At 44.8% G+C, this 72,089-nt stretch overlaps 2 protein-coding genes and 1 long non-coding RNA gene across 3 annotated transcripts; 1 reads left to right on the top strand and 2 right to left on the bottom strand.

The window, feature by feature from the left end:
- Positions 1 to 7,298: 7,298 nt before the first annotated feature.
- Positions 7,299 to 11,419, bottom strand: LOC146989340 (uncharacterized). The gene is made up of 3 exons (XR_015035751.1): positions 10,311 to 11,419; positions 9,331 to 9,358; positions 7,299 to 7,782 (listed from the first exon to the last, which is right to left on the bottom strand). It is a non-coding gene; the product is annotated as an uncharacterized LOC146989340 (long non-coding RNA).
- An 18,985-nt stretch (positions 11,420 to 30,404) lies between these two features.
- On the top strand, positions 30,405 to 33,319 carry LOC146989339 (E3 SUMO-protein ligase ZBED1-like). The gene is made up of 5 exons (XM_085773196.1): positions 30,405 to 30,875; positions 31,014 to 31,663; positions 31,746 to 31,811; positions 32,125 to 32,339; positions 33,000 to 33,319. The coding sequence occupies exons 1-5, from the start codon at positions 30,405 to 30,407 to the stop codon at positions 33,317 to 33,319; spliced, it is 1,722 nt and encodes a 573-aa protein (XP_085629322.1).
- Positions 33,320 to 41,958: 8,639 nt separating this feature from the next.
- On the bottom strand, positions 41,959 to 66,957 carry LOC146989338 (protein NLRC3-like). Its single transcript, XM_085773195.1, has 10 exons — positions 65,163 to 66,957; positions 63,860 to 64,033; positions 60,749 to 60,922; positions 59,499 to 59,672; positions 59,313 to 59,356; positions 58,391 to 58,468; positions 58,024 to 58,221; positions 50,186 to 50,265; positions 46,442 to 46,625; positions 41,959 to 42,053 (listed from the first exon to the last, which is right to left on the bottom strand). Exons 1-10 carry the CDS (start codon positions 66,680 to 66,682, stop codon positions 41,959 to 41,961), a joined length of 2,721 nt encoding a protein of 906 aa, XP_085629321.1. The 5' UTR covers positions 66,683 to 66,957.
- Between the last annotated feature and the right edge of the window lie 5,132 nt (positions 66,958 to 72,089).

The raw sequence follows: 72,089 nt of genomic DNA, 5'->3' as shown, positions 1-72,089 counted from the left end.
AACCATTTTTATTCAAACCAAATGAAATTGCAGAGACCTTTGCAGGGTTTTACAAAGACCTGTACTCGGACAAAGATGAAGAACGTGACCCACATAAAATTGACAATTACCTTAACTCTATCAAACTACCGACGATGAACCCTACCACAGCTGAGTTCATTGACAGACCAATAACTAGAGAGGAAATTGAGAAGGCAATTAAAAATTTGAAGAACAACAAGAGTCCTGGACCTGATGGGTTCACTAATGAATTCTATAAGAACTTTATTGATATTATCAGCCCGATCCTAGAGAGAGCATATTCTTATGCCCTTGAGAAAGGAGAATTGCTGACAGTCTGGAAAGAGGCAATCATATCAGTAATACTGAAAGAACATAAAGATCCCACAGATTGTGCCTCCTACAGGCCAATTGCACTCTTAAATACTGACTGTAAATTGCTGACCTCCATATTAGCTAAACGAGTCGAAACGGTCATTACAACTTTAATACATCCTGACCAGACGGGCTTTATAGCCGGGCGACATCTATCAGATAATGTCCGCAGACTTCTTAATGTTATGGAGCAGAGTCACACTTATCCAGCCCCCTGTATGGCGTTAGCAGTCGACGCGGAAAAAGCCTTTGACCGCGTGTCGTGGCCATTTTTACTGAAAACCTTGGATAAATTTGGATTTGGGCCGAATTTTATCAGATGGATCCAACTACTTTACACTGCTCCTCAGAGTATGGTCAGAGTAAATGGACATATTTCCCAGCCTTTCGCTCTAGGTAGAGGGACACGCCAGGGATGTCCGCTTTCACCGCTCCTTTTTGCGTTAAGTATCGAACCACTGGCACAGGTGATACGAGACGATACAATGATCAAGGGGATTGAAATTGGTAATGAAACTCATAAAATCTCGCTTTACGCAGATGATGTCCTTGTATATGTGTCAGACCCCCTAAACTCAATTCCAAATCTGATGGGCAGTTTCGCTAAATTTGGATCCCTCTCAGGATACAAAGTCAATGTCAATAAAACAGAAGCCTTGGCCCTGAATTCACTGACTACACACCAGATCAGAGTAGCATTCTCATTTAAGTGGCCAAGGGAAGGTATTTCTTACTCGGGGACTACTATCTCACAAAATCTAGATAAGTTGTATAAGGCAAACTACAATAAACTGATAGACAAAATATCTGCTGATCTCACCAGATGGGCTGTGCTGCCCCTTTCTATCTCGGGTAGAATAGAAAGTATTAGAATGAATGTGCTACCCAGGCTGTTATTTCTTTTTCAAACATTACCCCTCTCACCACCAAAAAGTATGTTCACAATATTAGATCGTCTTATCTCAAGATTTATTTGGCAAGGGAGGCGCCCACGTGTAAGATACAAAACTCTGCAGTTATCTAAACAGCTCGGAGGATGGGGGCTTCCTCACCTTAGATATTATTGGTTGGCCTGCCAGCTACGGGCCCTGACAGTTTGGATTTTGGACGAGAGAGATACTAGATGGCTGGAGATTGAAAAGTCACTCTGTGCTCTGATGCCTTTATCATATGTTCCATTCACCGAAAATAAGGCCCTTGAAGAGACGCTGGGTAGATGGTCAAAAGCCACTATGGCAGCATGGAGAGAGGTTCAGAGGACTTTCAGCCTCCCTAGTAATGTATCGGCCCTGTCAAGTATTGCTCATTTAAAAGGGTTTATGTCGTTGAAACTGGACGGGGGATTTAAAAAATGGAGTCATCTGAACCTAAATTTTGTCCATCAGCTTATTAGGGAACAGGAATTAAAAACATTTCAACAGTTAGGTGATGAATTCAGTCTGCCAAGATCAGATTTCTATAGGTATCTTCAGATAAGAAGCTATCTGTCTAAACACCCAGACTGGACTATCATAAAAAAATCAGATTCACCAATTGAGCGGTACTTGACAAGGATCCAAAAAAGGGAGCATACTGGGAGGCCAGTATCTAGTATATATAGTGCGCTGTCTAGTATGAAACGAGAAAACACTCTGCACATTAAACAAAAATGGGAAGCAGAACTTGAACTAGAGATAAGCATGGAGGTCTGGGACAGTATTTCTTTAGAAGTGCATAAAGTCACTTGTGCAAACCTATGGAGAGAGTTCCAGTGGAAAATAGTTCACAGATTTTTTAGAACCCCGCTAATTCTTTCCAAAATAGATCCCAGTCAAACAGGTGCATGCTGGAGGAATTGCGGAGAAGAGGCTGCGAACCATACACATGTATTTTGGAAGTGTCCAATCTTAGACAACTTTTGGAGGGAGATATTTGACTCACTGGATAAAATTTTTGTTTCTCAGTTGCCTAGGAACCCACTGTTAGCCATCCTTGGGGCACTCCCTGAAACAGAGATGACTAGGAAAAAGACATATCTACTGCATATACTACTTAGGGCAGCCAGAAAAGCAATAACCTTAAACTGGCTTAAAAAAGATCCCCCGACAATTGATACATGGCGGTCAGTAGTCAAGAGAATTTTCATTATGGAAAAGATAACTTTTATGTTGAGACTCCAAAACACGAAATTTGCGGACAGATGGGCACCGTGGCTGGAAATGGTGGGTGAGGAATGGGGCTAGGTGAGGTTGGAATACTGTTAAAGTCTATCATCCTGAGTACCAGTGCTAAAATTGTGATATCTGTTTCTTTTTCGTTGTCATTGTTGTCCTTGTTTATTGATCTAGCAGAATGTTTATATTAACAAAAAAAAAAAAAAAAGAATGTAACAACTGAAATGTATTTTTCTGTGGCGGTGTTCAATAAAAATTAAGTTGGGAAAAAAAAAACAACAAAAGCACTTACGAAATTTCCAACAGAAGTCCAGAAGAGAACAGTCCGCGGGCTGCAGGAAGGAAAAGAGAAAGTGAAACATACAAAGACAAAGGATCCAGCGTTTCTGAGAAGTCATGTGACAGGACCGGTGGTGCATACAGACTAGACATATCAAGGTCAAGGTCAAGGTCAAGTTTATTTATATAGCACGTTGAACCAAAGTGCTTTACAGTTAAAACAATTTCAATAATTTCATATATGGTCATCTAGTCGAGGCTGCAGGGAAGTAGTGTATAAACTTATTAAGTGGCTGCTGGTGTCGCTGTTTACTCTCATATAAACAACTTTACCCCGTGCTCGGAGCTCCTGATCATGTTGTTTATAGTTTTCAACTTTTCGGTTTCCCGCGACCATAAAACGTGTCAAAAAACATCTTATTCAGGTTATCCATCATCACGTCTAACATCAGGCTAAACCAACCGGACATGTAATGAAAAGCCAACACGGGAATATTTAACTTGTTCGACATTATGATCCTTGGCTGTGTTTGTACGGATACTGTGAGTCCGACTATCACCAGCCGAGCCCGGTGCTTCCTGGATCTCTGATCTGCCCTTCCCCTCGTCTCTATCTGCCTCTACACGCTCACAGCTCGGCCACTTTTACAATGAAACGTGCTAAAAGTAACACGGAAATAACTCACCAGCTATTTCTATTATAAGTTCTTATAAAAGATCCATTGATGATCCTTCATGTTCAGTAACTTAGTCCATTAACCTACCTTGTTCCTTGATCCTCTTCCTGCTCCTCAAGCGTGCATGTCGTAGGCCGAGTTATACTGGTAAAACAAGTCCTGGAAATGTCTCCTCAGTTGGGGAGTTCAAGGTGCAAAACATAAAGTAATAAAACAGTTCTGTAATACCAGAGATGGTGATAAATGACTACAAGTCCACAGTACGAGAATGATAACCACATCAGACTGATAACGTCTCTGATAATATTTAAAGTTTCCCTGATTAACAGCCAGGGGCGGCGCCAGAGAAATGTGATTGCAGGTGCTATGGGTGTGCTCCAACATCCGTGTTGGACCTGCATTAACAGAGCGCTGAGCCCTGGGTGAACCCCGGTCTCTGTGTGCGTCTTATGGCTTCTATAATATTAGTTGTAGTGTAGTTACAACTGCACTTATACAAAATGGAAAGTAATTGATAAACATTGACTACCCGGTAATAAATGGATAAATATTGACTAAGATTGAATTTTGTTTGCTTGGATAGCCTACAGGCAAATATAGATGCAGATATCTTAGTGAATTAAATGAAACTTTATGAAATATTATGACAATGGTGCTAAAAAAAATGTGTAATTATAAAATAAATAATAATATACAACATTACCTACATTTTAAGTATGTGAAAGTAAAACAAGTGCAGCCAATTTGATGGAGCTGAACTAATAGTAGCCTCATTTTACTTTTATTTAATTAGCCTAGTTATTTCAAACATTAACATGTTTACATGCCCAACATTTAAGACTGTATTATTGTTTGTTTACACATTTAGTTTGATTTGATTTGTCCTGATTTGTTCTGAATTTATTCTTAGTTGGACCAACAGTGCAATACGTTTAAAGGGGGGATGAGTGGAAGCATTGGGTGTCAGGTTTATTTGTTTATTTGTTTATTAAGATCCCCATTAGCTGCAGCAACGCCACAGCTATTCTTCCTGGGGTAAGGAAGGTGCGACTGTTGAAAATTTTGGGGGTTCAGTTAGAAGGGCCCCTTAGAAAAATTTTGCCTAGAGCCCCGTGGAGATCCGAACCAGCTCTGGATGGAGGAGCTGTCTATGGTTAGGCTACTTAACCAAAAGTCTCTTGGCATATTAAGTGCCACGTTTTTGTTTGTTTTTTAATTATGTATCACTAACACACCTTATGTGTGAATTTAGGAACTCTACGATGAACAGAACTGAAATAGATGACGATCAAAAACTCATGACAACTCACGATCTGGACGTTTTTATCATCATTACTCGGCTTTGGATGGTTTCCACATTGGATCTAATCATCCCATATCTTTACATCCACTGCCTTATGTTATTACTGCTTGGCCACTACTTAGCGAACACGTTCAGCTCCAATCCTGACGTCATTTGTGTGTGTGTTTGTGTGTTTTTTTGTGCAAAATATCTGAGAAAAAAAAAGAGTCTGACTGGAGCACAACCGCTCCGTTTGTGTACATTTTTGTCTTTACATTTATGACACATGCAGTCCCCTGCAGAGTGGCATCTGACTTGAGAATTAATGCATAACTGTGGTTACTGTTGCGCATTTCCTTTTGCTTCTACAATAGACATTTGCTTAGGATTGATTGTGATACAAATAAGATGGAAACTGGTAAAAACAAACGTGTAACAAACTTAGGCAGGGAAGTGAAGTTTTGCTTGGTGGCAGAGGGAGAGAGACTGTGAGAGCGGCATTAGCAGAGCAGAGCTAGGCTACCTACTGTTTCACTAAACAACACAAACAGGAAAGATCAGCACCGGGGAGAGCTCCCCTTAGCAACCCGGACCGCTACGAGCTAACGTTAGCCATGCTACACTGCGCATTCACTGCGATGATGATACGACTGACCCTTCCAGTGAGGATACAGCAGTTTTTTGCTGGTAGATTCCACAGCTGGATGTTCATCACAAAGCCAGACTTTTAGAGCAGGGCGATGGAAAGTTGATCAGGTAGCTGGTCTGGATACTGCAGGTCTGACTGGGACGTCCTGCTGTTCGGCGGAGATACTTTGAAAAACACCCCGGGGGCATTAAGGCTAGGTAATATTTAATCTATCTAATATTTTGATATAAAGTCCAATGTCGTTTGAATTAAAGTGAGATGCGAACTCAGACGGCTTGAAATCCTCGGCGCTGGCCATCTTGTCCACAAACGTAAACATACGTGACACCTGACACCTCACCTTTCACCTCGCGTTAATATCAAGAAATACATTTGGTAACATAGTTAATTTAATTTAGACAGAGAAATTAGATACAAAGCGCATGAGAACATTTATATTACTGAGAACAATTAGCTTCATGTGGACAGTGACGGCGTTTTTAATCTCAAAGGACAATTCCAGGCAAATTCAACCTAGATCCATATAAATCTAAATGAATTAATCTGCTGATTTTCTTTTTAATCTCTCCTGTTCTGTCTGTCCTTGCATCACCACAGCAGTGTATAGCCTAATGAAACGCTGTCTCTTATTCCGACGAAGATGAGATAGGCTAAAATATAAACATAAACTAGCATATGTAGACCTGTACAACACGGAAATTTAACATACCTGACGAAGGTGACATAAAATAATTTATGAAAAAATATCCTCCTTGACATTACCGAACCCATACGAAAATAGACAGCACACTAATACATTTAGATCAAAACATGAAATGAAGGCCTAATAAAACATAAAGTAAACCGCTCACCTCTCCCACAGCAGAGACAAAGAGGGAGAGTTTAGGCGGGATAAGACATTTATAAGAAAACATGGAGTTCCCCCCAAAAGGATCGTGGGGACACACAAGAAAATAAAAGTTCCGCCTGAGGAGGGCAGTCTGTCACCTTCAGGTAGAAATAAATATATTTTTTTTGTGTGTAATTGTATAGTAGCCTATGCATAACCCCTAAGAGGAACGAAATCTTTTAGCAGTTAAACTAAACCAGTAATTAACCTGATCAAAACGTCTTTAACTGCTAAGCTAAACCATTAGCCAACCCAATCTAAGTGATTTTACCTGCTAAACGGTTAACCAACTAGTTTATCTAATGAACATCTTTTAGCATTAAATCATTAGCTCGCCTATAGATGTGTTGTGTCTTAATGGGAAACCACACCACCGTTCATTGGAGACGTCCACTTTATTCTGACAATGATATTAAAAAAAAGAAAACTTTAATTATCCTTATCAGATTTGTACATTCATTTGTAAATTAATAAGACACAAGAACATATTTACATAGGCTTTTAAAATGTGAAAATGTCTAGTCTTTGTTTTTGTCATTAAATGTGTCTTGTAATCCCATATAGGATGGGCCACAGTGGTGGCATGACACAAAAATAAAAATTCATTCATTCATTCCCAGTAAAATGCTGCTGAACAGCATCTAACAAAAAAGCTGCTCTCCCACAAAGCACAACACCAAAAGGAGGAGATAGGTGGGATAAAATAGTTATACAGAAATAAATGTACGCAATCTACAGATCAAAAGTTACGCATGAGGAGTGTCAGGTTTTAACAATAAAAATAATTGTGTGTATGACTAAACATTACTGAAGCATAATAAACCATGTTACACCTACACTAAACTAAACTCTTTGAGCAGCTTAAATAAATTATAATCAACCACACACACACGCACACACGCACACACACACGCACACACACACACACACACACTTACAGAGTAGCCTACAGTGTGTAAACATCAAGTGTTTATCCTGAAGGTTTCTGATCTGAGTATTTTCATCATTTCTTTGTTGATCAACTGGACAATTAATCAATATTATTTGGTGTGAAGATAATCAATAGTTGCAGCTCTGGAAATTACCCACAACTCTTAATTTTCATGGCAGATGATTAAAGAGTTGTTGAGATATTTGAGTGTTAGCGGGGTCGCCGAGGTCACCAGCGTTCGTTCACCACGTCCGTGCACAGTTCCATATGATCAAATCCATCCAGCTGTTACTTAAAGACTTTAATTAGAGTTTAAACGTGACACTTTTCCAAGGTGGAGAGACTCAGACTGACGGAGGTTTAATAATCCAGAGGAACGAAAGGGAAGCGTTGATTTTAAAAGATGTGACTTCACTGGACAGAATCGTCTCCGTGGTAACAGATGGGTTCGCCGTTCGCTGCCGTCCTTCCAAACCTGTGCTGCTGCCGCCATCGGTGCACGATCACAGTCTGCAGCACGAGGCCGGAGGTTTGTGGACAGCTGAACCTCGTCCTCCAGATGTGGACGGCTGAACCTCGTCCTCCAGATGTGGACGGCTGAACCTCGTCCTCCAGATGTGGACGGCTGAACCTCGTCCTCCAGATGTGGACGGCTGAACCTCGTCCTCCAGATGTGGACGGCTGAACCTCGTGTTCCAGATGTGGACGGCTGAACCTCGTCCTCCAGATGTGGACGGCTGAACCTCGTCCTCCAGATGTGGACGGCTGAACCTCGTCCTCCAGATGTGGACGGCTGAACCTCGTCCTCCAGATGTGGACGGCTGAACCTCGTCCTCCAGATGTGGACGGCTGAACCTCGTCCTCCAGATGTGGACGGCTGAACCTCGTCCTCCAGATGTGGACGGCTGAACCTCGTCCTCCAGATGTGGACGGCTGAACCTCGTCCTCCAGATGTGGACGGCTGAACCTCGTCCTCCAGATGTGGACGGCTGAACCTCGTCCTCCAGATGTGGACGGCTGAACCTCGTCCTCCAGATGTGGACGGCTGAACCTCGTGTTCCAGATGTGGACAGCTGAACCTCGTGTTCCAGATGTGGACAGCTGAACCTCGTCCTCCAGATATGGACGGCTGAACCTCGTCCTCCAGATGTGGACAGCTGAACCTCGTGTTCCAGATGTGGACAGCTGAACCTCGTGTTCCAGATGTGGACAGCTGAACCTCGTCCTCCAGATGTGGACGGCTGAACCTCGTCCTCCAGATGTGGACAGCTGAACCTCGTGTTCCAGATGTGGACAGCTGAACCTCGTGTTCCAGATGTGGACGGCTGAACCTCGTCCTCCAGATGTGGACGGCTGAACCTCGTCCTCCAGATGTGGACAGCTGAACCTCGTGTTCCAGATGTGGACAGCTGAACCTCGTCCTCCAGATGTGGACGGCTGAACCTCGTCCTCCAGATGTGGACGGCTGAACCTCGTCCTCCAGATGTGGACGGCTGAACCTCGTCCTCCAGATGTGGACGGCTGAACCTCGTCCTCCAGATGTGGACGGCTGAACCTCGTCCTCCAGATGTGGACAGCTGAACCTCGTCCTCCAGATGTGGACGGCTGAACCTCGTCCTCCAGATGTGGACGGCTGAACCTCGTCCTCCAGATGTGGACGGCTGAACCTCGTCCTCCAGATGTGGACGGCTGAACCTCGTCCTCCAGATGTGGACAGCTGAACCTCGTGCTCCAGATGTGGACAGCTGAACCTCGTCCTCCAGATGTGGACAGCTGAACCTCGTCCTCCAGATGTGGACAGCTGAACCTCGTGTTCCAGATGTGGACAGCTGAACCTCGTCCTCCAGATGTGGACGGCTGAACCTCGTCCTCCAGATGTGGACGGCTGAACCTCGTCCTCCAGATGTGGACGGCTGAACCTCGTCCTCCAGATGTGGACAGACAGCTGAACCTCGTCCTCCAGATGTGGACAGACAGCTGAACCTCGTCCTCCAGATGTGGACGGCTGAACCTCGTCCTCCAGATGTGGACGGCTGAACCTCGTCCTCCAGATGTGGACGGCTGAACCTCGTGCTCCAGATGTGGACAGCTGAACCTCGTCCTCCAGATGTGGACAGCTGAACCTCGTCCTCCAGATGTGGACGGCTGAACCTCGTCCTCCAGATGTGGACGGCTGAACCTCGTCCTCCAGATGTGGACGGCTGGACCTCGTCCTCCAGATGTGGACGGCTGGACCTCGTCCTCCAGATGTGGACGGCTGAACCTCGTCCTCCAGATGTGGACGGCTGAACCTCGTCCTCCAGATGTGGACGGCTGAACCTCGTCCTCCAGATGTGGACGGCTGAACCTCGTCCTCCAGATGTGGACGGCTGAACCTCGTCCTCCAGATGTGGACAGCTGAACCTCGTCCTCCAGATGTGGACGGCTGAACCTCGTCCTCCAGATGTGGACGGCTGAACCTCGTCCTCCAGATGTGGACGGCTGGACCTCGTCCTCCAGATGTGGACGGCTGAACCTCGTCCTCCAGATGTGGACGGCTGAACCTCGTCCTCCAGATGTGGACGGCTGAACCTCGTCCTCCAGATGTGGACAGCTGAACCTCATCCTCCAGATGTGGACGGCTGAACCTCGTCCTCCAGATGTGGACAGCTGAACCTCGTCCTCCAGATGTGGACGGCTGAACCTCGTCCTCCAGATGTGGACAGCTGAACCTCATCCTCCAGATGTGGACGGCTGAACCTCGTCCTCCAGATGTGGACAGCTGAACCTCGTCCTCCAGATGTGGACGGCTGAACCTCGTCCTCCAGATGTGGACGGCTGAACCTCGTCCTCCAGATGTGGACAGCTGAACCTCGTCCTCCAGATGTGGACGGCTGAACCTCGTCCTCCAGATGTGGACGGCTGAACCTCGTCCTCCAGATGTGGACGGCTGAACCTCGTGCTCCAGATGTGGACGGCTGAACCTCGTCCTCCAGATGTGGACGGCTGAACCTCGTCCTCCAGATGTGGACGGCTGAACCTCGTCCTCCAGATGTGGACAGCTGAACCTCGTGCTCCAGATGTGGACGGCTGAACCTCGTCCTCCAGATGTGACGTGTGCAGCTGCTGTCGTCTGAAGCGTCATCTTGTCCGGTCGCACTCTGCAGACTCAGACATTCACCCAGAGAGAGAAAGTGCAGCTCCGTCCACAAACTTATGTCCACTCTGATCATTTTTAATTTGAAGTTATGTACATTTACATTCAATATTCAAAAATAATTAAAATCAGATTGAGGCGTGCGACACTTTACAAGTCCCTCGTTTACCTTTATAATCAGTATAACAACATGTAATAACTGGTTTATTTATCTGCATAATAAAGATGTAACGACTGGTTGGTGGCTGCAGTGGAATAATAAAAGACAAATGGAATAAATACTTTAAACTTTGATAAACACTTAAACCATTTATTACAAGTGTTAACTGCATCTAAACACTAAACTGAGGGACCTGAACTGAAATGTTTAACAAACACTGAATATTTCTTCTTTTTTTTAATGTATTTTTTCTTTCTCTTTGTGTCCATTAAGCACAATCTGTGAAATCCTACATGACCACTGTCCAATACGGCTTTGTTGCTGTTAATAAATCATTTATTATTGCTTCATAGATCCGTTATAAGAAGATGATTAATGACCTGACGAGTTATGACAAAGTGTAAAATCCCGAGTCAACAGTTAGAGCAGTTAATTGATTATATTAGATTTTAATCAAACAGACCCTTTATCATTTCTTACATATTTATGTCACTACAAATCTTTTCTGATCAATGTCTTATAACTGATCTATTCAGCATTAGGAAATGGGTTATTAACTATAGGGAAGTGATTAATTACAGCTCATACACCACTGTTTTAACTGTGACATCGTGAAAAAGCAAGAAATAACGGGAAAATCAGCTGTTTTTAATTGTTTGAATTATCAGTTCTGATCAAGTGCCATCATTTGATGTTGATTTTTTTTTTTTTTTAATTTGTTTGAGTGTTGTATGATTCTCTCACACAGATGTTACTACATCCCCGACTCCAGATGTTCATCACTCAGTCCATGAACATTTTAACGCTGATGTGACTCTCAGGACTTTGGTGGGATGGATGGCGCTTGTCCGTCACTCACGGCAACAGATACAGTGTCTTCCACGTGGTCGTTTCAGTGGAGAGAACATATTAGAAATAATAGAAGGTTTTTTTGTAGAAGAGGCGTGAATGAAAGCAGCAGACCAACGTGGATAGAGGGAAAGTGTTCGCCCACAAAATCCACCAACTCCTCCTGCTAAATTATGGAACAGAAATCCTGACAGTCAATCCATGATTCGTCGTATTGCTTCAAAATTAATGAGTCAAATTAAAGTTATTTTAAATTGAAATAAAATAATAAAATACAATTTTGATCAATCGATTGGCAAAAATACTCTATAATCACTACAAAATAGATACTTATAGCATATATAAAGCATTCTTCCTACATTGATAGCCTACTAATTTATAAAAACAGTTCAAAATGTTTAACTCCGGATTAATGAGCTCATCCATAATAAAACATCTAAGAACTCACTCACTGACCATTAGTTCATGTTAAAGTGCAGCATCAACGTTGATCTAAATGGTTTTTTCAACGTTTACTGACACTTTATAAATTATTTTACGAACCACTGACTTCTCCTAAGTAACCGGTATGTAAATCCATTATTTATGAAAATGTGAAAATACATTATTTTATTAATCCAGAGGCATGTAGTTACTGTGTTCATAAATACTGTCTAATGCTTCATAAATGAGTTAGGTATGATTGGCTAATACTTCATAATGTGTAGTTTATTAAATAGAATTCAGAATATTTTTCCAAATAGCTTCTTCTGCATCACGCCGTCGGCCTGTTGCTTCCATCTCGTGTTAACAACATGGAGACACTGAGCTGCTGAGCATCAGTCAGTCTCAACCATGAAGGGAGAACAGTTTGTTCCTTTACACATATCAATCAAGAGCAAGATTCTTAATGTTTATGCTTTTTGTGTCATAATTGTCTTAATCTTTATTGATTCTTTATCTGTAGATGTCAGAACAGATGAACTGTCATTTATTTTTGTTCCTGAATTTAACAATGGTTTTTTTGTTTGTTTTTTGTTGCTCTTGTTGTGCTCTTCTAAAGTGTCTGGATCACAACAGAAACATTAAAACCAGCTGCAGCTGCTTTTTATTTGAACTCATGTATTCATCATTTCCTACGGTGTAATAATGAATCCAAACAATAACAATTGACAGTTTTATTCAGTTCATGTTTTTTATTTTATAAAAAAAAATACAAATATAGATATAAATGGTAAATCTCTCCAGATCCACATATCACACACAGGTACAGAGTCCAGATCCATACTGAGAAGATTCTCAAATTCCCATGGTTCAAATTCAACCGTTTCACATCTAGAAAAAGAAAAGGCACAGGCAAAGTCAATGGTCTGATTACAAATTGATGACACTGTCCAATTGGCCATAATTGAAAGTTTAGAATTAAATACTGTATGTGGTAATATTGGACATACGCACCATTTCTCCTTCACATCAGCTTCAGCTCTTTTGCCAGCCACTCGTCCTCCTTACAGAGAGCTTTGATCAGAGCTGCACTGGCTCGTTTGTTGAGCACCGTTGTCAGCAGCTTTGTAGCTTTGTCTGCCCTGCTGCTCACTTCACTAAGAGACTCATATTCGCTGTCAGCCAACACCTTCAACTGGAGGAGTTTGTTCAGCAGTTTTTTTAGAACAGGATCACTCACTCTGTCTATGAACTCTGTCATAACAGACCTCAGCTTCTCATCTGATTGGTCGCTCTGAGTTCCTGCTGGGACTCTCTGAGTCCACGGTTGGACATTCTGAGTCCCTGCTGGGGCACTCTGAGTGGCAGCTGAGAGGCTTGGAGTCCCTGTTGGGAAAGTTGGAGTCTGTTCTGGAGCAAGATCTGTAAATTGAATAAAAAAGTTGTTGACACATTTGTCTGTGTGTAGGCCTAAGTGTGTAGAATAGAATAGAATAGAATAGAATCATTTATTGTCACACACACACACACATTCTACATCTGAGCATGATGACTTCATCCTATCCACCTTTTTCCGAACGTCAAAAATGTAGCCTGTTTTGCTGGTTTTGCTCTTCCAGTGGAATTTTATGTTTACGTTTCCATGGTTTCGGTTGTCGTGGTAAATGCATGGATTTTTTTTTTTTTTTTCAATGAAACCAGCTTTTAACAATGAATATCACACAAATTGACATCCGTGTTAAAAGCCAGCGTTAATAGATCCATGCGTTTACCGCAACTATGACAACGACTGAAAACCATGGAAACGTAAACGTACAATTCCACCAAACCGGCAAAACCGGCTTCCGGTTTTGGCCATAGATACGTTCGGAAACTTGTGGAGAGCTAATAGAAGTTCTGCACATCTGTAAGGAAACCAAAATCTAGATTTTGCAGCGATAAAACCGCCTCAATATTTGGTCTACGACAGTGCATATGATCAGTCTGGCCTATTCCATTGTGGACTTTCAAGCTCCAGCAGGATCATTAGCCCCCATATCCCACAACAAGATACCAACATTTGCATAAAATTTTGAAGGTCACAACATCCGTCCCTGATGCTACTCAGGGAACGAGGTAGAGGTGGGAAACTTATGGTAACTTCCATAACTGCTGTTCTCTCTTGGGATAACAGAGTCATTAACTACAAGCCACACTCTAATCCCATCAGACACAGACCTCAGAAGTGAACCCACAATTTATAGTGCTAACTAGACAGAGGGTCTGTCTGTGTAGGTTCTCAGTCATCCAGGTCATATAAGATTTTAAGTGCTGAACTGAGGGCAACTGAGGTTAAATACCTGGGACTCCCCTATCAGTGTTTTAGAACTGAAGAAGACCAGTTGCTTTCAACTCAGCACTAAAAGAGAGAGGAGGACGGTGCAGACAACACATCATTAAATATATTTAACAGTAGATGGAAGCTGCTCTGCACTGAGGGAATGCAATTCTCCTCAAGCCCAACAGCTTCTCCTGTTTGACAGTTAAAATCTGTCCAGACTGTGGCCTTTGAGTTCAAACATCTACATCACTATCAACAAGTGGCAGGGTGTGAGACTGCAGCCTATAGGAGGAACTAACAGGACCATGGAGATTTATCACTGCTTAGACAAACCACAATCATGTCTCACCTTCCTCTGTTTCATGGTGTGGGATGTGGAGCTGGCAGATGGCATCCTGTCCACACTGGATTTCAAACAGTGACCCTGCAGGTATCATTCTATATGATCTGAGCAGAGAATTGTTCCACTGGACAGGTCTGTAGAGGAGCTCCGCCTCCTTCGCCATGACAAACACTAGTTTGGTCGATGTACACCGGAACCCACCTGGACCAGGACACCTGTAGCTGTAGAGCATAGAGGGTTGAATTACCACCACAAACCTGTTACACTCTTAGATCAGAGAATACAGAGAGCAGAAATACTGTCCAGTCCAGTCTTATACTCTTCTTAGTCAAGTTAAATACTGGTTGGGATTAGACATTTTCTTTTGGATTCATGACTTTTTGGATGAGATAATTCTCATCCAAAAAGCAATTCTCATCCAAAAAGGGAGGGGGCGCTCACTCACCTGTGCGACCCGTGCAGCTTGCAGCAGCGTTTGTTTGTTTGTTTGTTTGATTGTCTGCGTGTTTTGATGTTCCTCTTTTCACGCTCCTAATATTTAATGCCTCGGAGTACAAGTGGAATCACGTTTCAACCATGAAGGGGGTCTACATTGGGATTTTCGCCACACTTTGGACTGTGGTGTGTCAATGCACTAGCGGGCACCAAGATGGTGGAGAAGTGAATGCTGGAAGGATCACCTACAGCCGGGAGTCACTGCTGGCTCTCCGTTCACCAGCAACAGGACCTGACTTCTCACACCCCCCCAGCTCATCATGGAGGACTTTTAACGCCACAGTAAGTGGATCTGCTCCGAGGAAACGCCGGAGGAAAAGAGGGAGGAGAGGTGGCGTTCAGCGCAGGCTGAGAAGATCCGGGCTGGATGATAGACGTCGGCTTCCACCTCTCCCAACAGTCTTACTCTCCAATGTCCAGTCCATTCGGAACAAAATGGATGAGCTTGAGATCTACGCAAGGTGGAAACGTGAGTTTAGAGAGACGTGTCTCCTCGCGTTCACCGAGACGTGGTTGGGAGAACGAGATAGGAATGAGGATCTTCACATAACCGGCTTCGGCCCCCCTATCCGCCTCGATCGCTCTCCTCTCGCTACAAACAAGTCTAAGGGAGGCGGAGTATGTTTTTATATTAATGAGAGATACTGTAAGACTGTAGTGGTGCGGGAGAGAATATGCACATCGGATATTGAACTTTTGTGTATCTCACTTCGTCCCTTCTATCTGCCGAGGGAATTCCCTCAGCTGTTCTTTTCCCTTGTTTACATTCATCCGAGAGCTGACGTCACGGCAGCTTGTCAGCTGATCGAGGACGTGAGCAACAAATTTAACGCGCTCTGCCCTGATGCTCCTAAATTTGTTTTAGGAGATTTTAATCACTGTCGAATTGACAAAACATTGAGAACATATGAACAGTATGTCACCTGTCCAACAACTATGAGGAACTCCACTATCGACCTGTGCTACGGTTCAGTAGCCAATGCCTACAGGTCCATTCCTATGCCCTCCTTTGGAGCTTCCTATCATAGCAGTATTCTACTTCTACCGATCTACAGGCCAGTCTGTAAACGACGAGAGCAGACTATAAAGACAGTGAAATGCTGGTCAGAGGACAGTATTGACAATCTGAAAGCTTGCTTCGAATGCACAGCCTGGGATGTTTTTTATGATTCTTGTTCTAACCTGAATGAACTGACACAGACTGTTTCCTCCTATATATCCTTCTGTGTTGACATTAATATCCCCCAGAAGAACATCACTGTCTACCCCAACAACAAACCGTGGGTCACTAAAGACTTAAAAAATGTTATAAATAAGAAGAAAAAAATATTTTATACAGGGAACAACCAGGAAAGGAAAGACATTAACAAAGAGGTTAAGAATGAAATTCGGAAAGCCAAAAGAGCTTATAAAGACAAGGTGGAACACAAGTATAGCAGTGGTGATCTGAGGGCGGCCTGGAGAGGCATCAAATCAATGGCCTCAGTCACTAACCTCCAGGATGAAAACATCAGGGCACCAATTAGAATAGAGGGTAGCAATGAAGATCTGCCCAATGCTTTTAATCTTTTTTATTCCCGGTTCGAAAACCATGACCTCTCAGACAAACTTTCTTTTCAATGTATTTCTGCTGTCACTGACTGTGATATGGTCATCAGTGAGGAGTGTGTAAACAACCTCCTGAAGAAGGTCAATGTAAGAAAGGCCTGTGGCCCAGATGAAATTTGTGGACGCACATTAAAGTATTGTGCTGACCAACTTAGCGGTGTTCTCCACCACATTTTTCAGATGTCACTTAATTGCAGTCAAGTAACTGATCTATGGAAATCCTCAACCATAATCCCTGTTCCAAAAAACTCATCCCCCAAACAATTCAATGATTTTAGACCAGTAGCACTTACATCACTGTGTATGAAGATCTTTGAGAAAATTATGAAGAACATGATTATGTCACATATGGAGGGGAGCATCGACCCACTCCAGTTTGCTTATCAGGCAGGGAAAGGCGTGGAGGACGCCAAGCTTTTTATCCTTAACTGCCTCTACAAACACCTGGAAAAGCCCCAAGCCCATGCTCGGCTCTTATTTGCTGACTTCTCTTCAGCTTTTAATTTGATGCAGCCGCATCTTTTACTCAAGAGGCTAATAAGTGATTTTAATTTGCCCCACCAGATTGTGTTATGGTTGTCAGACTTTTTAACCAACAGAAAGCAGAGGGTTTATGTAAATGGTTGTGTTTCAGACTCCTTATCTTTGTCCACCGGTTCACCACAAGGGTGTGTCCTTTCCCCCCTACTTTTTATTTTATATACAGACGAATGCAGGAGCATTAGGCAAGGCAGCTACCTAGTCAAATTCTCTGACGACACTGCACTGCTGTCTCTTCTTCAGGGATCTGAAGCAGGACACGGGGAGGCTCTTGTTGATTTTGTTTCATGGTGTGACAACAACTACTTAGACTTAAATGTGTCCAAAACAAAGGAGATTATAATTGATTTTAGACGCAACAAAATCCCAGCTGCAGATAGCAACATCCATGGTAAAACTGTGGAAAGAGTTCCCTCATATAAATATTTAGGTACCTTTCTTGATGAGAAGTTAAAATTTGATGTGAACACTGCAGACATTGTAAAGCGAGGGCAACAGAGAATTCATCTTCTCCGCAAATTGAACTCTTTTTCTGTCAGCCCTGTTATTCTGTGTCGTTTTTACCAGTCTTTTATCGAAAGTCTCCTGTGTTTTTCCTTTATCTGCTGGTTTCCCAGCCTCACAGTGAAAGATAAAAACAGATTGTATAGCATTATAAAAACCTGCTCCAAGATCACAGGAATGAAACTTAGGGACCTGAACAGTTTTTGTGACCAACAAACTTTGAGGAAAGTAAATAACATTTTGTCTTCTCCTGGTCACGTGCTGTCAAGTGAATTCTCTCTGTTGCCCTCAGGTCGTCGCTATGTTTCACCTGTCTGCAAGACAAACCGTTTTTTGAAGTCTTTTGTCCCCTCTGCTATTCGCCTCTTAAATTCTTTGTAATGATTTTATCCTTCTTGCCATGCACATTTTTATTGGTCAAACATGTGCAACTTATGTACTTATTCACTCATTCAACGGATCTTTGACTACACTGTACCCTTGGCATCCTATTCTATCTATTTATTCACCTTATCTGTTATATGTACTTACTGTGTGTACTCGTACTGTGTTTTTTGTGGACTGTGCAAGCTGCTGAAATCAATTGCCCCTGGTGGGATTAATAAAGTTGTTTGAAGTTTGAAGTTTGAAGATGACTTTGATCAGACCCTTTGGCCTGAGAACATATCGAGATCCCCCACGATCAATAAATCAATCTAAATGAACAATTAACTTTTCATTGCGGCCTTGTAGCTGATCTGGACTCTTTTAGATGTTTTTGTTTTTTTTGTTATTTATTTACTGTTTTTATTTATGTCTATTGTGGAGCACCCCCCAACTTAAGTTGATTTCACAAAGCATGTACTTGTTCATCTGTGTGACAATAAATATCTTGAACTTGAACTCTTGAACTTGAAAGTGTAACCAGGGAGAGGGATGTCTGCAACTTCCTGCTCAACCTCCTGGCACGACAACCCAACCCCAGATAACCAGAGGAAAATGGACTAAGTACAAACTCCAAAACTTCAAAAAGGTGCAGCAGAGCTGTTACTGTAACTATAACGACAGCTGAGCCTGTTGTGCTGTTGATGCTACTTCAGATGACGGTTCAGAGCAAAGGGTGCATGATACTCTAAAATTGTGTTTTTCTCTATTCCTCAATAGATCAAGGTGTTTTCAACCATCCTGTATGACCACAGAGTTGTGACAGACATTCAGTCAGGGAGCTGGACAACAACACACCAACAGTTATTTGAGTTATTTAATTTTATTATAAGATTACCTGAATGAGATTTGTTTAGACTCATCTTGCACCACACGCACAAACGATGATGAAGTCTGTGATTGGAAAGAACATGTATTCAGTGATGAAAGGTCAGAGATGATGCCAGACATATAACATAAAAGTGATGGCAAAAACTACCCTTTGTTTTAAAAAAAATCTCATCTGTAATTCCTTGATAAAGTAGAAAGTTTACTGACTTATATCCACCAGTGTATGTCTTGTATAAATTATTGTATTACTTCATAGTTTTATTTCCTTTTAGGAGGTATTTCCATAACTGTCAATGATAAAAATTTAAATAAAAATTGTGCTTTCCCTGAGTGCATACTCTCTTTCCACTTTATTGATAACAGGCAATAAACAGCCCAAAAATATACTTTTTTAAAATATACTTAAAAAATTAAATAAATTAAAGCCGAAAGCAGCGATAAACGGCTCTCCCATGCAACCGCGGGGCCTGAGGCATGCTGGGGGGGGGGGGGGCAAAAAACGCAATGTTTCGTTCATCCACCAGGTGGCGCTAAGGAGTTGTGGGTGGGTGCAGTCAGGGGCGGTCCCTCAACACACATGGTATGTTTGGAGAAAATTGGACAAAGCATGAAGGAGTTATGAGAAGTTGATGTTTGTCCACTAGGGGGCGGTAACCAGATGTGGGTGCGGTCAGGGGGGGCCGTCATCACACGTGAATGTTGGAGCAAATCGGACAATGAATGGATGATGGGCGAGGAATTTATGGTTGCCACACTGACACCATTACTTAGGGCCAATCCTCTTCATTCTTTACATGCTCCCATTAGGTGGCATCATCCGGAAGCACTCAATCAATTTTCACTGTTATGCGGATGATACGCAACTCTACTTGTCCATGGAGCCAGATGACAGAAGCCGCCTCATCAATCTGCAAGACTGCCTGAAAGACATTAGATCCTGGATGTCCTCTAACTTCTTGCTACTGAATTCAGATAAAACTGAGGTTATTGTGTTTGGACCTAAACATCTCAGGGACACGTTCTCTAATCAGATCGATTAGAGAAAGAAGAATTCTACTCTAGATGGCATCACCCCATAGGCGTAATTTACGCTGGGGACGCTGGGGACATGTCCCCACCACTTTTTGTCAAGAACAATTTTGTCCCCACCACAAAATTAACTTAACATTATCCTAATGAAGAATGACGAAAAAACGTTGATAAACTATGACAAAATAGGCAGCCGAAACAGTGTGCACGGCGTAGAGCTTCTGCCAGAGCCGACTCGTTACAATGTAGCTTCGATGTTACAGTAGTTACAGTAGTTCTCAGGCTCTTTCTGTCATCTCCCGCTTTGGAGAAAGAGGAGTTTTCAAGCTGCACCGTGGGGAGGGGGTCGAGAGGGGTCTCTTGAGGGGGACTGGGGGGGGGGGGGGGGTCAGTTGTACCGGACAGCACCCAATGCTTAAAGCAGAAGTAAGCGATATTTTTGTGTTAATATAAGTCTTAAATAGTTATATCTTCCGACAGCAATCACTTCTATAGAGTGTTTGGACTGAAACACGGGTCTGTCAGTCACTCTGCTCTGTTCTGAGCCCAGGAGAAAACTTTCCTTGTATCCTACAACCTTTATCCAATGAGGAGAGAGAACGGCATGCAGGGCTGTGTGTGCAGCCAAGGGACGCCGTGAATGTGGTGACGTAGGGACGAGGACTGTTATGGTGCGTTCAAGGCAACTCGTAACTCGTGTTTTTCCGACCTGTGAAGTGGTACCAGTTCGATCTGGTACGAGTTCACCGGTCAGAAGTTACGAGTGGCCGTTATAGTGACTTTCACAGGTAAAACAGGTCGGAGAAACACGAGTGGGTTGCCTGGAACGCTACAAAATCGTAAGTTGTGACTTGAAGCTGTAATTTACGGTTTCAAAAGCCTGCCTGGATCGCAGCATTAGCCAAAACGACCAAATCGCTTACTTCTGCTTTAATGTTTGGGTGCAACAAAGTCACTGTGAACAAAATCAACATCTAATCTGTCCCTTCAAAATAAAGTTAGTGACGTGTCTGTTTGGAGCAGCTGCTGACAGATGTGCAGCTGACAGTGACAGTTTCCTCATCAGTAAACCTGAGCCACCATCAGATCCTCCCTCGTTCACGTCGTGATGACGGGACAAAGTCTCTTGGACATATAGGCCTATTGTATATTCTGTGTTTTTCCTCTCTTTAACCGGCGCCTCGTTTCAGTTTTTGCTGGTTAGTCATCTGTGCTATTTCTCTCGCGCTTGCTCACTTGCTCTCGATGCGCATATAAATGTTATAAAAAAAAATAAAAAGGAAAAAACACAGATGCGCAAATTGAAATGACCTACTGTAATGTAATCTAACAAGTGACCACAGCTGATCACCAGCTTGTCGTGCCACACCTGTCAGGTCTCTGATCACAAGGGGGTTCTTTTTTTTTTTTTTCTGCCGCGGTCCGGTGCAGAATTAATAAAAATTAAAGCCGCAAGCAGCTGTGACGGGCCCTCGCTCCACGCCACTCGTCGTCACGCTCCCACACCCCTGGTCCCCGCTCTTTGAAACCCCCGTGCGCCACCGGCCGTAGGCGGGGACGTGAAGGGGCGTCCCCTCATCACACACGTGAATTTTGGAGCAAATCGGACAAAGTACGTAGGAGTTACAACAAGTTTATGGTTCGTCCACCAGGGGGCAGTAGCAGGATGTGGGCCGTTGCGTTCAGGGTCGTCCCCCGATCACACATGTGAAGTTTCGAGCGAATCGGATAATGTCAATGCAAAATATGTCATTTCCTGTGTCCACAAGGGGGCGACTTGAGCGAGCTTGCGTACGATGAAATGGAGGCGTAGAGGGCGGGTGTCCGATCACGTACATTCTGAAGAAGTACGTGGGAGATAGAGCAGCTTGTGTATGCATGGCGAAGCATCAGAAATGGCGGCGGCCACAGCGGCCACGCCCTTTGACCTACCGACCTGCAGAGCACAAGCTGTAATCAGGGCGGTCTGAGGATGATCTGAAACCCCTAGGAGGAGTTCGTTTTCGATGGACTGCAATTCCTGTCGCCGCCACACGGGGGCCATTAGCCGTAGCTTCACAGCTTTCGTAATGTAGCTTCACCCACTTGTTTCACATGTATCAGAAGTGGAACGACGTTGATGGGGTGAATTATGTAGGATTAATACATGTTAGCGTAATTCCTGTAGACTTCCTGTTACCACCGGGGGGCGCTATGAGTAAGGTGGGAAGTTAATCAGTCCCTCCAGGATTTCGCAGGCTTTTTTTGTGATTGTTGCGGCCTAAAATGCCTGATTTTGCGGCCACATTTTGAAAAAATTGCGGTGCATGTTGCGATGTTTTAAGTGCTTTTGTTGCGATTAAATTGCGGGAGACAGCGAAAGTTGCAAAAAAAAAAGTTGCAGTTTTGTTCTGAATAATTAAAAATCAAAGCAAAATTGAAAATTTTGAAATGTCACAAAATAATGTGAGGTCCTGTTATACCAGCAATTTTCCACTTGTTAAGAAAGGCACGGGAAAATTACATAGAGTTGAAAGTTGTTTTACTTTTAATTAAAATGTCTGTTTAAAAATCGTGGTAAAAGAACTGTTTTAAAATGCCATTAAAACAGTCCAGTCTTTGAATAAAAAGGGGAGGGTGGCTACTCAAGTCCAGGGCCAGGGCCTTAGGATGGGGGAAGGGGCACCTGGCCGCCGGCTGCTCCGCTCCGGCCCTGCAGTGGCGCACTCACTGGATTCCCCCTCGGCGAGTGCTGGGGGGGGGGACACAGCCTCGGGTGGTCAACCAGGACAACTCACACACTCAACAGGTTCAACTCAGCTTGTGTTCCTTTACTTGTCACTTTGTGCACGTTGTATCAAGTTTCTTGCCGTCAGCCCAGCCACGCTGTTCCTCCGTGGACTCACTTTCAACCACCGCTCCGTCCAGACTCGCACTCTCTGCTGTGTAACTCGCGGAAAGCACCGACAATTGGTCCAATTTGCGGAAAAGTTGCAGTGATTGTACAAAATTGCGAGATCGCAAAAATTCGCGGGGATTGGCTGAATTTGTGTTAATTGTTGCAACCGCAACATCGCGAATTCCTGGAGGGACTGGTTAATACGTCAGACTGTTCAGGACGGAGCGATCATCATGTCCACCAAGTTTGAAGCGGCTACAATCAAGTATGCCGGCGTGAGAGCCGTTCGAAGTGAAATGGCGCCGGACACGAAAGTCGCCAAAATGTGTCGCATCATAGCAGCCACGCCCTTTGACCTACAGACATGCAGAGCACAAGATAAGATCAGCATGGCGTCTACATGGTCCATAGCCAATTTGAAGTCAATCGGATGAAATCTCTAGGAGGAGTTCGTTCAAATAGGAAAAAACTACAAATCAAAATGGCGGACTTCCGGTTGGGTTTAGGGCGTGGCTCCAAGAGGATTTTTTGTGTGTCTCCCCATGTTCTATAACCCCACTAAATTTCATGCATGTAGGTGAAACACAGAAGTGGGGCTCGCCGTTTCCAACTTTCTAGGGGGCGCTATTTAGCCATTTTGGCACATCCATTTTGAACGACTTTATCAGACAAAACGTTTTACGTGTCCACGTGTGCGTGCCAAAAATCGTCCATTTTTGAGCATGTTCAGGGGTCCGTATTTGCGTTTAAAATTGAGAGCTCCTCCTCTCCTCTCCCCTCCTCTACTCTCCTCTCCCCTCCTCTCCTCTCCTCTCTTCTCCTCTCCTCCTCTCAGTATATTTTTGAACTGTTATTTTCTGTTGTACTTTGTAGTTTGGCCTTGGTGTCTCCACTCTCTCTGTGTTTCCGTAGATCCACCGGAGCTCCATCTCTTTGCACCAGCCGCCACCTGCATCGCCCCCCCCCCCCCCCCGTTCCCCTGCTGTTAGACCGGCCTCCCCTCCCTTCCCATGGACCAGTCTGCCATCCAGTCCTCCCCATTGAGCTGGCCAGCTCTCCCTGTTTGACAAACTGTTTGTAAAAACGGGCTATACAAATAAAATTGCCTTGCCTTGCCTTGCCTGTTGAGAGTGTTCTCACATTTGGCATCACTGTTTGGTTTGGGAATGTGTCTGCGGAGGAAGAGAGGCAGCTAAACAAGGTGGTACGCACTGCATCTAGAATCATTGGATGTGAGGTTCCATCCACATCTGAGATCTATGAGGCCAGGCTGCAGAAGAAAGGCGTTAAGATTTTAAAAGACCCCTCCCACACAAAGACTGAGGAGCATAAAATCCAGAACAACCCGACTCCAGAAAGAGCACATACCCACAAACTGTCAGACTTCTCAACACCTCAGAAATATTATTTTAAATACTATGGTCCATTTAGAGGGGCAGGGTATTGTTTTAATGTGCCTATTTATTACTTTTGTGCACTTTATTCTGATTTTATTATGTACTGTATTGGGTGTATGTTGTGATTTTATGTCAGTGTGTGAAGCCCACTGAAACAAATCCCAATCAACAATGTTGTTGACATGGCAAAGTATTGAAACAATAAATATCTTGAACTTGAACTCTTGAACTTGAAAGTGTAACCAGGGAGAGGGATGTCTGCAACTTCCTGCTCAACCTCCTGGCACGACAACCCAACCCAGATAACCAGAGGAAAACGGCCGAAGGGCATGCACAAACTCCAAAACATCAAAAAGGTGCAGCAGAGCTGTTACTGTAACTATGACGACAGCTGAGCCTATTGTGCTGTTGATGCTACTTCAGATGATGGTTCAGAGCAAAGGAAGCATTACTCTGAAATTGTGTTTTTCTCTATTCTTCAATAGATCAAGGTGTTTTCAACCATCCTGTATGACCACAGAGTTGTGACAGACATTCAATCAGGGAGCAGGATAACAAATAACCAACAGAGAACAGCAAACATTTGGTGACTCCTGTCACCCAGAGGAGGTACTTTGTTAAAATAGTCTCCGTAATTTTATTATAAGATTACCTGAATGTAGATTCATCTTGCGCCACAGGCATAAACGATGATGAAGGCTGTGAGTGGAAAGAACATGTATTCAGTGATGAAAGGTCAGAGTAGCAAGATTACTGACTTATATCCACTGACACTGACTAAACGAAACTAACCAACCAACTTGCCAGAAGACAACTTTTGCTTGTACTGTAGTTTCCCCTCAGATACTCTTGACTAAAGTCTGAGTGACTCCACTGACAGAGGCCGAAACTGATAGAAATTCCTCCAGATTCTTCTCAGTCTTGTGGAAAATAAATATTATTTCCTTACTCATTCAGACACTCCACATCTATCACACACTTCTATGCCGACATCTCTGAATATCTGTTTTCCATGGCCTGCTCTGGGTCGAGCCCTGACTTCTGTCTGAAATATTGGTACACTGGTTCATCTCTCACCTTCATCAGCTTTGAGTTGTCGTCAGACGACTCTGGGTTTGTCTCCACTGTGTTTGTGTCCTGTTTGTCATCGGCGCCACCTGATGGGAGGACAAGACACAACAGGTGTCAGAAATCAGTGTTTACTCTTCCTCAGGTCTGAGTCAACCTGAGCAGCTGGTACAAATATCTGCTACTGTGTCAACTCAGACTGTAATGTACAGGAAATGTGTAAACTGATGGTATCTGTCTTTATTCAGTGAAACTCACCAGCTGCAGCTTCATTCAGTGATGATGATGAACCCTCTGAGCCCTCCGCACCTTCCACAGCAGGAGGCTGCAAACTCACTGAGAATGTTTATGAAGCATGAAAATCATTGGGTTAAAATTCATATTTTGTTTTCATTTATAAAGTTTAATTGTAAACAAAACATAAATATCAGACCAATTTACCAACAATCTGTCTTTGTGAAACAATAAAGTAAAATGTGATAAAATATATTGTACTTTTTGATTCATTCAGCGATCACATATTCAATTATATTTTAAAATTCTGTCAGTACCTTCTAGTCTGAGTCAGGAATAACAACAAGCACTTGAGCTTTAACCAGCACGAGTTCTTCATCGTTAAACACGAGTTACAAGGTTCAATCATTAGTGGCATCATGTTTATATAAGAAGGGCAACATTTCAGTATTTGAAAACATCTTGACAGTCAATCTTCTTCGAAATCCAGCTGACCATGTGGTAACCCTGTGCTGGCAGCTCAACATGCTCAGACAGATTGTATTGAAAGCAGATTGTTGAACAGATGTGTCAGTACTCACAGGTTTTGTCTCTGGAAGCTCTATTTACTTCCTGTACCCCAACCCTGAAGAGATAAACACAAAAGTTCTAAAGTCAGTGTAAAGAACAATAAGATTTATTTCTAGAGGGTTTCCAGGGGCGCGGCCTGCCGCCGACCCTGCGCTCACCGTTTGTTTGTTTGTTCGAGTTTTTAAGCTTGTTTAATGTTTATTTTGAGCAGTTCTTTTGTTAAGTGATTTGTTTACTTATTTGATGCACTTTGCACTTTAAAGCCGCAATGAAATACGCTCTGCTATGGACATTATCCTGCCTGCTGGCGTTTACGCCGGGAAGCAGCTCAACAAGCCATGCTCCCCTCGTATATACTCGGGAACACCTGCTGTCGTTATGCATCCTACCGGCAAGCTGTGAAGAAATTCGGTGGCCAGTCAGATGGACAGAGAGGGGAAGCAGGAAAGAGAGGAAAAAGTGTGGATCAAGAGGAGGCGTGAGGCATCGGCTCTGGAGACGCCGGAGAAGACACCCTCTTCCTGTCATAACTCTGTCAAATGTACGCTCGGTAAGCAACAAACTCGATGAACTGATGCTACGAGCTAAGCATGACTGTGAATTCAGACAGAGTAACCTTGTATGCCTGACCGAGACGTGGCTTAAAGACCACCATGTAACTCCAACTCTGCCAGGCTATATCACGTTAAGAGCAGACAGGAATAGTGTTGGGCGATTTTGACATTCTCAGATCGTCCCAATCGCCCTCCCTGGAGATCGCCGATAGACCTATCTATCGCCGGGGGGGGGGGGGGGGGTTGGTGGCGGCGGCGGCCGTTCCACGTGTTCGTTCGACGGGGGGGGCGGCGGTGGCGGCGTATGAGTATGCCCTGCCCTGCTGTCATGCTGTCATGCATGCGCGCTTCTCTCTCTCTGTGTGTGTGAGGGCTAATAACGGAGAAAGAGCACTATGATCAATGAACGGAACGCTATTGCATTGGCGAAAGCCGAAAAATCTATTCATGGCGGACGTAATTCACCGGACGTCTTAGTGAACACCTCGTCGGGCTGTGACATACAGTTACAGGGCTGGCGTCGGCAGCCTAGTCACAGCCACAACACCAGCTAAACGTGTTTCCTCAAATTTGAGGCGGAGTGGCCTCCCTGTTCACCACAGAGATGTTCTGTGCGGTCATATGACTACCTGGCTCCGTCTGATTGGACGTCGCCAGTGGCTGCATTTGATTGGTGAAACACTGTCATTTGACAGAGTATATGTTGGAAGCAGCAAGCCAAGCGGCTTCATTAAAACAAAACAAACAGATTGCGCATTAGATCAATAAAAAAGTAGCGAGTATGTGTGTGTGTGTGTGTGTGTGTGTGTGTAAAATCGGCAAGAAAACAAAACATCGCCGATCGTCCTTCCAATCGCCAATAGACGATTGGATCGCCAATCGGCACAGCCCTAGACAGGAATGAGCGCAGCGCACGCAAATCCATCGGCGGGGGGCTATGCATGTTCATTGATGAGAGTTGGGCCACACAGTACAGCATACGGGAGCAAGTGTGTACACCGGAATATGAAATATTAACTGTCTCATTCCGACCCTTTTATCTCCCTCGGGAGTTTGGGCAGATCACTGTGATCCTCACTTACGTGCCCGGACCAAACAACGCAGCAGCAGAAGAGAGGATAGCTGATAGCTACAACGCGGCACTCGCTCGCTCCGCTGACCAGCCCGTTCTTATCCTCGGGGACTTTAATTCATGTAACCTGTCTGACCACTTGCCTAACCTTCATCAATACGTTGATTGCCCGACACGCTTAACTCGAACCCTCGACCGCTGCTATGGCAACATCTCTGAAGCCTATAAAGCAGTATGCGGACCACCCCTGGGAAGATCTGACCACAATGTGATCCATCTCCTGCCCAAATATAAAGCTGTGGTCAAGAGAATGAAACCTATCACGAAACAAGTCCAGGTGTGGACGGAGGAAAGTAAGAAGCAAGTCAGTGATGGGCTCGAGGACACGATCTGGGACGTTTTTTTGAAGCTTCTAAAGATGGACATGAACTCACAGATGTTATCACATCTTATATTAAATTTTGTGAGGATGTTGTGTGTGAAACAAAAACAGTAAGAATTTACGCAAATAATAAGCCCTGGGTCTCTAAACAACTTAAAATGTGTTTAAATGATAGGAAAGCAGCTTTTGCCTCTGGTAACACAGAACTGATGAAGGAAAAAAGTAGACAACTTAGAGGGAAAACACTCAAAGCAATAATTGAATACAAAAATAAAATAGAGAGCAAATTTTATACTGGCAACATAAAACAAGCCTGGGAGGGACTAAACACCTTAATGGGGAAAGATAGCAAAATGAGGGATAAAATCCCTGTCAATGATAGCCACCCTTTTGCAAAGGATCTGAATCAGTATTTCTCTAGATTTGATGTTGATGATAGGATGGAATGTGATGAGATCTGCAAAAACCTCCCTCCAAGATGATTAATTGACATAACAGAGGAGGCTGTTAGTAGGTGTCTTTCTAAATTGAAGCCAGCCAAGGCCACTGGCCCAGATGGCCTAAAAGCCCGCCTACTCAAAGATTGTGCCCCCCAATTAAAAGGAGTTTTCAGTTGGCTGTTTAAAACCCTTATAGTGACAGGTGTTCCAGCATCCTGGAAATCCTCAATAATAACGCCTGTACCAAAAAAGCCAGGGGCATGCAAACCTGAAGATTTTCGGCCAATTGCAATAACATCTAATCTCTGTAATATCATGGAGAGAGTCCTAGTTGACACCATGACCAACACCTTAGTGAATAGATTAGACCCATTGCAGTTTGCCTATAAAAGTAACAGAGGCACGGATGACGCTGTATTGACACTGACAGATTCCATATCTAAACAGCTCTCACGGCCTAAAGGATATGCTAGGGTCTTATTTATAGACTTTAGTGCAGCCTTTAATTCTGTAAAGCTATCTATTCTTTTGGAAAGACTGGCAGAACTTGATATTTCAGGGACCCTAATCCTATGGATAAGGGATTTTCTCTCCTGCCGCCCTCAGAGGGTACAGGTAAATGGCACTCTGTCTGACACGCTCACCCTAAGTACAGGATGCCCACAAGGCAGCGTTCTCTCCCCTGTGCTCTTTTCTCTTTTTACAAATGGTTTCTGTATTAATGAATGTGATATCAAATTGATTAAATATGCTGACGACATGGCCCTAGTGGGCCTTCCACAGACTGCAGACCCCTGATGACACTTGTTTTTTAACCCATGTTAGGACCCTAGAGGAATGGTGCTCAGAAAGCAAATTAGAAATTAATGTGACAAAAGCAAAAGAGGTGATGTTCTGCTCAAACCAAAAATTCTCCACAGCGCCACTCTTACTTGATGGCCAAACTGTGGAAACTGTCGAAACCTTCAAATACCTGAGAACAGTGCTTGATGGCCAATTGAAATTTGAAGGAAACACAGACTATGCATTTAAAAAATGTTCACAGAGACTCAACTTGCTGAGAAGGTTGAGCAGCCTGGGGGTCAGCCAGAAGATTTTAGAGCTGGTGTACACTACACATGTAGAGAGTGTGCTCACCTTCCATCTTCCTGTCTGGTTTGGTCACTTAAGTTGTAAATGTAAAACCAAACTAAACAAAATTGTGTCGAGGGCAAGCAAAATAGTGGGACGACCCCAAAAGTCACTAACAGAAATTTACACAGAGAGGACAATGAGGAAGGCCAGGAAAATTACAGCAGACAGCTCCCACCCCCTAACCAACCAATTCGAGCTCCTGAAATCCGAGAGACGCTACAGGGTCCCATTAGCTAAGGGAGCCTTTAAAAAATCTTTTATCCCCACTCGCCTCCTCAACTCAACATAAGTGATGCACTAACAACTGAACTGAACTTAACAACTGAACTGCTCTTAACTGTCTCTTTTTCCTAACTATATGTTTTAACTGTGTTTTTAACGGCATTCTTAACTGCTGTATGTTTTTAATGAAATTTTGTATCTTTACGGTGAGCCGAAGGCAAATTTCCACCATGGTGGATAATAAAGATTTATTGTATTGTATTGTATTATTGTATTGTATGACGGATGGAGAAAATGAAAGACAGATCAGATTAGGGGTGGGCAAAAATATCGATATAGCAATATATCGCGATACGTTCTCTTCCGATTCAATATCGATAGTCAAAGTTTGAATATCGATTTTAGACGGACTGTAAATCCAGAGCGACCTCCGCTCCGCGAGGTGTCGCTGTGCCGCTACCTCACTGCAAGGCGTTTGCACTCTTCTTCTCTTCCCACCCCCCCCGGCTGTTGCAGTGAGGTAGTGGAGCTGAAAAAAACAAAAAAACCAAGCAAGCATGGCAGGTAACGTTAAACTAGAGACGCCCTCGAACTTTAAGGCAGATGTTTGGAAGTACTTTGGATTCCAAAGGAAAGGAGAGCACACACGTGAGCTGGACAAAGACTATGCGCTTTGCAAACGCTGTTTCACTCCCATTAGATATTCGGGCAAGACAACAAACTTGCGAACTCATTTAGCACGTCACCACCCCGGCATATTTGTAGAGCCGCAGCTGCCGAAACCTGCCAACCCGAAGCAGACCACAATGGACCGTGCCAAAGTCCTCCCGTCCACTTCAGTTCGAGCCCGGGGGATCACGGAGGCGATGGTGCATTTCATTTGTAAAGATTTGCGCCCCTACAACGTTGTGGAGAACGCCGGCTTTCGGTGGATGATTCATACATTGGAGCCGCGCTACGTGATGCCGCAGCGTAAGTACATGGCTTACGTAGCCGTGCCGAAAATATATGACGAGGTGAAGGAGACAGTAAAAGCAGCTCTAAGCTCTGCGCCGAGAGTCGCGCTGTCATGTGACGGTTGGACATCACAAGCCACTGAGTCCTAAATTACAATAACGGCGCACCACATTAATGAGCAATGGGAGCTGGTGACACACGTGTTGCAGACGAGGGCGATATACGAGAGCCACACTGGCAGCAACATCGCTGATCTACTGAGAAGTGCAGTGGAGGAATGGGGCTTACTAGATAAGGACCCAGCTGTGGTCACGGACAATGCAGCGAACATGACCCTCGCAGCAGGGTTCGCTCACATCCTCAATTTGGCTTCCCAGCGCGCACTTAAATTACCAGCAGTCGCCCGCTTGTTGGGAAAAGTGAGGCGCATCATCAGCTTTTTTAGACGCAGCACCACAGCGAGCCATGTCTTAAAGGAAAAGCAAAAACTTCTCAGCCTGGACAAACACAAACTGATGACTGACACTGTGACCAGGTGGAACAGTGCACACGACATGCTCCAGCGCTTTCTTGAGCAACAGCCAGCCATCGCTGCTGCCCTGCTGTCAGGTGAAGTAAGAAAGTGTGAGAAGGACGTGTGTACCCTCACTGAAACAGACGTCACAGCTGCTGAAGAAATCGTGACAGTTATGAAGCCAATGAAGACTGCAACTGTTGCTATGGAAGAGGAGAAAACTCCAACATTATCAGCAGTTGCACCGGTCCATGCCCACCTGCTCAAAGATCTCCAAGAAAGCCCAAGTGATTCCAACTTGATAAAGGAAATTAAATCTGCCATATGCCAGGATCTTAAGAAGAGGTACTTGAACGAGGAGAGGGAGAGTCTTCATGTTTGTGCAGCTCTTGATCCCAGATTCAAGACACTGCCCTTCCTGTCCGAGGATGAACGCCAGGTCACCTATGCCAGGGTCATCACAGAGGCTGCAAGGTGCCAGGAGCCATTTCAGGTGAGCTAATCTATGGTATTAAATATTAAACCTCTTTAAATTGTCACAAGAATTTAAAAGAAAGGAATATGTAATTTTGACTTCCATGTCCAAATACTTACAAATATTTACTCTACTATACAACTATACAAATATTATGCTCTAAGACAAATTAAAAAGTATAATACCTGAAGCTTAAAATGCATAAATGCAGCAGGATATGTTGGTTAATATTTAAATTCAATTGACATGATTTTGTTGGCATTCTCTTGTCACTTTGTTGCATGGGCTTAAAATTCTTAATGTTAATTTCATATTATGTTTTTCAGCAGAGACTGGCTGGAAATGAGGAGACGGAGGAAGTGGTGATTGTGACTGAGAATGATGAGGAGGATGCAGTGCTGCTGATGACAGACGAGGACATAGACGGCAACGAGTGCAGTGAGGATCCTGTGGAAGAGGAGAGAGTTAACCCGCTGTCCACATCCAAAAAGAGATCAAGGGATTCTTGCAGCCTTGCAGACCTACTTGGTCAATCATATGCCTCGGGTCAGTATAGGAAATTTGAAGAACCCCTTCAGTCAAAAAAATAGGAGTATAGTGAAACTAACAACTTCAGCACATCTAAATAAATCTAAGGAAGCATTTTAGTGTTAATAACTGTACTTCTGTCAGGACCACTATGTCAAAATAATATTTATTTACTTGCACAAGTTTAATTTGGCGGTATGGTACTGTTCTGGGACCCCCTGCTCTTCCACGCGCTTGCGTGGAAAGCCTGAGGCAGGAAGAGCACCTCCCTGCCCTTCACGAGCCATCATGAACGGCATAAGCAGGGAGCGCAGCAGCAAAGAAAACCCAGACAGAGCAGAGCAACCAACAAGATACAATGACAGGAGGAGCTGGGGTGGAGGTGGGTTGCAAAAAAGCCGGCAGAGGAAGCAGCAGCAGCAAGGGAGGTGACGTCGGACTAGAGCAGTTTAAATAGCGCGCTCTGAATGCAGTTCCCCAATAGGAAGCAGCCACGGAGAGTCAGCTGAGCCATCAGCTGATCTGCACAGGTGATGACAGTTAGGCTGTGCTGATTAAGAGCTTGACGTCATGGCCTGCCAGAACTAACGCTACGCTTAATATTTATTATTCTACACAGTGCTCAGCCATTAATCTGTTGCTCTTTTTCCCCTACTATTTTTTCTTACACTGCTTCAGGTACTGCAAAGAAGTTGAAGACTCTGGAGGACCAGGCAGCAGAGGAGATGGAGAGGTTCAAGGAGGTTGCTCCAATGCCAATCAAAAAGGGTGCCAATCCACTGAACTGGTGGAAGGAGCATGAGACTGAATATCCTTTCTTGTCAACCCTTGCAAAGAGGTATCTGTGCATCCCAGGCACGAGTGTCTCTGCTGAGAGAATCTTCTCAACCGCAGGTGACATTATAACTGCACAGAGGAGTGCACTCACCCCAGAACATGTGGATCAGATTATCTTTCTTCACAAAAATCTGAAAACAAAAGAAGTCAAGTACAAGTAGACCCATTCATGTATGAGTATCTTGGCTACAAATTTTGTTTTGTTTAAATACAAATACTATGCACACTTTTTTATTTTTCTCATACATTTCAGCTCAGTGTGTTCAGTAACATTATAGTCCATCCATCCATTTTCATCCGCTTGATCCGGAGTCGGGTCGCGGGGGCAGCAGTCGGAGCAGGGATCCCCAGACTTCCCTCTCCCCGGACACTTCCTCCAGCTCTTCCGGGGGGACCCCAAGGCGTTCCCAGGCCAGCCGAGTGACGTAGTCACTCTAGCGTGTCCTGGGTCTTCCTCGGGACCTCCTCCCGGTGGGACATGCCCGGAACACCTCACGAGGGAGGCGTCCAGGGGGCATCCTATACAGGTGCCCGAGCCACCTCAGCTGGCTCCTCTCGATGTGGAGGAGCAGCGGCTCTACTCCGAGCTCCTCCCGGGTGACAGAGCTCCTCACCCTATCTCTAAGGGAGCGCCCCGCCACCCTGCGGAGGAAACTCATTTCGGCCGCTTGTATCCGGGATCCCGTTCTTTCGGTCATGACCCAGAGTTCATGACCATAGGTGAGGGTGGGAACGTAGATCGACCGGTAAATCGAGAGCTTTGCCTTTCGGCTCAGCTCCTTCTTCACCACGACGGACCAATACAACGACCGCATTACTGCGGCCGCCGCACCGATCCGCCTATCGATCTCGCGCTCCGTTCTCCCCTCACTCGTGAACAAGACCCCAAGATACTTAAACTCCTCCACCTGAGGCAGGAACTCTCCCCCAACCTGGAGGGTGCAAGCCACATTATAGTGACAGTAACATTATAGTGCTTCTGAAATACCTATGTATGCATAGACATTTTTGTTTTTTTACATACATTCAGTGAAGTGTTCAAACAGTGACACACAGTTCTTGTCCAGGGAGACAAGTGTGTGAACTTCATTTTGTCATTTAAGGTCAAAGGGAAGAAGCTGCACTTTATTTTGCATTTTCAATTTCAATGTGTGTGACACACTGCATTTTATTTTGAGTATTTAATCTAAGTTCAGAAGAAACATGATGCACTGAGGTTTCTTTTCAGTTTCCGTGTGTGGACAATGACCCACACTGCACTTTGTGTCATTGTGCTCAGGGAGCCTGTGTTTCAGACAGTGTGTTGTTCATGCAAATATGTTGTAACTTGTGCTTGTATAGTTACAATAAAATGGCATGGGTAACTTGAATTACATTTGCCTCAGTTTGTCCCGTGAATTATCACTATCATCTGATGTACATGCAACTCAGATTTTAAGATGCATAATGCATTTTACATTTTTCAGTGAACTATGTAGAATATCACAATATATCGCAAAATTTGAATATCGCAATATCGTATCGTATCGTGACTCAAGTATCGTGATGCGTATTATATCGTGAGGTCCTTGGCAATACCCACCCCTAGATCAGATAGGAAGCTATGAATTTATTCAGCTCACTGAGGAGGAAGTGGGTAGATGTCTCTCCAAAATCAAACCCAACAAAGCTCCTGGGCCTGATGGCCTCACAGGAAGGGTGCTTAAATCATGCGCACAGCAGTTTAGGGGGGTGATCACTCAGCTGTTTCAGACCTTACTGAATAGTTGCACCTTTCCAACCCAGTGGAAAAAATCCACAATAATACCTGTACCCAAAATCCCTAGGGCTGGGGCTCTTAAGGACTTTAGACAGGTGGCTCTCACTCCCCTCTTGGCCAAATGTATGGAGAGAGTGGTCAGCACCCATCTTAGGCTCAACGTCAGTGACCAGCTTGACCCCTGTCAGTTTGCCTATAGACCACACAGGGGCACAGAGGATGCAACCGTTACCCTGGTGAACTATATAGCAAAACATTTGCAACCAGAAAACACTGGCTCAGGTTCTTTTTATTGATATATGTTCTGCTTTTAATACTATGCAAAATGACATTCTTTTAGATAGACTTTTTATGATGAATGTGAATGGCGGGCTGATTCACTGGATTAGATGTTTTTTAACTGACCGCCGAGTTTTTATGAATGGTGTTTACTCAGATGAGCTGGTTTTAAATACTGGAGCACCACAAGGCTGTGTATTGTCGCCGCTGTTGTTCTCAATTTATATAAATGCTATGACTGTGGATATGAACAATGTTAAACTTAAAATATGCAGATGATATGGCTGTTTTGTTGTCTGCAACAACATCTATCGCACGTCTGTCCGTCCTGGGTGAGGGATCCCTCCTCTGTTGCTCACCCTGAGGTTTCTCCTGGTTTTCCCTGTTAAAAGGGTTTTCCATGGAGTTTTTCCTCAGTGGATGTGAGGGTCTAAGGACAGAGGATGTTGTTACGATGCCATGTGAAGCAAACTGTTGGTAAAAACGGGCTATACAAAGAAAATTGCCTTGCCTTGCCTTGGTTGGGTTTATGTCAGAAAATAATCCCACACTCGAGGAAGCTTATTTGAGACAGGTCTCTGTACTGCTGGTGCCAGTCCAGCTATTTGGAAATGAATGTGGCCAAAACAAAATAACTCATAATACAAACAAAGGGAGTTACTAATGTCACCCCTGTTGCTCTTAACTCATTGAGTGCCACGCTCCCTGACATCTGTCTGAAATACTGGTAAACAAATTTTGTCTATTTCGGCTTTTCTGACTAAGAGGGTCTCTCACGCTTTAAGTCTGACAGACTCTGAGTCTGAAAAGCCGAAATAGACAAAACACATTACCAAAAGTCGTACAGTTCTGATTTTTTAATACATGGTTCGGGGACCCAAGATGAATGCGTAGATGTGTGTTCGGTCCTGATCGAGCCATTACTTTTCGATAGGCGGGGCTTCAAACAGCCGCATTCCTCTGTATCCTTGAGGCCGCCGTTTCCATAGAAACCGACCAAATCACTTGAAACTTGGCCTGTGGACTCATGGTGAGGCCCTTATCCATCACCCCGAGACCCAACTCTGTGGGAGCATGGGAAAGCCAAGTGGCCCCCCGGGGCCCCTAGCGCAACGGGACCAAAATATTCTGATAGAGGACTCTCTGATATACAACATATTTATATTTCATGATGATAACTTAAAGCGTGTGTGTTTTGTTAGGAAAAAGCAGGAATGGCTGGATTCACTTTGATGTTTGACCCCTGTGACCTTTGACACTTACCAATTGGCTTTATGCACAGCTCCCCTACTTCCTGATCGTAAACCAGCTCCTTTATTTCCTGTCTTACATTATTGGACAAACTGATTAATCCAGGTGTGTCTGACCATTGTTAAGAGGTCGTCAGACACACCTGATTAATCAGTTTGTCCAATGTGGTGGAACCTATGTACAAGCCAACCGGCTTCGTTCCCTCCTTGCACCATTGAAATTTGTGTGCTAAATAAATAAACTCTAAACTCTAAACTCTAAATGTAAAACAGGAAGCAGAGCGCTGGCTCAAATTCAGGAAGTAGTGGAGCTGTGCATAAAAATTACTACAGTGGATGGGTAAGCCCCCTGGTGAACTTATTTACAATTTAGCCTCTTAGCTCTTAGTGTTTGTGAGCTGTTGACAAAAAGACTTGTAAATTTGAACTCAAATCTGCAAAAAACGTTCCTTTTGAACCTTCCAAAGCTCAGAGAGTCAGAACATTTTGCACAAACAATATCCCTCCTCTTGCTATGAACACTATATTATAAGCTCATGCTTCCTAGGAGGGAGGAGGGGGGAATGTGGGGGGAGGGAAAGGTTGTTTTCTGGAATAAAAAAAAAATACTGTATATAAGTTAACTTGAATAATTTGGACTTTGTTCAAAAAGAGCTTTCTAACTGTTCTGATTCCTCACTGTTTATTCACATTTTGTTGAATTAAATCAACATGGCTTAATTTCCACTCCTTGTGATCACACTCAGCAGGCCTGACACATTTTAAGGTGTTGTCATTGCGTTGTAGACACTCGGAGTGGCGCTGTTGTGTCCAGCGCTGGCGCCGAAGGTATTGACGTCATATCCTATCTATGATTGATAAATGAATGATCATAATTTAATATACACAAGTCTACAAGTTTTTACTACGTTTTGTTTGAATAAGCATCAATGAGCCGCGTAATATAAAGATACCAGGGTGAAATTAATGAGTTTATAGTTTCAGTCGATGGAAGCTGTCCGTCCGTCGGTGAATTAGGTCCGGGGTTTGTTTACCAATGAAAAGCCGCCATAAAGATTCGGAGAATTTAACCCACTTATTTATTGATTGAGTGATTATTCTGCACCAACACCATGATCACTATATAAATAAATAAATAAATGATAACAGAAATTACGCCCTTGCCGTCAGACACAGCAGCATCAGGTTCAATAAAGCTTTAAGGGGGAAAAAGTTATCCAATGGGACTGACACTCACTGCAACTTTTCGTTCGATCACACTCTGAGCGTCACATATCGCCGCAAAGGGGATTGCATTGGAATCAACTGAAAGCCTCACTCGTCACCACATGACGAAAAACGAGTACCTAATGAGTCAGGCATGTGACGGTGAGGGACAGTGACCGTTCGTCAGGCTGTTGACGCACTGGGAGTGAGAACGTGTTGCCCAGACGCACCGTGCCGTGGCACAGCCTCTCGCCGCGGAATGTGATGGTCTCTCAGCCACAGCAGGTCGGGAACACCGGCCCCACCGGTGTTCGCGATCCTTCTGTGGTACGGGTCGGTGCCGGCAGCCTGCTTTGGCCCAGAGATCATCACATTTTACCGCGAGAGGACCTTTACAGTCTATGGGGAGGACACGGTGTTGCTCGAGATAAAGACCGGGCGGGACTGTCGGCTGAAAGCTTCCTGTTTCGGCTCCGAGCTGCTGGAGCCTCGCCAGTGACAGCGGAGCAGCTGCGCTGCATCCACATGCAGAACTCCGTTTGCAAAAGCCGAGTTATGATAAAAACTTCCAGATCATGAGCTGTCATGAGTTTTTGATCGTCATCTATTTCAGTTCTGCTCGTCCCCAAATTTACACACAAGGTGTATTAAAGTGTCTAGTTTCGAGAAATCTCGTTTTTGGCACTCAACGCATGGGAACGAAAAACGAGAAATTACGTGGTTGGCACTCAATGAGTTAACAACCAGACTGTAGAGGTCGTAGATCAATTTAAGTATTTGGGCACACTTATTTATCACACCTTGAGCTTCAATGAGAACTCAGGAAGTGTTTTTAAGAGAGCAAACCAGCGACTGTTTTTAATCAGGAAATTAAAGAGCTTTGGTGTAAGTCGACCATCCATCCATTGTCCACCGCATTATCCGGAGTTGGGTCGCGGGGGCAGCAGTCGGAGCAGGGATCCCCAGACTTCCCTCTCCCCGGACACTTCCTCCAGCTCTTCCGGGGGGACCCCAAGGCGTTCCCAGGCCAGCCGAGTGGCGTAGTCACTCCAGCGTGTCCTGGGTCTTCCTCGGGCCTCCTCCCGGTGGGACATGCCCGGAACACCTCACGAGGGAGGCGTCCAGGGGGCAACCGATACAGATGGCCGAGCCACCTCAGCTGGCTCCTCTCGATGTGAAGGAGCAGCGGCTCTACTCCGAGCTCCTCCCCGGTGACAGAGCTCCTCACCCTATCTCTAAGGGAGCGCCCCGCCACCCTGCGGAGGAAACTCATTTCTGCCGCTTGTATCCGGGATCCCGTTCTTTTGGTCATGACCCAGAGTTCATGACCATAGGTGAGGGTGGGAACGTAGATCGACCGGTAAATTGAGAGCTTCGCCTTTCGGCTCAGCTCCTTCTTCACCACGATGGACCGATACAATGATCGCATTACTGCGGCCGCCGCACCGACCGATGTCAATCTCGCACTCCATCCTCCCCTCACTCATGAACAAGACCCCAAGATACTTAAACTCCTCCACCCGAGGCAGGAACTCTCTCCCGACCTGGAGGGTGCAAGCCACCTTTTTCCGGTCGAGAACCATGGCCTCGGACTTAGAGGTGCTGATTCTCATCCCAGCAGCTTCACACTCGGCTGCAAACCGCCCCAGTGCATGCTGAAGGTCCTGGCTCGAGGGAGCCAACAAGACCACATCATCTGCAAAAAGCAGAGATGAAATCAAGTGGCTCCAGAACCGTACCCCCTCCGGCCCTTGGCTGCACCTAGAAATTCTGTCCATAAAAATAATGAACAGAACCGGTGACAAAGGGCAGCCCTGCCGGAGTCCAACACGCACCGGGAACAGGTCTGACTTATTGCCGGCAATGCGAACCAAGCTCCTGCTCCGGTCATACAGGGACCGTACAGCCCTCAGCAGAGGGCCTCCGACCCCATACTCTCGGAGCACCTCCCACAGGATGCCACGTGGGACACGGTCGAAAGCCTTCTCCAAGTCCACAAAACACATGTGGACTGGTTGGGCAAACTACCATGCACCCTCGAGCACCCTGCGGAGGGTGTAGAGCTGGTCCAGCGTTCCACGGCCAGGACGAAAACCGCATTGTTCCTCCTGAATCCGAGGTTCGACTATCGGCCGAATTCTCCTCTCCAGCACCCTGGAATAGACTTTCCCCGGGAGGCTGAGGAGTGTGATCCCCGGTAGTTGGAACACACCCTCCGGTACCCCTTTTTGAAGAGAGGGACCACCACCCCAGTCTGCCAGTCCAGAGGCACTGTCCCCGACCGCCACGATGCTCCTCGGTGCCTTGCCACTGAGGAGCTTCCGGACTACCTCAGTGACTTCAGCTGGGGTAATGGATGAATCTACCTCTGAATCCTTGGCCTCTGCTTCCTAGACGGAAGGCGTTTCAGTGGGATTGAGGAGATCCTCGAAGTATTCCTTCCGCCGCCCGACGATATCCACAGTCGAGGTCAACAGCTCCCCTCCTCCACTGTAAACAGTGTTGGCGGAGCACTGCTTCCCCCTCCTGAGGCGTCGGATGGTTTGCCAGAATTTCCTCGAGGACTCCTTCTTCAGCTTGACGGCATCCCTTACTTCCGGTGTCCACCACTGGGTTCGGGGATTGCCACCGCGACAGGCACCAGAGACCTTACGTCCACAGCTCCGGCCACGTAAACAATGGAAGTGGAGAACATGGTCCATTCGGACTCAATGTCTCCAGCATCCCTCGGAGGTGGGAGTTGAAGACCTCCCTGACAGGGATTCTGCCAGACATTCCCAGCCGACCCTCACGATACGCTTGGGTCTTCCAGGTCTGACCAGCTTCCTCCCCTGCCAGCGGATCCAACTCACCACCAGGTGGTGATCAGTTGACAGCTCAGCCCCTCTCTTCACCCGAGTGTCCAAGACATACGGCCGGAGATCAGATGACACGACTACAAAGTCGATCATTGACCTCCGGCCTAGGGTGTCCTGGTGCCACGTGCACTGATGGACACCCTTATGCTCGAACATTGTGTTCGTTATGGACAAACTGTGGCTAGCACAGAAGTCTAATAACAAAACATCACTCTGGTTCAGATCAGGGAGGCCGTTCCTCCCAATCACACCTCTCCAGGTAACACTGTCGCTGCCCACGTGAGCGTTGAAGTCCCCCAGCAGAACGATGGAGTCCCCAGTTGGAGCACTTTCCAGCACCCCTCCCAGGGCCTCCAGGAAGGCCGGGTACTCTGCACTGCTGTTCGGCCCGTAGGCCGAGACAACAGTGAGAGACCTATCCCCGACCCAAAGGCGCAGGGAAACGACCCTCTCGTTAAGTGGGGAGAACTCCAACACATGGCGGCTGAGCTGGGGAGCTATGAGCAAGCCCACACCAACTCGCCGCCTCTCACCATGGGCAACTCCAGAGTGGAAGAGAGTCCAACCTCTCTCAAGGAGTTGGGTTCCAGAGCCCAGGCTGTGCGTGGAGGTGAGCCCGACTATCTCTAGCTGATACCTCTCAACCTCCCGCACGAGCTCAGGCTCTTTCCCCCCCAGCGAGGTGACATTCCATGTCCCTAAAGCCAGAGTCATTGTCCGGGGATTGGGTCGCCGGGGCCCCCGCCCACGGCGGCCACCCAAAACACACGGCACCGGCCCCTTCTGAACCCTCCCGCGGGTGGTGAGCCTACGGAAAGGCGGGCCCACGTTGCTCGTTCGGGCTGCGCCCGCCCGGGTCCCGTGGGTCAAGACCCGGCCACCAGGCGCTCGCCTGCGAGCCCCGACCCCACGCCTAGCTCCAGGGTGGTGCCCCAGTAACGCCAGTCCGGGCGACGTACACTTCCCTGATTGTTTCTTCTTCATAGGGGCTTGGAACCGCTCTTAGTCTGACCCGTCACCTAGGACCTGTTTGCCTTGGGAGACCCTGCCAGTAGCATTAAGCCCCGGACAACATAGCTCCTAGGATCATTCGGGTGCTCAAACCCCTCCACCACGGTAAGGTGGCGGTTCAAGGACGGTGTAAGTCGACATATACTGGAAATGAGGGTGTAAGTCGACATATACTGGAAATGACATACAGAGGCCTTGTTGAAAGTATTGAGCAGTTTAATATAGCTGCCTGGTATGGCAACCTGAAGGTGCAGCAAAAAAAGAAGCTTTCCTCTATAGTAAATATTGCTGGGAAGCTGGTTGGTAAGCAAGAACGTCAACTCGGTGAGTTGTTCAACACCGCAGTTGTCAGGAAGGCCAGACAGATATCTGAGGATGTTACACATCCCTTAAACTCAGAGTTTGAACTGCTCCCATCCGGCCGAAGATTCAGGGCCCTAGTTCCGTGGTGCAGCGCAGGGGGCGCAGGGTGGCGCAGTGAAAGTTTCGACCAGCGGAGCCTGGCGCACAGTCAGTTTGGCAGATTGGTAGACTGCGGTGCGCAACAGGGGGAGGTGTCACAGATTCAGCTTGGTGTAGTGGGAGTTTTGTGCCAAAAAGTCGTGCCGAGGGTGCGCTGAAAGCCCGCCAGCTCCAACCTGGTCTACTGTCAGCGCAAGGCGAAGCGCAGCCGGTGCAGTGGTAGATTGGCTGACTGGCGTGCAGTGCGCACACGTCACCAAGACCTCACAGGCAGGTTTCCACAGTTTCAGGCACATTTAGATGCAATAAATAATCACAACAAACACTATTTAATGCAACTAATGGAATCCACACGTGAATTTATATCTATATAGATTGTCCCGTCACATCTGACGTCAGATCAAAGGCTGTTGGCAGCGTAATGGAAACTCCAGCTGAATTAAAGCAGAAGTAAGCAGATTATTTGTGTGAATATAAGTCTTAAATAGTTATATCTTCCGACAGCAATCACTTACATAGAGTGTTTGGTCTGAAACACGGGTCTGTCAGTCACTCTGCTCTGCTGTAAGCCGAGGAGAAAACTTTCCTTGTATCCTACAACCTTTATCCAATGAGGAGAGAGAACAGCATAAAGGGGCTCTCTGTGTGTGCAGCCAAGGGATGCGCGTGAATGTGGTGACGTAGGGACGAGGGTGGGGACTCCTAACTCCATCGGCTTACAAGAAGTTTCAAAGGAGATTAAATCGAAAGCAACTGGATTTAGTTATTTGTCTAGGAAGACGTTTCACCTCTCATCCAAGAGGCTTGGATATAAAGAACACAAGCACCTGAGAGGCGCCCTCACAACTTGTGGTTACCCTAGCTGGACCTTTGTGAAAACTGCAGCTGCTTCCAGAAAGAAAACCAGCAAAGTGGTTGAGAAAGAAAGACAAAACAAGAGAAACAACATAGTCATTCCATATGTGTCTGGAGTATCAGAAAAACTCAGGAGGATCTTTAACAAACAACGTATCCCTGTGTATTTCAAACCCAGCAACACACTCAGACAGAGACTGGTACATCTCAAGGACAAAACACCACACACCCACAAAAGCAATCTGGTGTATGCAGTCCAATGCAACGAGGAATGCAAAGACCTCTACATTGGAGAAACAAAACAACCACTGCATAAACGCATGGCCCAACACAGGAGAGCTAATTCCTCAGGCCTGGACTCTGCTGTCCATTTACATCTCAAGGAGAAAGCCCACTCCTTTGAGGACAGCAATGTCCAAATCCTAGACAGAGAGGACAGATGGTTTGAAAGAGGAGTTAAAGAAGCCATCTATGTAAAAGTAGAGAAACCATCCCTCAACAGGGGAGGTGGTCTCAGACACCACCTATCTCCAATTTACAATGTTGCCCTTTCATCCCTTCCCAGGAGATTCAACAATCTAGCCTCAAAGAACAACTACTGTTCACAAGTGGCAAGTGACTCCAACGACTGTCGTTATAACAATAGAGTTCTCAACGGGCCTGAAAATTACAACCCGAACCGACCCGACCCGCGGGTTATTAAGCCCGGACCCGACGGAACCCGACACACCAGCATTAATTATCTGCCCGAACCCGGCCCGAAAAAAAAAAAAAAAAAGCAGCGTGCTTGCAGCGGGAGGTGCCGCTGCCGGTGACGCAGCACTCGTCTTCTTCCTCACGTCATCTGGCCCCTCCGGTACCGGCCCGCTAACACTTGACGTACTGCTGTAGGCTACAGTTGCCCTTTGATCAGCAGACAGCGGGCGCAATTGATTACATTTCTGCCGCGGGAACGGTGCGTCTTTGTGGAGATTTATCCACCAACCAGTGCGCGTGCTGTTGACGCACAGCTGCAGCTGTGGAGTAGGCACATACCTATCGTCGGCATTTTCCAGCAGTAATGTTTCAGTGGTTCTGCCCACAGCAGCACAAGATGCAGAGTGGGATATTTGTCTGAGACACACACATGAACAAACAACAATTTACACCAGAAATGTTTTTTATGAGAGAGAAAAAAGGCAGCCCGAGGTCCGACCCGACCCGAGTCACTTTCATATTTTTTCGACCCGAACCCGGCCCGAACCCGCGGGTCCAGTCGGGTTTGTCGGGCTGGCCCGACCCGTTGAGAACTCTATATAACAACATAGGGCACTAACGAAGTCGAAACCAACTTTCCATCAAAGACAGTCATTTAAACGACTGTCGTTGGCACTTGGAGCACAAAAGGGAACCAGTGACATCATCACCCTTGTGAACGCCCACACAAGAGGTTAAATAGTGAGTCTCCACACCAGATAGTTGGACCAGTCCCAGCCTGGTCAGTTGCGTACATGAACTGATGAAGCCTCTTGGATGAGAGGTGAAACGTCTTCCTAGACAAATAACTAAGTCCAGTTGCTTTCGATTTAACCTCCTTTGAAATACTATGACCTGGGCAAATGAGAATATGCACCGGCTTACAAGAAGTTAGCCAAAACCACCAGATCACTTACTGCTTTAACACAGCAGGGACGAACTGGGACTAAAAAGCAGCTGCGGATGTCCCAAGAGCAGGACTGTCAGGGTGGATGACTGCATGTCACTGCCGTGTTGAGACTACGCACTGTGCCGTTGTGATGATCCGCTTTATTTATTTACTTACTTATTAATTTATTATCTGTTAAAGGTGAGGAGAGGAGCTCATTTGATAGGTGAAGATCTGAATCGGCTGTGTTAATCCCACTTCACGCCTTTCTCTCCTCCTCCTTTCCCACTCCCTCCTTGTCTCCTCCCTCTTTGCCGTTTGCACCGGTAGGAGGGACGAGGGGAGTGCCTGCGCCATGCACCAAACTTGGAAAATACACCTGGACATATCCCGTTGGCACGGCGAAGCTACGCTGCGCCTAGACTGTGATTATGATTGTTGACTGCTGGCAACCCCTTAGAGGGCTGTTGTATCTGCTGTTGTTGTCTATGCCTGTTTTGCACAGCATTTCAGTTTGTTTCTTGTTTCTATGTCTTTTATGTGTATGCTGTGGAGTGCTCTGATTGTTTTATGCCTTGTTGTCTTGAGGAGGCCGAAGACAAATTTCCACTACGGTGGACAATAATGTCTTTTAAATCTAAATAAAAAAATAAAGACAGTAAAAAAGCAACTGGACTTCTTCTCTTGTTCTTCAAACAAGAAAAAGAGCACAGGAAAGATTACTGCCAGGCCAGCAGAAGGGGACAATGTAACATCCACAAGAATAGGATGACCTGGATGACTGAGAACCTTCACGGACAAAGACAATAAAGGAGACAGACTTCCAGAGACTGAGTTCTTGTTGTCTGAATATACCTGAGAGTGTCCAGTCTCCAGTCTGGATCCTCCAGTCCACGGGACAACAGCTTCACTCCTGAGTCTCCTATATGATTGTAGCTCAGGTCCAGCTCTCGCAGGTGGGAGGGGTTGGAGCTCAGAGCTGAGGCCAGAGAAGCACAGCCTTCCTCTTTGACCTGACAGCCTGACAGGCTGAACACACACATAAACACCACCTCACTGACAATGTAAATGCTTGTCATCTTTGTTGAATCGATTTAGTGAAAGCTACATCACAGCAGTGCTGTATTTAAACATTTCATGTCAATAATAACCTCTTAGTTCAACATTATTACCTTGCTAAATAATTAAATTAAATTTAAAGCCTTGATATTTAACTTGACTGTTAAAAAAAGAGAAATCCTGACCTCCCTTTTTGTATTGTTATTTATTTACTGTTTTTATTTATGTGTATTGTGGAGCACCCCCCAATTTAAGTTTTTCACAAAGCATGTGTAGGGTTCTCTAAAAATCTCTAAAAATGTGTATAAACATTCATTCTTTATTTTACTGGGTTTCTATAATCTCAGTTATGTTAAAAATATACAGATTATCCCTTTTATATTGCTTCTAGAAGACAGAGTAAAGTAGGACTTTCCCAGAATCCTCTGGTTTTTCTCGTTTTTGCAATAGTCCTATTAAAATAAATATTGTTCATATATTAACTCTGTAATTCATGTAATATATTGTTTAAAAATATTCTATGACCTTTAAAAAAAATGATAAAGGTTATCTTTTCCTGTTTAATAAAAAAGAGACTAGAACATTCTCCGGGAGGAAGTATCCCACAGTTCACTGGGACAGTGAAGCTGCTGGCTGCATTTTTCCGCGGCAGAGAGAAGGAAGTAAATGTTTGGAGACTCGGACTAAAGGTTGGCCCAGATATTGCACTGCCAGAGAGACTTTAACCGGTCAGAATATTCTTTTCACGTAGCTCAGTCGAGTGTGTTTACTTTACGCGATGGTGAAGTTTTACGAGCCGCGACAGCGTGGTCTCCGCCATTATCTCCGTACATTAGCTTAGCAGTGTTGCTATCAGTTAGCTCCTCGGCAGAGAAACCAGACTGCTGCACAACACGGACACGAGGAAGTCGCCACCGGACATTCGTGCGGGACCGGACGGACCGGACGAGTGGAGGAGTCGACAGCAGGGAACGAGGACGTGTCGCAGGTAGCCGGAGCTACGAGAGTTGGCGGGGAGCTGTCTGGACATCGCTCTGCGGCCTGGCTGGCTACACCGCCATGTTGCTTCAACACTGAGAGGTTGCGTGAGTACTTGGAACGGTGCTGAGTGCAGGATACAGGCACGGGACTGTGTTAAAACAGGTCCATGGCACTGGTCCGACCTCCCATTAGTCCGACCTCCCATTAGTTCGACCTCCCATTGGTTCGAACTCCCATTGGTCCGACAATCGGAGTAATGAGAGTTCGAACTAATGGGAGGTCCTCATTAGATCGAACTGGACTAGTTATTAGTCAAACTCTCCATTCATACCGTTCACTATGCATTTATATAATTATTCATATAGGCTCCACCTGTCAATAAGACACACGTGGAAGAAGAGGTGCAGTTTATTGTGTTTCACCAACGAGGAGCTGTCATTACGCACGACTTTTACGCACTGCTGCGCGCTCATTAGTGTCCGTAATTAAACCTTGACACTCATATCAAATCAAACTTACATTACAGACAGGTGGATTGGGTTCTCTGTCTCTTTCTCCCACTCCGAACAGACAGACGGACGCAATCAGAAAGGAAACAGAGGCTGCGCATTGATCCTTTTTTCCTTTCTGGGATCAAACGGATCATGTGCATAATTAACTGCAAAACAAGCACTTCATATTAATAACATATAAGGCTCATTATGCTTCCAGCCTGTCTAGCCTCTACCTGCTGTTTTTACTAAACTTAACCAACTCCTTTCTTCATTGCCTGAACCTAACCAAAGCCAAATTTACTTTCTCTCTCTCTCTCTCTCTCTCTCTCTCTCTCTCTCTCTCTCTCTCTCTCTCTCTCTCTCTCTCTCTCTCTCTCAGTCTGCTGTCAGCAGCAGCGGCGGCTGCAGCAGGCTCGCGCCCGTGAAGTGAGCTCAAGCCGGCCAGGTTCAGCCGTGCTCGAGCGGAGGGGGGGAGAGAACTCTGTACTCTGAGAGGGGTGGCTTTGATTATCAGTTTACACATCTTGATCAGCATTTATGATGGTTGTGCGCGATCTGACATGATCTGGCTCTCTGACTGAATATGGTGATATTCTGGGCCGCACGTGTATGTGTGTGATGTGCGTAGAGAGAGAGAGAGAGAGAGAGAGAGAGAGAGAGAGAGAGAAAGCTGCATGCTCCTATCAATGGAAGGGCTTGTCACAAAGTAGCGATGACAGTTCGAAACTAACGGGACCACCCATTGGTTCGACCTCCTATTGGTCCGACTTGTGGTTGATTTTGTCGGAGTAACGGGAGGTCGAACCAATGGGAGGTCGGACCAGTGGGTATTTTGTCGGAGTAACGGGAGGTCGAACCAATGGGCAGTTCCCGTTAAAACAGACTCGGTTTTGAAGTTAACTCTTCTTCTCACAACTGGATAAAACTTCATGTGCACCAACGCTTCAAATGGGCCCCAACGGTTAGGGAAAATTATCCAACTGTGTTGTGAATGCACAAAAGCACTATTGGTTGATATTTCTATGCATTTGGGTTATTGAAATCACATTTTGAACACTTTAAAGGTGTGAATACAGTTGAAATATTAAGAACACATCTAGGTAATTATTTCATAAGTGATTTGGTTTATAAATAAGCTAAAAAACCTCATTCATAGGTTTATTATTTTCATTTAAAAGATTGGGTTGAGCTCAAATTAAAAACATTTCATTTCATGGATGTGAGGTAACTAAAAGGGTTAAAAACACTCTTTTTATTCATTATTGGTTGGTTGAAATAAACTAGAAACTGTTCTTTTGATATAAAAAGGGTAAAAAGAAAGCATTTTGAGGCTTCAGGTATTACTGTATTGATTTAAAGGGTACAGGAAGTGTTTTTGTTATTTTCTTTTCTATTTGCTGAAGCTTTGCTAAATTTAAAGGTAGCATTCCACAAAATATGAAAAGGGTTTAAATAAAATAAATGCTTGTGTCTTACCTTTTACATATTGTGGTTTAACATTCTTTTAAGAGTAATTTGTATTTCTGAGGGCTTACATAATCTTTGCTAACACCTAGCATAGTAAGTTTTCAGTGGAGGCACCGCGCTAGTTATTTCCTTTTTCCCACTCTAATGATAAAGTCCCTTGTTTAATTCAGAACCACAGCGAATTCACCATCTTTAGCTGAGAACCTAGGACCTGTTTTATTTTATTGGGTGTGACCACAGTGTAGATTATAAAGACTACGGGAAAAAGGGGTTACACATGTACTTGTACATCTGTGTGACAATAAATATCTTGTTACAAACTCCAAAACTTCAAAAAGGTGCAACAGAGCTGTTAACTATAACGACAGCTGAGCCTGTTGTGCTGTTGATGCTACTTCAGATGATGGTTCAGAGCAAAGAGAGCATTATACTCTAAAATTGTGTTTTTCTCTATTCTTCAATAGATCAAGGTGTTTTCAACCATCCTGTATGACCACAGAGTTGTGACAGACATTCAATCAGGGAGCTGGACAACAACAAACCAACAGTCCCTGTAATTTTATTAAAAGATTACCTGTATGAGATTTGTGTAGATTCATCTTGCAGCACAGGCATAAACGATGATGAAGGCTGTGATTGGAAAGAACATGTATTCAGTGATGAAAGGTCAGAGATGATGCCAGACATATAACATAAAGTAGCAAGATTACTGACTTATATCCACCAGTGTATGTCTTGTATAATTGATTGTATTACTCCATTAGTTTTATTTCCTTTTAGGAGGTATTTCCATAACTGTCAGTACTAGACATTTAAATAAAAATCATGCTTTTCCTGAAACCTTTGAAATGAACCTTGAGTGCATATGGTTTGGTTAGAATTTACACCATCTACACTGTTTTAACCAAGGGGGCAGTTGTCGGTCTGAGAAGTGAAGCTCACTTCCGCGTTCAAAAAACTGCAATCCCCCCAGCTTCCTCTGGGGGCTGGTGTCAGAAGGGAGCATTCTCCATAGACCCCCATGTTAAAATCGCCGACTTTACATCCTCAGTAAACATGTTAAAAGCCTGGTGTCAGAAAGTTTTTTGGTCTCAATCGATAGTTTCTACCACCGCACACACTCTGAGAGGTTGAATTTTTTTTTAACTCTACCGTTTTACTGTTATTAGGTTAAAACTCTGGCCAATTAGGGCGCGGAAACGTTGAGTGACAGGTCCGCTTCGAGGCCAGTGGGCGGGTTCTCGGCCGGACAATCCAACATGGTGCTGTTCAGGCCGCCATATTTGAGTCACAAAAACGACTCCCCAAAACCAATGGGTGACGTCACGGATGCTACGGCCATTCTTTTTACAGTCTATGGTTTTAGCATAGTTCATACATGTAATTGTTTCGTAACATCAAACCAGGTAGACTGACTAAACAAAACTAACCAACCAACTTGTCAGAAGTTGGTTAGTACCAACTTTTGCTTGTACTGTAGTTTCCTCAGATACTCTTGACTAAAGTCTGAGTGACTCCACTGACAGAGGCCGAAACTGATAGAAATTCCTCCAGATTCTTCTCAGTCTTGTGGAAAATAAATATTTTTTCTTGCGGATTCAGACACTTCACATCTATCACACAGTTCCCTGCTGACATTTCTGAATATCTGTTTTCCATGGCCTGCTCTGGGTCGAGCCCTGATATCTGTCTGAAATATTGGTACACTGGTTCATCTCTCACCTTCATCAGCTTTGAGTTGTCGTCAGACGACTCTGGGTTTGTCTCCACTGTGTTTGTGTCCTGTTTGTCATCGGCGCCACCTGATGGGAGGACAAGACACAACAGGTGTCAGAAATCAGTGTTTACTCTTCCTCAGGTCTGAGTCAACCTGAGCAGCTGGTCCAAATATCTGCTACTGTGTCAGCTCAGACTGTAATGTACAGGAAATGTGTAAACTGATGGAAAACTGATGGTATCTGTCTTTATTCAGTGAAACTCACCAGCTGCAGCTTCATTCAGTGATGATGATGAACCCTCTGAGCCCTCCTCACCTTCCACAGCAGGAGGCTGCAAACTCACTGAGAATGTTTATGAAGTATGAAAATCATTGGATTTTGTTACCATTTATAAAGTTTCATTGTAAACATGAGTAAATATCAGACCAATCTACCAACAATCTGATGTTTTCAGGAGGTCACACTAAATCTGATGTGTAAATACTTTGGTGAGGAAATGAGCACATGCTCAGACAGATTGTATTGAAAGCAGATTGTTGGACAGATGTGTCCGTACTCACAGGTTTTGTCTCTGGAAGCTTTAATCACTTCCTGTGCCCCAACACTGTAGAGATGAACACAAAAAGTTCTAAAGTCAGTGTAAAATAATTTAATTTTGTTCCCAATAGTGAAGACGGCAGATCATATCAGTCAAGTCTAGCTGGTGGGTTATTCAGGATCTTAGCATATTTAGAGTCACTGATTCATGGACGGATGGAGAGAGTAAAAATGAAAGACAAGAAAGGAGATAGACTTCCAGAGACTGAGTTCTTGTTGTCTGAATATACCTGAGAGTGTCCAGTCTCCAGTCTGAATCCTCCAGTCCAGCAGACAGCAGCTTCACTCCTGAGTCTCCTATATGATTGTAGCTCAGGTCCAGCTCTCGCAGGTGGGAGGGGTTGGAGCTCAGAGCTAAGGCCAGAGAAGCACAGCCTTCCTCTGTGACTTGAAAGCCTGACAGACTGAACACACACATAAACACCACCTCACTGACAGTGTAAATGCTTGTCATCCTTGTTGACTCATTGGGCCCTAGTTTGGTGGCGCAGCGCAGGTGGTGCAAGGTAGCGCAGCCGGTAAAAGTTTCGACCAGCGCAGCCTCGCGCAAAGTCAGATTGGCAGATCGCGCTGCGCTGCGCTGAGATAGGCGTGGCCGCGCAGCAGGGGGAGGCATCACAGATTCAGCTTGGTGCAGTGGAAGTTTCGTGCGAAAATGTCCCGCCGAGGGTGCGCTGAAAGCTTGCCACCTCCAACCAGGTCTACTCTCAGCGCAGGGCGGAGCGCAGCAGGTGCAGTGGAAGTTTGGCTGACTGACGTGCAGTGCACACACATCACCAAGACCTCACAGGCAGATTTCCACAGTTCCAGGCACATTTCAATGCAATAAATATCCACAATAACCACTATTTAATGCAACTAATGGAATCAACACGTGAATTTATATCTATATAGATTGTCCCGTCACATCTGACGTCAGATCAAAGCAGAGATCAAAGGCTGTCGGCACGCAATGGAAACTCCACCTGAATTAACACAGCAGGGACGAACTGGCACTGAAAAGCAGCTGTGGATGTCCCAAGAGCAGGACTGAGGGTGGATGACTGCATGTCACTGCCGTGTTGAGATAGGCACTGTGCCATTGTGATGATCCGCTTTATTTATTTATTTACTTATTAATTCATTAGTGGCGAGTGTAATGAAAAACAAAACACAAATCATCATCTCTCTTAGCCCACCACAACAGCCTCGGTGTCAGATAGTCAGTATATAGCCTAAACTCAGCATCTCTATCACAGAAAAAAAAGAAAAAAAAAGAGACGGACAGACAGAGAGAGAGAGAGAGAGAGAGACACGGACAGACAGAGAGAGAGAGAGAGAGAGAGCGTCCTTTACGCTGATTTCATCCCGCATGGTGTTTGTTTATGTTGTGATCAGTGTACACCTCTCATCTGTCTTACACAGAGAATAATACATTGAATTGAATAAATGTGAGTTTCTTTATTAGTTTATTAGTTGTTGTTTTTTACTCTGGGCAGCGGTTCTCAGTGTATCAGATCAAACCTGATATTAGTAAACTCATCATTCGACCACTCTGAGCTCGGATCTCCGGACCAAAACACCTGTTTCCTCCGGGGAGAGGTTTGGCGTCGCTGTCTCCTTCGTCCATGTCAAAGTATAAAAAATGACAAACTTGCAGCGCGCATCGCCCGCGGCCAGTGGCGTGCAAAGGGGGGGGGTAGGGGTGGCAGTCGCCCCCCCTCGTGGCCTAATTGTTGAAAAACGCGTGCTAGAGTGCTCCCTGGGAGCCAAAACGCGCGTTAAAGTGCCCTCTTGGGAGCCAAAACACGTGCTAAAGTGTCCTCATGGGGGCCAAAACGTGTGCTAAAGTGCCCTCTAGGAGCTAAAACGCGCATTAAAGTGCCCTCTAGGAGCTAAAACGTGTGCTCAAGCGCCCTCATGGGGGCCAAAACGTGTGCTAAAGTGCCCTCATGGGGGACAAAACGTGTGCTAAAGTGCCCTCTGGAGCCACAACGTGTGCTACAGTGCCCTCTAGGAGCTGAAACGCGTGCTTAAGTGCCCTCTTGGGAGCCAAAACGCGTGCTTAAGTGCCCTCCAGGAGCCAAAACGTGTGCTAAAGTGCCCTCATGGTAGCCAAAACGTGTACTAAAGTGCCCTCTAGGAGCCAAAACACATGTTAAAGTGCCCTCTTGGAAGCCAAAACACGTGTTAAAACAGGCCACATCGACGGTTTTTAGTCTTAAGGTATTCATATTATAAAACAGGCCAAATCAACGTTAAAAAAGGCCAAAATTTTTTCGTCGCCGGCCAAACGCACCATGTTGCTACAGTCTCACTCTTGTCATTTTCTGAAACTTGGCAGCCCTGAAAGTGCCCTCTAGGAGCCACATCTAGGAGCCAAAACATGTGCTAAAATGGCCTCTTGGGAGCTAAAACACGTGTTAAAGTGCCCTCAGGGAAGCCAAGACGCGTGCTAAAGTGCCCTCTTCAGTGGCGAGGACGCGCTATTATGTGCCCTTTTTTTTCCTTTTCGCCCCTGCCCTTCAAAAAGTCTGTGCACGCCACTGCCCGCGGCGCAGTTAAAGGTGAGGAGAGGAGCTCATTTGATTGGTGAAGATCAAAATCGGCCTCTCTCTTCTCCTCCTGTCTCCCTCCCACCCTGTCTCCTCCCTCTTTGCCGTTTGCGCCGGTAGGAGGGACGAGGGGAGGGCTTGTGCTGGCCTGAGTCGGACCGCGCTGCCCACCAAACTTGCAAAATGGACCTGGACACGCCTCGTTGGCGTGGCGAAGCTGCGCTGAGCTTAGACTTCGCTCGGTCTAGGAAACTAGGGCCCATTAAGTCAACAAGACATTAAGTGAAAGCTACGTCACAGTAGTGCTGTATTTAAACAATTCATGTTGAAATCACCTCTTAGTTCAACATTATTACCTTGCTAAATAATTAAATTAAATTTAAAGCCTTGATATTTAACTTGTTTAACTGTTAAAGGACAATTCCAGGCGAATTCAACTCTGGGGTGTATTTTCATATCATTTTAGGTCTAAAAGAATGAATCTGAAGATTTTCAATTTAATGTCTCCTGTTTTGCGGTAGTTGCATCTGTCCCCGCGTCCCCACGGCAGCAATGAATGGGAGTGGATGTAAGTTCCGCTGTTTAGGCTGTTTACATCCCTCAAAGCCGAAATTTTTTTCCACAGACAGCATCAGATGGCGACTCAAATATGCACCGAGAAGTTTATTTACTTCAAGCAAGCCGACATGTTTGTAAAACTAGATCTAATTCAAAGTCTCTCGGAGTCTCGCGCGAGACCCAGTTGCCGTGCACGGTGTGTTCACATGCAGTGGGAAAGCTACCGTTTGTGTCATAAACACAGGAATATCAACTCTTTACTTGCTTCAAGTAAAAAAAAACTTCTCGGCGCATGTTTGAGTAGCCACCTGACGCTGTCTGTGGAAAAAAATGTACACTTCAAGCAAGTAAAGAGTTGATATTCCTGTGTTTATGACACAAGCGGTAGCTCCTACTGCGCCTGAATACACCAGCACGGTAACTTCAGGCTCGCGCGAGACTCTGGGAGACTTTGAATTAGATCGACTTTTACAAACATGTCGGCTTGCTTGAAGTAAATAAACTTCTCGGTGCATGTTTGAGTAGCCATCTGATGCTGTCTGTGGAAAAAAATTGCGGCTTTGAGGGCTGGAAACAGCCTAAACAGCGGAACTTACATCCACTCCCATTCATTGCTGCTGTGGCGACGCGGGGACAGATGCAACTACCGCAAAACAGGAGCGATTAAACTGAAAATCTTCAGATTCATTCTTTTAGACCTAAAATGATATGAAAATACACCCCAGAGTTGAATTCGCCTGGAATTGTCCTTTAAAAAAAGAGAAATCCTGACCTCCCTTTTTGTATTGTTATTTATTTACTGTTTTTATTTATGTGTATTGTGGAGCACCCCCCAACTTAAGTTTTTCACAATGCATGTACTTGTACATCTGTGCGACAATAAATATCTTGAACTTGAACTCTTGAACTTGAAAGTGTAACCAGGGAGAGGGATATCTGCAACTTCCTGCTCAACCTCCTGGCACGAAACCCAACCCCAGATAACCAGAGGAAAATGGACTAAGTACATGTACAAAACATCAAAAAGGTGCAACAGAGCTGTTAACTATAACGATAGCTGAGCCTGTTGTGCTGTTGATGCTACTTCAGATGATGGTTCAGAGCAAAGGAAGCATCAAGGCCCTTTCACACCGCGGACGTAACGAATAAACGACACTAAATTGCGAAATATTCGGCGGCGAATATTTCGCATCAAAACCATTCACACCGGCGGCGACACGAATATGCGACAGATGCGACAATTATATTCCAAAGTTTCGCTTTGCGACGGTTGGTTCTTCACCTCCACGTCATTTTTAATCTGTTAATTATCCCTCACGTATTCACTATGCCACTGTCGTCTTGTTACCAACTTTACTCAACACAGCAGCTCACTGTCTGATCACTGATCAATATCTGATCACTGCCTGATCAATATCTGATCACTGTCCTGACAGTATGAACACACTCTATTGCTATTTCTCCTCCCCCTCTCCTCTTTCCACTTACCCCCCCTCCTCCTCTCCTCTCTCCTCCGAGACACAGGTTATTTACATTGTTTACATTAGCGGCCAAGCACGTGTCCATGCGCCCGCGTGTTCATGTGTCCGTGTGTCCTACGTGCCCAGAGAGACGGCAGGTGGAGGGGCTGACTGGCAGAGAGGAGAGCAAAGACGGTGAAACAACAACTTATTTTTCCTGTGAGAGACTGTGGCGGGCCGAGACTGTCTCGTTTGTAACAGCTGTCATGGTGTTCTGATGTGGCCTACCTCCTTTTCATGCCACATGATTGGTTGATGCGTTTATTCGCCGGGCGAAAGCTCAGAAAAATCGACCTCGCACCGGAAAAAAATTGTGCTGCATTTTCACCGCGACACATTCGCGGTTGGTGCTTAAGGACCCGTGATGAAAACCGGGGTTCGAAAAAAAAATATTGATGCGCGAATTATTCGCACGAAAAAATACGTCTCCGGTGTGAAAGGGCCTTTACTCTAAAATTGTGTTTTTCTCTCTTCTTCAATAGATCAAGGTGTTTTCAACCATCCTGTATGACCACAGGGTTGTGACAGACATTCAATCAGGGAGCAGGACAACAACAAACCAACAGAGAACAGCAAACGTTTGGTGACTCCTGTCACCCATAGGAGGTACTGTGTTAAAATAGTCTCAGTAATTAGGGCCACGGGCCATCGCACCAGTGCCCGGGCTTCGCCCGGACGCTTTTCGATTTTGGACAAATTATATATCAAAACGTGCGGTTTGATCGGGATCGGGGTGCTATTGCTTTTCTCAACAGTTAACAAATTTTTTGCGACATAAGTCACGAAAAACTACGCAAAATTTTGCATTGAAGTCAATGGGATGGGTGAAAAAAAAGAGCGAAAAAGACCAATCATTGGAGTTTAACAAACGTCTACTGCTCAGGCATACTTTCACCTAGAGACTCCATTTAAACTTTAAACAGTAGACACAAGTCTTGTGTATTGTCGTATTACTCCACGTTTTGATAGGTCATATAGTTTTTTATCAATCCCTGATCAATGACCATGATCATTTTTGGAGAAATTATGAGATTATAATGGGTGTGTATTGCACGGAATGTTCGTGACAGAGTGGCTGACATCATCGGTTAGAGTGGAAGAGAGCCCAGAAAAAGTCCAGATTTTTTCTCTTTCCACACTCGGCCCGGCCACAATTTACACTCTACACGCATCATTTTTTCAGAATTTGTAAGACAAACTTGTTCTGTCTCTCATCATGTGCTCAAAATATCAGAGAGACTTACAGAATTTACAGAATCAGCCTCTAAGTGCGGCCACGTCTGTCTCTGCTCCTCATTGACTCCAATACAAAGATTTTCTGAGAGAAGCAGAACGGCCTGATGTTTTAAAACTGCCATCCTCTCCAAAATATTTACTGTAGAAACAACAAATCGTACCAAATTTTTCAGGAAGTCCTTAGAGCAACGTGTTCTGTGTTTTGTTCTGATAGGAGTTACCGTTTCGTCACCGTAAGCCTTTTGCGAGACCAGTGCAAAGGCAGAAAATCACTCTTTTTCTCCATGTTTCTGTCTGTCTCAGCCCCTATCGCCGTGGTAACCACCTCGAGTTGCCGTGGTAACCTCTTTGATCCTCAGGCCAGAGCTCGTTAACTTCATAAACAATCCACCTGGCGCTCGTTTAAATGTTTATAAACACAGACACAGCTAAATCAGACTGACACAGGATGCAGCTCATAACGTGTCAAGTCAGTCACACACACACACACACACACACACACACACAGACTCTAGAACCAGCTTCATGTGATTACAGTTACAGACACACACACACATCAAAACACACAGGTAACATACAAATACGCACGTAAGCGCGCACTCCTCACACACACACACACACACACACACACACACACACAGTTAACCTAATGTGATTACAGCTCCTCCATATCAGTGCTTATAAAAAGATGATCATGTGACTGATCAGTTCTGTCTTGACCTTAAGATCGTGGGTTTGATTCCCATGTTGACAGAGATGGCAAAACCGGCAGTAGCCCCGTGGGCCTTTCAAAATTTCCCCAGAGGAAATTTTCTAGTTTTATTATAAGATTACCTGAATGTAGATTCATCTTGCAGCACAGGCATAAACGATGATGAAGGCTGTGAGTGGAAAGAACATGTATTCAGTGATGAAAGGTCAGAGATGATGCCAGACACATAAGATAAAGTAGCAAGATTACTGACTTATATCCACCAGTGTATGTCTTGTATAATTGATTGTATTACTCCATTAGTTTTATTTCCTTTTAGGAGGTATTTCCATAACTGTCAATAGTAAAAAATAATTTTAAAAAATCATGCTTTTCCTGAAACCTTTGTAATGAACGTTGAGTGCATATGGTTTGGTTAGAATTTACACCATCTACACTGTTTTAACGTAGTTCATACATGTAATTGTTTTATAGCATCAAACCAGGTAGACTGACTAAACAAAACTAACCAACCAACTTGTCAGAAGACAAGTTAGTACTAACTTTTGCTTGTACTGTAGTTTCCTCAGATACTCTTGACTAAAGTCTGAGTGACTCCACTGAAAGAGGCTGAAACTGATAGAAATTCCTCCAGATTCTTCTCAGTCTTGTGGAAAATAAATATTCTTTTCTTGCTCATTCAGACACTCCACATCTATCACACAGTTCCTTGCTGACATCTCTGAATATTTGTTTTCCATGGCCTGCTCTGGGTCGAGCCCTGACATCTGTCTGAAATACTGGTACACTGGTTCATCTCTCACCTTCATCAGCTTTGAGTTGTCGTCAGACAACTCTGGGTTTGTCTCCACTGTGTTTGCCTCCTGTTTGTCATCGGCGCCACCTGATGGGAGGACAAGACACAACAGATGTCAGAAATCAGTGTTTACTCTTCCTCAGGTCTGAGTCAACCTGAGCAGCTGGTCCAAATATCTGCTACTGTGTCAGCTCAGACTGTAATGTACAGGAAATGTGTAAACTGATGGTATCTGTCTTTATTCAGTGAAGCTCACCAGCTGCAGCTTCATTCAGTGATGATGATGAATCCTCTGAGCCCTCCTCACCTTCCACAGCAGGAGGCTGCAAACTCACTGAGAATGTTTATGAAGTATGAAAATCATTGGGTTAAAATTCACATTTTGTTTTAAAGGGATAGTTCACCCAAAATTCAAATTTCACTCATTATCTCCTCCCCCTCATGTGGACTAAGGGCTGGGAGAAGTTTCAGAGTCCTCTGTGGCTTCTCTGAGTTACAGTGGGGCTCCGTGCAGCACTGCATGTCCATATGACGGTTGAGAACGGAGCTCACTTTTCTTTGTCCAAAAAGACACACCAAAAACATCCAAATACCTCCATAGTGCTCGTCTGTGATGTCCCTCTTGTATTGAAGCCCCGACATGAGAAATTGTTCCGAAAAAAACCAAAAGAATTCTATATTTTAAGATCGCGGGATTTGCACTGACACAGGCAGAGCAGTGAACTGAGACACTGGGAGCTTCCGCTACAAATACAAGAGGGACATCACAGACGAGCACTATGGAGGTATTTGGATGTTATTTTGGATGTTTTTTGGTGCTGTAACTCCGAGAAGGCACGGAGGACTCTGAAACTTCTCCGAGCCCTTAGTCGACATGAGGGTGAGTAGATAATGAGTGAAATTTGAATTTTGGGTGAACTATCCCTTTAATTTATAGAGTTTCATTGTAATCATGAGTAAATATCAGACCAATTTACCAACAATCTGTCTTTGTGAAACAATAAAGTAAAATGTAAAAAAATATATTGTACTTTTTGATTCATTCAGCGATCACACCCTCAACAATATTTTAAAATTGTGTCAGTACTGTCTAGTCTGAGTTAGGAATTAACAACAAGCACTTGAGCTTTAACCAGCACGAGTTCTTCAGATTGTTGAACAGATGTGTCCGTACTCACAGGTTTTGTCTCTGGAAGCTTTAATCACTTTCTGTGCCCCAACCCTGAAGAGATGAACACAAAAGTTCTAAAGTCAGTGTAAAGAACAATAAGACGTATTTCTAGATGACGGATGGAGAGAGGAAACATGAAAGACAAGAAAGGAGATAGACTTCCAGAGACTGAGTTCTTGTTGTCTGAATATACCTGAGAGTGTCCAGTCTCCAGTCTGGATCCTCCAGTCCATAGGACAACAGCTTCACTCCTGAGTCTCCTATATGATTGTAGCTCAGGTCCAGCTCTCGCAGGTGGGAGGGGTTGGAGCTCAGAGCTGAGGCCAGAAAAGCACAGCCTTCCTCTTTGACCTGACAGCCTGACAGGCTGAACACACACATAAACACCACCTCATTAAGTGAAAGCTACATCACAGCAGTGCTGAATTTAAACATTTAATGTCAAAAATCACCTCTTGGTTCAACATTATTACCTTACTAAATAATTAAATTAAAGGACAATTCCAGGCGAATTCAACTCAGGGGTGTATTTTCATATCATTTTAGGTCTAAAAGAATGAATCTGAAGATTTTCAGTTTAATCGCTCCTGTTTTGCGGTAGTTTTGTCTGTCCGCGCATCGCCACGGCAGCAATGAATGGGAGTGGATGTAAGTTCCGCTGTTTAGGCTGTTTCCAGCCCTCAAAGCCGCAATTTTTTTCCACAGACAGCATCAGATGGAGACTCAAATATGCACCGAGAAGTTTATTTACTTCAAGCAAGCCGACATGTTTGTAAAACTAGACCTAATTCAAAGCCTCCCGGAGTCTCGCGCGAGACCCAGTTGCCGTGCTCGGTGTGTTCAGGTGCAGTGGGAAAAGCTACCGTTTGTGTCATAAACACAGGAATATCAACTCTTTACTTGCTTCAAGTAAAAAAAACTTCTCAGCGCATCTTTGAGTAGGCACCTGACGCTGTCTGTGGAAAAAAATGTACACTTCAAGCAAGTAAAGAGTTGATATTCCTGTGTTTATGACACAAGCGGTAGCTCCTACTGCGCCTGAACACACCAGCACTGCAACTTCGGGCTCGCGCGAGACTCCGGGAGACTTTGAATTAGATCGACTTTTACAAACATGTCGGCTTGCTTGAAGTAAATAAACTTCTCGGTGCATGTTTGAGTCTCCATCTGACGCTGTCTGTGGAAAAAAATTGCGGCTTTGAGGGCTGGAAACAGCCTAAACAGCAGAACTTACATCCACTCCCATTCATTGCTGCCGTGGCGATGCGCGGACAGACGCAACTACCGCAAAACAGGAGACATTAAACTGAAAATCTTCAGATTCATTCTTTTAGACCTAAAATGACATGAAAATACACCCCTGAGTTGAATTTGCCTGGAATTGTCCTTTAAATAAAAGCCTCAATATTTAACTTGACTGTTAAAAAAGAGATGAATCCTGACCTGAGACCTTCCAGTCTGCAGTGTGGACTCCCCAGTCCTACAGACAATAGTTTCACTCCTGAGTCCTGCAGGTTGTTGTTGCTCAGGTCCAGCTCACTCAGGAAAGAGAACTGGGAGCTGAAGACTGAGGCCAGAGCTTCACAGCTTCTCTTTGAGAGTTTACAGCCACTCAGTCTGAAAAGGAATTAAAAAATAAAAATATTTGAACACTCAACATTTTACAAATAGGCCAGTTCATATTCAATGTTTTAAACAACAATGCAGCTGCAAACAGATATTTTCCATGTAAAGATACAATGAATAAGTTGCCTCCATTCCCAGGTCGCTATTGTAATTACTTAACAATTTGTTCTTAACTCATTGAGTGCCATTGACGTATATGTACGTCAATCAAAATCCAACGCTTGAGTACCAATGACGTACATATACGTCAAATGCAGTTTTCTGCAGCTGGTAAATGGGGACGCTGTTGCGCACACTGCGAGTAATTTTGGGGCTTCTAGGATGTGTAGAACGAATGAGACTGTAGATCAGAGCAAGAAGTGAAGAAGAAGGATAAGATGAGTGCGATCGGTACGGAGATAACAAAGTTGGGAAAAGTTTTTATTTCTAGAGAAAACCGACGGGCAGAGCCTGGAACAAGTGTAACGTGGAGCTGGAGGAAAGCTTAGCCACAGATACTATTAGCATAGCTCCAGCATGAAGTGATCAGAGGAGGCAGGAAAGGTAAAATGATCTAGATGATCAGTACCAAAATGCCGAAGCGAAAGCGGATCGCGGAGTCAGTTTCACCAGTTGCTCTGAAACCGACGTGACGACGAACCGAGAGATCAGCGCGGTGAGTCGCTGCCGCGGCCGCGTTCAGCACGGAGGCTGAAGACGTCTCCCTCCCTACTTCAGAGACGAGGGGAAGCAGCAGGAGGAGAAGGGGGGGGGGTGAGGAGAGGGGGAGGAGGGGGTTAGGAGAGGGTGAGGGGGCAGCAACTGCAGGAGAAGTAGGAGAGCAGGCATCACTCTGCAGAGTGTATTTTAGTTTGTTTTTTTTGTAGCCTACAATGAAAAAACATGTGAAATGAAATTTTCAGATGTCTTACATGTTTTTGAAGCCAAAATTAAAACGGATAAATTACTGTTTTTCTTGAGAGACTCTGTTTCACAAAAGTGCATTTTTCTCAGCTTTCTAGAAAAAAAGTGGTCTTTTTGGTGCAACCAGGCTCTATTCAGCTTAAGATAAATCAAGAATGGAACAAGGTACAAACAAATGGCTTTCCCCCTCTTTGCTTTGAGCTATTTTGTGTTTTCAGAGTCATAGTACAAAATATTCTCTGGGTCTTAAAATATTACTCAAAATGCCCCGAAACGCTGGCACATGGCACTGACCATTTTATAAAAGGGCTGGCACTCAAAGAGTTAGTGAGTTACCTGGTTAAAAAAAATATTTTAAAAACTCCTCTGACCAGCCACATCTCCTAAATTTATCTTCTCTGGTTCTTTGTTTTGGTATGCACTGTGTAGATTAGAGCGTGTGAGTCTATGTTCACCGACCCCTCTTCATTTATACTTAGGCTAATTGATTCAGTCTGCTGTGAACAGTACCAGTGGATCAGCCCAAGTATTAATTTCTTTCCCAGTCCATCTGTGGAGCAAGTATTGGTCAGGCTTTAATGAAAGCTGGACTCTGAGCAGGTCATTTCCTCTCCTCCATGTGTAAAGCCAGAAAAACACTTGTTACATGTGGATGTGCATGGTGATTATGCAGATTATGTAAACTATTTTGCTGTTTCCTTATTTTATGAATCTGCTTGGCAAAAGTAGCTATCACTAGTTGGTGTAACACCGGCATTGTCACGTAAAATATTTCTCTACTGGTTTTGGCTGAGAACAACAGGAAAGGGTAGATTTGGCAACAGCCAGTGACTGCGTTTACATGCACTTCAGTACCCCGGTTTTAATCGGGTTTTTTAAGTACCCCGATTATTGATCAAATTCGGGGTATGGTGTTTACATGAAGTTAGAGAACCCCGGTTATTCAGTATCCCTGTATACATGATAAATACAGTATCCCGGTTTCTGATTACTGCGTCTTACGTGCGTATGTGTGTTTTATTCATGTTTATACAGGAAGCGCAACTACTAGGAAATATGTCCGAAAATTTACAAATTAAAAATGCTGCCATGTTACATAACTTAATAAAAGAAAGGTAAATTCAATGCAGACTGATCGGTTCATTGTAAAACATGCTTTTATTGATGTAAAAGTGGTGATTTCTGTACACACGTTAGGCGACAGAGCCTCCAGGCAGCACTGCTCCTCCAATACACACATGAAGCTTCACTTTTCATTCAAACAAACTAAGGCAACTGCCACAATTATTAGATTTCATCAATGAAACCAGCATTTATCTCCTAAAAAGACTATAACCAGCCGGCAGTAAACATCTAAAAACCTACGGGTAAGTTAATTAACGACCGTCTTCTCTCCCGAGGTGACGGAGTAGTCTGGCCGGCCGAGCAGCTCTGCAGACCGGCTGCTGTCTCTGTGATGTCCCGGTCACAGCTCACACACGGGGAGCTTCACTGCTCCGGAAAACGTCGTAGCAGACTTGTAAACAGCTTCATTTGGATAAACCGACCGCACATTGGGGATCTAAACAGTTACTTTCTCGCATGAAAAAAACAAACAAAACAAACTTAATAGTCTCCTCGTCGCTCCAGAATGCGCTCTTGTTGTCGCCGCCATTTTGTTACGTAACGTATCTATGGTAACGGTTACGTCAGCTGGCTGAGCAGCTGTCAGATATCGGGGTACTGTGTTTACATGCTCCAGTATCCTGATTTCTTTCGGAGTTCTCCGGGCAGCAAAATCGGGTTTCTCAAAATCGGGATATGAGCTTATCCCGATTTCTGGAATCGGGAAATGGTGTTTACATGCGCAAACACAAATTCGGGGTACTTAAAAAACCCGATTGAAATCGGGGTACTGAAGTGCATGTAAACGCAGTCAGTGATGTATTTGTTGAGTCTGGTGGCCCTGTGAGAAAACTAGAGGCAGTGAATATGTTATGCAAATTATTGGTCAAAGTCATAAATCCAAAACAGCTAAAGACTGACCTGAGACCTTCCAGTCCACAGTGTGGACTCTCCAGTCCACCAGACAGCAGCTGCACTCCTGAGTCCTGCAGGTTGTTGTTACTCAGGTCCAGGTGTCTCAGACTAGAGGACTGGGAGCTGAGGACTGAGGACAGAGCTTCACAGCTTCTCTGTGAGAGGTTACAGCTGCTCAGTCTGAAGAGGAATCGGCAGGAAAAAAAAACAGATAAACAGATAAAATGCTATGTAATAAATATCTGTTCCCAAAATGAATTCATGACATCAATTATATATCCTATATATAAATAAACATTTCTTCACACACAAAAAATAGTCCAGACAGTAGGCCTACTGCTTTGCATGTCACTGTGCTCAATCAGAATGATGTGGCTTCAGATCATAACAACAGGTTGAGAGCCAGAGGACTTCTCTCTGTGTGTTAACTGAGGCAGTGAAACACACCTGCATTAGTGGCCTTGACTTTATGAAGTTGATCGCTTTGATGCTGTCGTTTAAAATCTCATGTAACACCAACCTGAATTCATAAAGTTTCGTCATCAAGCAGTCAGGAGGCTCACCGACATGACGTGCATGTTTTGTGTTGAGATGCGGCTGGAGATGAGATGAGCCAGCTTCATGCCACTGTTTGCTAACTTCTCCCCACAGAAGAAAAAGAAAAACACAGTGGCTCGAATGGTTTGCAACTCGTGAACGTAAATCCCTTCATCACAAATTCTTCTGAATACTGTCGGGATTTTACCGGCGCTGGTTTCGCCTTTTTTTTTTTTAATCACTTATCCCTCCTGTTTCAGCAGCGCTGCTGCTACGTCAACCCTGACTCCGTTGTTTGATTGACAGGCGATGCCGTGCGGCAAATGTCAGGTTGGGTTAAACCATGTGTGGGGGAGACTTTTTTTTAGGATAATTAATAATAATAATAATAATAATAAGTAAAAAAAAACATTTACAGATTATGGTTGTTGTTGTTTTTTAAAGCCGAAGTACTTCCACACAACCAACACGGCCCATCTTTTTGGTATAAGTTTCTCTGTGTCTGTGACATTTTCTCCGTGCATTATTCACCACTCAACCCAGGCATGCAGCTTGTTTGGTACAACTGCAAAACAGTCCCCCTCTCAAACAATGTCCCGCGGCGTGACGTTCCGCTGCTCTGTGTTCCCAACGTTTTTGTACGCTACACACTCACCGGTATTGGGGTATATGAAAAATTCATATCATAAAAAAAAAAATCACCGGTATTCGGTATGAACCGGTATACCGCCCAGCCCTATATAATATATAATATGGATCTGTATGCACTTACAGAGCTTCGTTGGAGGCTTTGACCACTGGCAGCAGCCTCAGAAGAGCCTCCTCTGAAGCAGAGTATTTCTTCAGGTCAAACTCGTCCAGATCTACTTCTGATGACAGTAAGATGAAGACCAGAGCCGACCACTGAGCAGGAGACAGTTCATCTGTGGAGAGAAGTCCTGATCTCAGGGACTGTTGGATCTCCTCCACTAGAGAACGATCATTCAGTTCATTCAGACAGTGGAACAGGTTGCTGCTTTTCTCTGCAGAGGGAGTCTCTTCAATCTTCTCCTTGATGTACTGGACTGTTTCCTGATTGGACCGTGAGTCACTTCCTGTCTGAGTCATCAGACCTAGTAGGAGAGTCTGATTGGTCTCCAGTGAAAGACCCAGGAGGAAGCGGAGGAACAAGTCCAGGTGTCCATTTGGACTCTGTAAGGCCATGTCCACAGCGCTCTGGTAGAAATGTGATGATTTGTTTCTGAACAGTTTAAAATGTTTCAAGGTCAATTTCTTTCCTGACAGCAGGTTGCGTCCAGAGTTGATGAAGGTCAGATGGACATGAAGAGCAGCCAGAAACTCCTGAACACTCAGATGGACGAAGCAGAACACCTTGGCCGCCTGGTACAGGCCTCTCTCCTCTTTAAAGATCTGTGTGAACACTCCTGAGTACACTGAGGCTGCTCTGATATCGATGCCACACTCTGTCAGGTCTGATTCATAGAAGATCAGGTTTCCTTTCTGCAGCTGCTTAAAAGCCAGTTTTCCCAGAGACTCAATCATCTTCCTGCTCTCTGGACTCCAGTGTGGATCTCTCTCAGTTCCTCCATCATACTTGACCTTCTTCAGTTTTAGATGAACCACCAGGAAGTGGATGTACATCTCAGTCAGGGTCTTGGGCAGCTCTCCTCCCTCTCTGGTCTTCAACAGCATCTTCAGAACTGTAGCAGTGATCCAGCAGAAGACTGGGATGTGGCACATGATGTGGAGGCTTCGTGAGGTCTTGATGTGGGAGATGATCTTTCTGGCCTGCTGCTCATCTCTGAACCTCTTCCTGAAGTACTCCTCCTTCTGTGGGTCAGTGAACCCTCTGACCTCTTTCACCATGTCAACACACTGAGGAGGGATCTGATTGGCTGCTGCAGGTCGTGTAGTTATCCAGAGGCGAGCAGAGGGAAGCAGGTTCCCCCTGATGAGGTTGGTCAGCAGCACGTTGACTGAGGTGGACTCTGTCACATCAGTCAGGATCTCAGTGTTGTGGAAGTCCAGAGGAAGTCGACACTCGTCCAGACCGTCAAAGATGAAGACGACCTGGAACTCATCAAAGCTGCAGATTCCTGCTTCTTTGGTTTCAGAGAAGAAGTGATGAACAAGTTCCACCAAGCTGAACTTTTCCTCTTTCAACACATTCAGCTCTCTGAAGGTGAAGGGAAATGTGAAGTGTATGTCCTGGTTGGTTTTGTCTTCAGCCCAGTCCAGAGTGAACTTCTGTGTTAAGACTGTTTTCCCAATGCCAGCCACTCCCGTTGTCATCACTCTTCTGATTGGTCGGTCTCTTCCAGGTGGGGCTTTAAAGATGTCTTCTTGTCTGATGGTTGTTTCTGGTCTGTCTGGTCTCCTGGACGCTGTTTCAATCTGTCTGACTTCATGTTCATCATTGACCTCTCCAGTCCCTCCCTCTGTGATGTAGAGCTCAGTGTAGATCTGGTTCAGAAGGGTTTTGTGTCCTGCTATAGCGATGCCCTCAAACACACACTGGAACTTCTCCTTCAGGTTGTCTTTGAGTTTAGGCTGGCATTTGTGAAGAGCTTCTGAATGAATAAACAACAGATAATAGGACAGTAAAGTAAAGGTCTTCGTAACAACAGGTCATAGTAAATGAATGTAAACACACAGAAATATTTGAATCTAAATTCATGTAGTCATGGTGATGACTCCAACCGTGAAATGTGACATCCCCTCACAAAAGGTGCTGAACTTTACCTGCTGCTGCTGCTGCTGCTGCTGCTGCTGACGGGTCTTGTCCTGTTGGAGGAAAAGGAATCATTAATCATGAGGAGTAGCAGGACCAACCCAGTTGAGGTTGTCCTCTGTGTGGAAATAGTTACAAAGCCACGAGATTTAACAAAGGTAAAACCCTGGCTGCACTTCCCATGACTGACCTTCATTAATTCCCATCTTCTTCAGAATGAACCTTGCTACCTGCAGAACTTTCTCAGTAGTGTACATGCTGACCATCAAGTCCACTGTTTCCTCTCTGCTTGCATCCTCCAGCTCACACTTTGGGATGGAAGGGAAACCATCCAGTACGTCAGCATCCTGCAGGTACCACTGGAAGCTGTTCAGCTCTTCTTTCCCCAAATTCATCAAAACCTGCAGCAGCTGCTCCTTCACAGACGTCGCCATCTCTGTTGCCTGACAGAATCAGATCAGTGACACACAATTTATCATGGTAAGGGATGTGACTCTATTTAGTGCCATTACATCCCTGGTTTGTTAATTAATATACAGTATTTAAAGGACAATTCCAGGTGAATTCATCTCGGGGGTGTATTTTCCTAACATTTTAGGTCTAAAAGAAGGAATCTGAAGATTTTCAGTTTAATCGCTCCTGTTTTGCGGTAGTTGTGTCTGTCCCCGATGAATGGGAGCGGATGTAAGTTCCGCTGTTTAGGCTGTTTCCATCCCTCAAAGCCGCAATTTTTTCCCACAGACAGCGTCAGATGGAGACTCAAACATGCGAATATCGCTACATTTTTATTTTTTTTAGGCGGCAGCTCTTTGTTGTTAAACCAACACTAAGGAACTTTTCAACCTTCATACAATATTTTCATAACTTTTGTGATGGTACATCGACTTACAACAGGTTGAATGTAGGGTGGCCATTTCCACAACACCAAAAAGGAGGACACTTTGCGGCATTTAGTGAGGAAATAAAAATTGCAACATACAACTCTAGTGTACTCCCCACAACAATACAATTTTGTACATGATAACGATGGTATCATGATACAATGATTCTGAGATACTCTGTTCAACACAAGACAATGTATCTATGATATCATGTATGTGTAACAGAAGAGGAAAAAATATTCCTGAGAAGGCGAAAAGTATTTGTTCACAGTATTTGTATCTATTCAATAGCCTACAGCTGTCTTGCAAAGTGCAGTGCCACAAAGCAGAACATTTATGGCCTTAACCTTTATGTCTGACACAGACACTTTTGTCCAATGTGGTACATGTGCCGGAAAAAATTTTCAGGCCACAAATACACATTCCACTTAATATTAATAAGCATATAGAACTTTTTTTATGTAAACAACAAAAGACAGTAAGAAAAAAAAACACCATAAACGGGTGAATATTGAACTGAAAAGTCCACAGTGTATTCCACAGTGATTCAGTCCTTTGGGGACATGTCTGCAGTGTATTTGTGTTTATGTATGTGTGTGTGTGCAGCTGCAGTCCACCTGTATTTTAACTGATTTAAGTCCCTGTCCTCAGTATCCTGTTCTTCAATACGGCCTCAGCCCTCAGCAAAATCCACCTTCACCTGCTGCAGCAGCTCAGGGGGAAAAAAAAGGGGAAAAAAGCACCGGTGTGATAATCCGTGTATCATTCGTTCATTCGTTTTTCAAAATAAAACCAAAAATAAGAAAACGAAAAAACAACTCTTTTTCTCAGTATTCGTTTCCAAAACTAAAATGAAAAACGGATAACGACTCGTTTTTTCAGTTTTCGATTTTATGCTGAAATGAATAATGGAAAAAAACGGATAACGAGCGTTTCTCGTTTCATGTTTCATGCAATTTTGATCTGAAGTGCAATGAGCCGGAAATGACCGTGATCCGGAAGTGACAGTCTCTGCCTTTACTGCTAGAGCCCGCAAAGTAAAGGATAATGTATAGTTCGGAACCTGAAGGGGTTTATTTCTCCATAACAACCGACCAACTATACATTATCCTGCTTATTACACGGTTTACGAGTGAAATTAATTTGAAACATATGTTGATCAAAATACATGTCAGCCCGAGTCAAAACGTACTGACGTAATTGACTATATTCATGGAGACCACTGACACCTGCGTGATTGAGTGGCTCACAGAGGTAGACAGGTAGTTTCTGATGCATGGGCTTTTGCTGAAGCGGGATCGAGTCCGGCTCCACGCGAATATGTGAAGATTATTTTTTCTTCACTTTATTTTTTTTCATGTGGCTGGTACGTAGTGCTCACTCACAGCAGCATATTCGCTGCAGTAGATGTGAACTGTGGCTTGAAACTCGCTGTTACTGTAATATGTTGTGTTGTGACGGAAGCGCAAAACAGCTGCAGCTGTTCCGTACGGTAACCAGTTAAATCAGAAACCAGTTGGGCCATAACACCGGCCAGATGCTGCTCTCTGATTGGTCCATCGCTGCGACCGTCGTCAAGTATAACAGACCGCTGCTAGGGACGCTGCTCTGATCAGCGCAGCTAGGAAAAGAGAAACTATGCAGGATATTTACCTTTTACCGTCATTAAACAGCTTCGGACTAATTGTGATTTTAGATGTGTGATGAAATGACTTGTAACTTGTTACAAGCAGAGTGGAGGCTGCTTCCACGTCGTGGCTGGAAACCAAACCTGCTGATCAGAGCCTCTGATCCAGACTGTATAAAAAGCTCTGACCCGGTGTCAGCTCTCCTCTCGTCCCGGTGGCACCGCGAGTCCGCGACACAAACGCACCCCGTAAACAGTAAATCTCTTGTTTATGACAGATCTCAGATAGCAAAATGACATTGAATCAACGTTGAAGTATGGTCAGGCAGCTACGTTGAATCAACATTGATTCCCGACATTTAATCAACATTGAAAGCGCTCGTTATGATAGATGTTGAATCAACGTCATATTTTCAACCATTAAAGGCCCTTTCACACCGGAGACGTATTTTTCGTGCGAATAATTCGCGCGTCAATATTTTTTTTCGAACCTCGGTTTTCATCACGGGTCCTTTCACACCGACCGCGAATGTTTCGCGGCGAAAATGCGGCACAATTTTTTTCGGAGCGAGGTCGATTTTTCTGAGCTTTCGCCCGGCGAATAAACGCATCAACCAATCATGTGGCGTGAAGAGGAGGTACGTCACAGCCCCCACGTCAGAACACACACAGCTGTTTCCCATAACAGACGGTGGCCGCACAGTCTCGGGCCGCCACAGTCTCTCACAGGAAAAATAAGTTGTTGTTTCACCGTCTTTGCTCTCATCTCTGCCAGTCAGCCTCCACCTGCCGTCTCTCTGGGCACGTACACACACACACAGACACACGCACACACACACACACACACGGACATGCGGGCGCATGGACACGTGCTTGGCCGCTAATGTAAACAATAAGCCTGTGTCTCGGAGGAGAGAGGAAGAGGAGGAGGAGGAGAAGAGAGGAGGAGGAGAGGAAGAGGAGGAGGAGAAGAGAGGAGGAGGAGGAGGGAGGAAGAGGAGAGAGGAGGAGAGGAAGAGGGGGGGTAAGTGGAAAGAGGAGAAATAGCAATAGAGTGTGTCCATAGGACAGTGATCAGATATTGATCAGTGATCAGACAGTGAGCTGCTGCTGTGTTGAGTAAAGTTGGTAACAAGACAACAGTGGCATAACGTAGTGAATACATGAGGGATAATTAACAGATTGAAGACATGACGTGGAGGTGAAGAACCACCCGTCGCAAAGCGAAACTTTGGAATTTAATTGTCGCATCGTCGCATATTCGCGTCGCCGCCGGTGTGAATGGTTTTGATGCGAAATATTTGGCCGCGAATATTTCGCAATTTCGTGTCGTTTATTCGTTACGTCCGCGGTGTGAAAGGGCCTTAACTGATACTGAATCAACACTGATTCAACGTTCATCTAAAAGCAATCTGCTGCTATATTTTTAGTTGATTTTACATTGAAAACATGTTACTGAATCAATACTGAATCAACTGTTATCTAAATTGAAGTATCTGTGTTAATTGTAGGCAGATATAAATGTTATTTTAGTCCAAAAAATATGGAATCATACTAAAACATATTCGAATAACTGAAAAAAGACAGAAAACAGGCTTTTAATATTCAAGGTTTATTCTGAAAAGGCAAGTTTATGTGAAAACATATGACTTTGTTCTCCTAGTTTTATCAGTCTCCCGATCGGACTTATGAGCCGTGGCACCACACGTGAAATAACAACGCTACGAGCAAAACAAAAACGAGCTTGACTCAGGGAACTACCGCACACATAGGAGCCATTACACTGTACAGCCAGCATTTTATTAATTATTAATAACAATAATAATCGATTTAACTTATAATGCACTTTTCATTCAAAGAAAGGCTCGCTCACCAGAGGGCATAACGTTACCTAATCCATACAGCCGTTAGCAGTTAAAGGTGTTCAGGCCTGTTTGTAAAGAGTCCAGTCTTTGTCCTCAGCTGGATGAGGAGGCAGCTCCAGAGGTGTGTCCCCCTCCGGTGGGTCCGGAGGAGCAGCTGTCTGCGGGTGTTGGACTGTGTGTGGAGTGATGAGTTGTTGTAGAAGGAGACGTGTGCCCGTTGATGCACTTGTGGCTGAGCAGCTGAGCAGCAGGACTTTGTAGTGGAACCGGGATGGGACCGGGAGCCGGGATAGGGAGGTCCGGGGTCACGTGCACATCTTCACGGACTCTTCCCGGCAGCGCTGTGTCCTAGACGGAGGCATGGCTCAGCCTCTCACACCTTTTAACCTACATGTAAAACAAACAAAATGTCAGGCGATTGTCATTGATTATTTTGTCACGTAAATAAGCGTTTCTCCGACACAGGACGTCCAAGCTGCCGCTGAGACGCTCCGGCCGCCGGTAACGTTAATTCAAACCGCCGTTAGCTCAGGTGGAGCTGCGCTAACGGCAGCTGCTCCAGTCACAACACAGACCAGCAGCTTTACAGTTACCG

Source organism: Trachurus japonicus, chromosome 4 (assembly GCF_045865225.1).
Source record: "Trachurus japonicus isolate A0001 chromosome 4, Traja_1.0".
NCBI classification, from domain to species: Eukaryota; Metazoa; Chordata; class Actinopteri; order Carangiformes; family Carangidae; genus Trachurus; species Trachurus japonicus.
This window is presented reverse-complemented; position numbering and strand designations above follow the sequence as displayed.

Coding starts and splice junctions, on each gene's coding strand:
- LOC146989338 (XM_085773195.1), bottom strand. CDS start 66,682: ATGACAACGGGAGTGGCTGGCATTGGGAAAACAGTCTTAACACAGAAG. Junction 60,923..63,859: donor TGTGGACTGGAAGGTCTCAG/GTCAGTCTTTAG, acceptor ATTCCTTTTCAG/ACTGAGTGGCTGTAAACTCT. Junction 59,673..60,748: donor TGCAGACTGGAAGGTCTCAG/GTCAGGATTCAT, acceptor GTGTGTGTTCAG/CCTGTCAGGCTGTCAGGTCA.
- LOC146989339 (XM_085773196.1), top strand. CDS start 30,405: ATGGCAGGTAACGTTAAACTAGAGACGCCCTCGAACTTTAAGGCAGAT. Junction 31,664..31,745: donor TGCCAGGATCTTAAGAAGAG/GTACTTGAACGA, acceptor TTCCTGTCCGAG/GATGAACGCCAGGTCACCTA. Junction 31,812..32,124: donor GGTGCCAGGAGCCATTTCAG/GTGAGCTAATCT, acceptor TTTTCAGCAGAG/ACTGGCTGGAAATGAGGAGA.